The 61,507-nt window shown below is 50.0% G+C and overlaps 1 protein-coding gene across 6 annotated transcripts; it reads left to right on the forward strand.

Moving 5' to 3' along the window:
• Positions 1-451: 451 nt before the first annotated feature.
• Positions 452-58,328, forward strand: MLXIP (MLX interacting protein; the record flags this gene model as incomplete). Of its 6 annotated transcripts, none has more annotated exons than XM_082852510.1 (17): positions 452-864; positions 45,225-45,331; positions 45,994-46,079; positions 47,868-47,957; positions 48,384-48,425; positions 48,777-48,948; positions 49,608-49,697; positions 50,273-50,364; positions 51,327-51,981; positions 52,411-52,532; positions 52,634-52,850; positions 54,775-54,902; positions 55,455-55,556; positions 55,651-55,778; positions 55,975-56,098; positions 57,459-57,588; positions 58,176-58,328. In XM_082852510.1, 17 exons carry the CDS (start codon positions 452-454, stop codon positions 58,295-58,297), a joined length of 2,820 nt encoding a protein of 939 aa, XP_082708636.1. In that variant the 3' UTR covers positions 58,298-58,328. The 6 variants fall into 6 exon arrangements, with proteins under 6 accessions (XP_082708636.1, XP_082708637.1, XP_082708638.1 ...); XM_082852511.1 differs by having other exon boundaries at positions 52,634-52,814; positions 55,455-55,580; XM_082852512.1 differs by having other exon boundaries at positions 52,634-52,814.
• Positions 58,329-61,507: the final 3,179 nt, after the last annotated feature.

Consider the following 61,507-nt stretch of genomic DNA (forward strand, 5'->3'; position numbering starts at 1 on the left):
CGGCCTGCGGCGAGGCAGCAGAACGATTCCCCGGAGCGTGGGGCGGGATCGGCACGGCCCGCTCGGCCAACGCCTCTCCTAGGCCAAGACACTGGAGAGTGGCACCGCCCGGTTACCAAGTCCCGCAGCACCCCGGAGGGAAGGGGGTGGCGAGGGGCGGGGCCTGGAGGCGTGGCCTCCGCCTACCCCTGCCCCCCGTTTTTGTCCGCCCAGACACGGAAAGGTTCCCCTGCGCCTTTAAGAGGCCGAAGCGGGCGCCCGATTGGCTGAGACGCGCTGGTGACGTCACGCCGGGGCCGGCGCCGAGGCGGCCCTGACGGCCCGTGCCCTCCCCCTCCCGCCCCGCCGCGCGCTCGCGGACAGTCGGCGCGCGGGCCGGGCCGGCGCCCCGTCACGTTTCCTCGCCCGCGTCGCCCCGGGCTCCGGGGGATGCCCCCGGCCGGGCCCCCCCATGGCCGCCGACGTCTTCATGTGCTCCCCGCGCCGGCCCCGCAGCCGGGGCCGCGCGGTGCTGCTCAAGCCCCAGGTGCCCGAGGACGACGACGACTCGGACACGGATGAGCCGTCTCCGCCGCCCGCCTCCGGCGCGGCCACCCCGGCCCGGGGCCACGCGAGCGCCGCGCCACTGCCGCCCAAGGCCGGGTCGGGCAGCGAAGAGCCTCCGCGCCGCCAGCAGATCATCCACAGCGGCCACTTCATGGTGTCGTCGCCGCACCGCGAGCACCCGCCCAAGAAGGGCTACGATTTCGACACGGTCAACAAGCAGACGTGCCAGACCTACAGCTTCGGCAAGACCAGCTCCTGCCACCTGTCCATCGACGCCTCGCTCACCAAGCTCTTCGAGTGCATGACCCTGGCCTACAGGTAGGACCCGGCCGGCCCCACCTCTCGAGCGGAGCTCCCTTTGACAAAACAAGCGTGGAGGGCTGGGCCGCCAGGGGATCTCTTGGCTTCAGGCATTCCCTTTGGGTTTTCCCTCTTCGGGAGGGTTTATGGGTCTAGGGTCCCTAGTGGAAGCGAGAGGGGCGGGGGTTCCTGGCCTCTTCCCTGTCAGCAGGGCTTGGGTTCTTCCGGCTTCACGTTCCCCATGCAGGCCCTCACCTCCAATTCCGAGGCCACCGATTGCGGGTAAGAAAAAGGTGTAAATACAGGCTGTACCTTGTGTTACCCGACTTTATCCACCCTTCCCCCAAAAGCTTTGTGTGTTTCCAGCAATTGCCAGTAGTGGTTAGGACCGCCTGTCCAGGGTGGCTTAAAGTCGCTGGTTCCAGTATTTAATGGTTGAGTCAAATTTCTGAGCCTGTTTCCTCCGTTATAAAGAGGGAATGACAGTAGTGTCTGCCTCCATTGGCTGCTGTGGGGATGGAACAGCAGGTAAAGTGCTTATTCCAGTACCTGGCACATAATTAGTTGCTCCAGAAGAGTGTGAGCTCCTTTTCTTATTGCCCCAGCAGAGGGAGGCTGGGTCCTCTCACATCCCCTTTATTGGGAAGCCCTCCCCCAACTTCGGAGGGGCCCTGGCTGCCTCCTAGGAAGACTTGGAGCCACAGCTCTTGGAGGTGCAGGCTGTCCTCCTGGCAAGTTGGAGGGTTCTTTGGCTGGCCCTGAAACGTTATATGGAGATGTCAGTGTTTAGGGCAGGCATCCCAGGCACCATCCTGACCTGTGGCTCCGGCTCTAGGCGGAGATCCCTTTTTTCTAAGTCACAGAAATGCGTGGTCCTCATGGGTTAACGTGGCCTTCCACTCTCCCTTTCTCGGTGTGTTTGTTAGGTATTTGCTTCCGATAATTTCTGCCTCAGCAACAGAACTTCTGTGGGCTAGCTGCAGTACAGAGCAGCCCAGCCCTGCCCAAAGCTCATGATAGGATCTCCGCAGAGTGGAGGTTACTGCAGTAGTAACTGGACTGGCTGGGGTTGTCTCAGGTCTAGTCTGCAGGCAGCGCAGGGAAAGTTTCCTTGGAGACTCCAGAAGCAGTGTAAAGAAGAGTAGGAACGTTACCCTCCCCCTCCCCCCTATTTTTGGAGAGTAGGGAACCCCAAATATATCCAAGGTACACATTTACCTGAAGTTGAAACACTAGATATACATGGCTCTGGGTGGCATTTTCCCCTCTGGAATAAATGATTAGTCAACTTGTTCCTTTGTTATGTTCCTGAAACGCACCCCACTCTTCCCGCCCCCATTTCCTCTCTTGAAGGCTTCCCTGATGGTTTGTTTGCCACATGGCTGCATTACATTACCCAGAGCTCTCCTCCAACCCCCCTTGCGTGGCACATTGGTTAGGCTCTGCTCTGATTCTCTGGTCTTGCCAGTTTGAGCTGGCACTGAGCCTGTGAAGATGTTCTGTTTTTTTTTTTTTTAAAAAAAACCAAACGGCATTGAGATTGCAGCCCTCTGCCCTCGTTTAGCCTTGCTTATCCAGTCTCAAATTTTGAGCACTTCATTGGAATCAAACGCAACTAGATTGTAGCATATGCTACAGTGTGAGAGAGCCCTTTCAAACAAAATTGGAGGTGAAAGACAGGAATGTGCTTTATTAAGCGAACTTAATCCTCTTCTTTATTTTAATATAAACTTCTCCGCGTACAAAGAGAGAATGGTTGCTTGCGTAGCAGGAGGCATGGGCTCGAAAGCACTCACCTAAGCTCTGCTAAAGGAAAAATAAACCAGTCTCCCTGCTTTGCCCTCCGTTTGGATAACCTAAAGGCTTATTATTAAATAACACCAAAGAATTTTAGTAATGGTATTTTTTTTTCACTTCTTTCAAGAATATTTTGGCAGCTGTCCATTGCTCATTTAACTTTCTTGGTTGCAAAATGCACCCTTGGTTTGGTTTGAGGCTCACCTGGTTCTTCAAGACCGCCAGCCCCTTTGGCTCTCCTGCTTTGCTGTCATTCCCCACGTAGAGTCCTTCCACTGCAGGTCCCTGATATGTGTCCACCTAGTAATTGCTCATGAAGATGCTCTTTGCGTGTCCGCCTGGGGCTCGTTTGGATGGCCCCAGAGTTTAGCTGGCAGTGTGGAACCCGGGTACAGATTGACAGAGGAGTGACTTGAAACCAGTTGTCTGGGCTGTAGCCTCTGGCCCAGAAAGCAGCATGAGAACAGATGTGAGTTTCTGACCTCAGCTGTCCTGCACGACCACTAGCTGGCTTTCAGAGAAGGGGGGTTGAGATATGGGGGGCAGGGAGGAGAGAAGAGTCAACCCCAGAGGTGGCCTGACTTCCCTTTCAGTGCGGTGTGAGCCTTCACCACTGGTTTCCAGGTTTTCTGCTCCTGGGTCTGAGAGGAAGGCCAGCTGGGCCTCCTCTTCTGTCTGACTGTTTGTGGCCTAGGCTCTTTCTAACTTCAACTTCCTGTCTGTCCCCTGGCCTCTTCGTTCTAGCCGCCTAACTCTCCCTGGTACACTCTGTGCTTTTTTTTTGGTTGGTTTCCTGTTAACTGCTGCCTCCCAGCTGTTTCCAGATGAGGCTCAACAGCTCTTTGGGGGAGGAACTAAGTGCAGGGGAAGTTGTGGTTGTTTTTTCCCCAGTCGTGTGAAGTGGCCTAGGGACTCTGAATATGATCTGTTCCTGAACATGCACTCCTGAAGGATCTTTGGCAAGACTGACTTCAGGTGGGGGAATAGAGTCTTTGAGGAGTTGGGACTAGGTTGTGAATGTGCCCCGTGGTCCACCTGGGCAAGTGACAGTGCGGATGGATTCCAGCTTCATGCAGCTGGCATCCCTGTCCTTCCCACACTGTGATGCTAAGAAGCCCTGTAGTGAAACATCTTGCCTTGGTCCCACAGTGTGTGTTCAATTACTGGGACGTTTGGGAGGAGAAGAAGTCGCCTCTCCCCAAGGCAGAGCTTAGAAGTTCATGGCTTACCTTCTCTAAGGCTTCCTGTCTGCCACTGTAAAATGGGGAGGATAAAGCTCCGCTGCAGGGTGGAAGTGAGGATTAACTGAGATAATGTCTGTGGATGTGTCTAGTACCTGACAAATAAGAGGCAAGAGGAGGTTTAATGGGCTGAATCCATTCTGCGTCCTCATTCAGCTGACATTTATTAGGAGCCCAAGTTTCTCATCTGTAAACTGAGGGAAATAACGTATCTGACTGGGGTCTTTAGTGTGGCTTTCAAATGCCTGCCTGACAAATGCTAAATGGATGCATTCTTGGTTTGTCCATACTTTCTAAGGCCCCACGAAGGAGCTGTGCACTCTAGAACATAGTTCATGGTCCTTGCCCTCTTAACACTGTGAGGAATGTCACACATGTAAATCACCCTCGTGGATTCTGAACACATCTAGTAGATAGCTTTTTGTGGTTGGTTTTGGTTTCGCTTCTCTCTCTCTCTCTTTTTTTAAATGTACGTTATTTTTGGCTGTGTTGGGTCTTCGTTGCTGCGCACAGGCTTTCTCTAGTTGCGGCCAGAGGGGCCCACTCTTCATTGTGGTGCGCGGGCCTCTCATTGCGGTGGCCTCTCCTGCTGCGGAGCATGGGCTCTAGGCGTGTGGACTTCAGTAGTTGTGGCGCGCGGGCTTCAGTAGTTGTGACTCGCGGGCTCTAGAGTGTTGGCTCAGCAGTTGTGGCCCATGGGCTCTAGAGCGCAGGCTCAGTAGTTGTGGCTCACGGGCCCAGTTATTCTGCGGCATGTGGGATCCTCCCGGACCAGGGCTCGAACCCATGTCCCTTGCAATGTCAGGTGGACTCCCAACCACTGCACCACGAGGGAAGCCCATCGCTTCTCTTTTTATGTAACTCTTTGTTAGGAAGCCTTGGTGTGAATGTCTGGGGGGCGGGGGGAGAGACAGTCCTTTTATGTATTTAAAGATAAGCTGTAGCTTTCTGGACAGTGGATTTCTGCTCCAGTGGATATTTGAGGAGACCTTTTAATTTGGACCTGTAAGATAGCCTTGGGATACAAGTTTCTAGAATGTAACCCTGTATACGTATGTATAGTAACCCTCTGTTCCTGATCCCCAAGTATTAAAGGTTTAGAGCATCTCGTCCTTCAAGTTTTAAGTTTTCCATAGAGGAACTTTCTAATCCTAGGTGCGATAACTAGCTGTAAGTGGGAACCATTTACACAAATGACTAAATTAGTTTTATTCTTCTGCAACCATGCTGAAGAGAAGCAGTTTCTCTTCTCTTGCGCTTTCTTTGGTCTTTAATCCTAATATGGTGTCCATTAAAGGGCCGCACTGAGATGGGAGTGCGGGCTGCAGAGATGAGAAAAGGCCGTCTCTGTCCTCCAGGAACTCACAAACCTGGGGTGGGGGACAGATAAACAGACAGTTGTAAAACAGTTAGCAAGGGCTATGATAAACAACGTGAACCAGGTCCAATGGCAGCACCAAGCAGGGTGCCGAAGCCAGTGTGTGTGTGTGTGTGTGTGTGTGTGTGTGTGTGTGTGTGTGTGCGTTTGCATAATCGGGATCAGTGTGGACAGTTTCCCCTGACATTGGGGTTTCATACCTATCTCCCCTTCCCCATGTTAACTGTCAAAAATCATGCAGGAAGCTCCAGAGTTCCTTTTGCCTATCTTCTCCTTGTTGGTAGTCCAGGACCAAATTTCCTTTTTCTGTAGAGGTTGAATGGCTGATTGCCGTCCTGATGGAAGGGTGAAGAAGGGTGATCAAATTGGGAAGAGCCCGGGGAAAGGGGTTGGAGGGGAGGGTGGAGGGAGTTCATCTGCTAGGGTGGGAGGAGGGAAGAAAATTCGCACCAGCTGAGCAACTACCGCCCTCCTGGAGTCTCTGCGTTGTCCTAAGTCACAATAACCCTCTCAGGCAGGTGATGATGGAATTCCTATTTTTAAGACTTACCAAAAAAAAAAAAAAAAAAGGAAAGAAAACCTGAGCACAGAAGTTAATTTGCCCTGTTGCTGGGAGGTGAGGCAGTTTGTCCAAGGCGGTGTCTCTGGGAGCTGAAAAGGAGTTGAAAAGTCACCTCCCTCATCTGCTCACAGAAGCCTGCAGTTCTGTAAGAGAGGAGGTGAAAGTGCCAGTTCCTCTAGGAATGTAAGGCGGGAGAAACCAAGATGGGGAAAACAAATGCCCTTAGGCAGCTCCATGCCCTTCCTCGGGCTGCCCTTCCCCACTGGTAAAATCCTGCCCTTCCTTCGAGACTGTGGCCCTGCCGTCTTTCTCGAAGGGAGTGAATGCCACAGTCCTCTGCAAATCCACAACCTTATTGGTTCTGTGTGGTATTCTTCCATAGACCTGACTTCCCAAGATTCCTGCTCTCTTCACCTTTGACTTTCCCACGGAGCCTAACAGTTGTCTGGCACGTACTGGGTGGCTAAGAACTATATATGGAATTGAAAAGGGAAGCTCAGGGGCCTAAGCGGCCAACGTCAGAAACTTGCCTCTGGTGAACCTTGTTTATCTTCAGCTCTGCAAAGACAAATACACCCTTTGTGGAACAGTGCTCTAGGGGTGTTGGTGTGGAATGGGAAAACGAGGTGTTGTTTTGCTGGGTAGTGTTTGTGTTGTGACCCACACGGACTGGGGCTGTAGGCAGATGAGTGGCCCCTCAAGACGTCCACGTCCTAATCCCCGGGGCCTGTGAATATGTTAGGTTACATGGCAAAGAGGAACTAGGGTTGCTGATCAGCTGCCTTCAAAGTGGGGAGATTATTTTGGATTATGTGGGTGGGCCCAGTGTAACCAATCACAAGCGTCCTTAAAAGTAGACAAGGAAAGCAGAAGAGAACCAGAGAGGGAGCAGCGGGAGAAGGACTTGGCCTGATGTTGCTGACTTGGAAGATGGAGGAAGGGGCCATGAGCTAAGGAATATGGGCAACCTTTAGAAGCTTGAAAAGGCAAGGAAACAGATTCTCCCCTGGAGTCCTCAGACGGGACCCAGCGCTGCTGACATCTTGATTTTAGCTCCAGAGACCCGTTTCAGACTTCTGACCTCCAGAACTGTAAGACAGTAAATTTGTGTTGTTCTAAGCCACTCATTTTGTGGTCATTTGTTACAGCAGCAATAGGAAACTAATACAGACTGGTCTCAAAGTTTCTTGAGATGATGTTTTTAAGCACATAACACAAGTATAAAAGTCTTTCTTAAGGCTTCTTCCCCCACAGGAGAGCATAGCAGCCCACCCTGCAGTTATGTCAAGCTGTGCTGACTGTATTAGGCACCACTTCAGGGGATCTAGTGATAGGAGGGCCCTCGATATAAAAGAAAGTCTGTAAAGTGGTCTTATCATGGTTCCCTAGCACAGTTTCTAGAGTAGGGTATTGTAGAAAGTTAATAGTACTTATCTTTAAGGATTCTTATATGGCTGATGAAAAATTCAGAGTGTGAGCTCCTGTTCCCCAGAATTGAGTTACTTCTTGGGTATAAAATGTGCAGTTCAGACAGCAAATATCTTAGGTATTTTCTATCTTGTTGGAATTCTGTCTGTGGTTAGAATTCCAGGCCACAGGGCTTGAGTTTTAGGCAGAGCCCTTTTGGCCGCGTGGATCAGGGACCCTCTGGTGCTAGCGCGTGTGATGGGGGTTTAGTGCAGGGGTCAGGAAGGGTGCTGGTACTCCCGTGAGCCTCCAGGGTTACCAGGACTGCCGGGCTTCAGTGCACACTGGAGTTGGGTCCCAGGGCACTGTGGGCCCTTGGCAGGGGGAGCTTGCCCTTCCCTTAAGGTTCACCCCCATCAAGTGACTCAGCTCCTCTCTCAGGCTCTGCTTTTCTTTGGGATCTTCTGCTTCCAGCTGGCGCTCTCACCTGCTGTCCTGCTCTTCTCTGCTTCCAAGCTCTTGCTTCTGGGAGCTTCTGCGTCTGCCTGACTGGAGCTCGCCCGTGGCCTGTGTTTCGCACACAGACCTGCTTAAAGCTTCCCATTGCTGTCAGTGCTCTTTGCCAATTGTCTAATTAAATTAGTCCATCGTCTCCAATTCAGGTACTTGAGAAGGAGACCAGCAGCGCCCTCCCTCTCTGAGCAGCACCTCAGGAACCCCAGAGCATGAGTCGAGCCATGGCCTTTGGACAGGATGCCCTTTCCTTCCAGAAGTATTAATCAGGCCTCTCTTGTGTGCCAGGCACTGTTCTAGCCCTTCAGAGTACAGTAGTAAACAGGACCGATTAGTCATCTGCCTTCATGGCATTTATATTCTTTTTTTCTTTCAGTTTTATTGAGATATAGGTGACATACAGCCCTGTACACATTTATGGTGTACGGCACAATGACCTGACTTACAGGTATTGTAAAATCATGGAGTTTGTTGTCAGTTGGGGGATTCAGTGTGCAAATCAGGTTTATATCGTTACTGCAATAAAGAACATAAAACACGCTGGGAGATGGAAAGTGATGGGGGTGGGCAGGGTGGGGGACACCGTATCTCCGTGGGTCGGAGAAGTGTTCTGACGAGGTGACATTTCAGGTTGAACTGAAACCTGAGTGGCGAGTGGGAACCAGACGTGGGTAGTCATTCCAGGCGGTGGAAGAGCCCGAGGCAGAGGCCCAAGGTGGAATGAATTTGGCACATTCCGGGGCTAGGAAGAAGGCCAGCGTGGCTAGAACATTGAGGGCAGGGTGAGTGGTAGGAGAAGAGGAGGGAAGGGGCCTTGGTGGGCGGTGAGAAGTCAGGATATTTGCTCATTGCTCTGGGGAGTTGGCTTGTTGAGGCTGCTCAGTGGGGACTAGGGGATGGAAGGCAAGGGGAGCGCACGTGGGGCCCAGAGTGGGGGCAGCCTCGGAGGTGGTGAGAAGTGCGTGGATGCAGGGCGGCTTTGGGCTTGCTGGTGGATCGGACCTAGGTGATGTAAGGAAAGAATCAGCAGGGACCCTGAGGCTTTTGGCCTGAGCCGTGGGTGAAAAGAGGAAGCCGAGGGAGCCCTGTCAGCCGCGTGGCTGGTGTGAGTGGTGCTGAGGACCCTGCTGTGTTGCGCTGTTCACTAAACTTGGCCACGTGGGCCGTGGGCGGAGCAGCTCCCCGGGAAGGGGCTGCGAGGGGCTGTCAGCGTCGGGGGATACCGTGGTGTCCAGGGAGGTCCTCACTGTCTCCAGAGCAGTTCTCCACTTAGCCCCGACCAGTCTAGACCAGTCCAGGCGCCGGGCTTCTTTCTTCTGTCCCAGCTGCTCTGTCTTGCCTCCCTAACCCCTGTTGTGCCTCATGAGGGGCCGGTTGGCCGTGGGAGGTTTTGGCGTTTTGAGCTTGTATTTGGGATGGCAGGTTTTGTTGTTGTTGTTTTTTCCTGTGAAATGTATACTATCATATCCCGAATGATATTTTTTATTCACTTGGGTCTGGTTGTGGTAGAGGAGTACCGCCTGGTCTTGAATGCCCTACAAGGAAACTTCTCCAGATCTAGCATTCCTAATGTGTTTGGGGTCAAACTGCACCATCAGACAAACCTTCTAGGAGGAGGCAGTGTAGAAGAGGTTATTTGGCAGCTCCAGAAGGACGTACAAGATCTGGAAAAATAATTCCAGAAACTGAATTCCTTGTCAATAGCTTTTGAGTCTCAGAAGTGAACATAAAGAATCCGATTGAGGAACAGTGAAGAGCGAGGCCAGGGAGTAAAGAGGTCATAAAGGGACAGCAGGGAGAAGCAGGCTGCTGGTAGGAACAGCAGTGCAGAGGGGACCCCGTGGGGATTGTGTTAGCACAGTTACACTGTTGAGGAATATTCTGTGCATAGGAGGGTCTATTTTGAAAGCTAGTTACCACTTCTTCCCTCTGTGGCTTTTGGGCATAGGGAAGAAGGCAGCCTCTTTTGCTCTGTCACCATGGAACAAACAGTCATCAAAACAAAAAACAGCTTCTTATGTAGAAAGTAGGAGAATTAACCTAGTTTCTAGATATTTACCCAATATTCTGGCTTTTTAAAAAACAACCAAGGGCTTCTTTGGTAGCTCAGTGGTTAGGAATCCACTTACCAATGCAGGGGACATGGGTTCGAGCCCTGGTCTGGGAAGATGCCACATGCCGCGGAGAAACTAAGCCTGTGCGCCACAACTACTGAGCATGCGCTCTAGAGCCCACGAGCCACAACTACTGAGCCCACGCACCACAACTACTGAAGCCAGTGCACCTAGAGCCTGTGCTCCGCAACAAGAGAAGCCACCACAATGAGAAGCCCGCACACCGCAATGAAGACCCAGTGCAGCCAAAAATAAATAAATAAAATAAATAAATTTATTGAAAAACAAAACAACAACAAAAAACAACCTAAAGAACCCCTTCATATGCTCAGGTGGTAACTGACCCATTTGCAAATGGACTACCTCATCTTATGGGACCTGCCCAGATAGCTGGATACTATGCTTTCTAGAGGAAGTGAATTTATAAATTCCTCTTATTTATTAAAATGAAACACTTTCGGACTTCCCTGGTGGTGCAGTAGTTAAGAATCCGCCTGCCAGTGCAGGGGACATGGGTTCGAGCCCTGGTCCATGAAGATCCCACATGCCGCGGAGCCGCTAAGCCCGAGTGCCACAGCTACGGAGCCCAAGTGCCACAACTACTGAAGCCCACGTGCCGAGCCGGTGCTCTGCAACAAGAGAAGCCACCACAATGAGAAGCCTGCGCACCACAACGAAGAGTAGCGCCCGCTCGCCACAACTAGAGGAAAGCCCGCGCGCAGCAACAAAGTCCCAACACAGCCAAAAATAAATAAATAAATAAATAAATTTATAAAATGAAACGCTTTCAGCGAATTCTTAAAACAGTATATGATTATATTAGCTTGCTGTTTTAAACAACTATTTTCCAGTTGAGTAGCGGGGTCTTTTACATTGCCTCCTTTGTTCTTTAAAATTATTAAACGGATCATTCTCTGCCTTGGAGCAAGACTCTTTCTTCCACTTGTACAGACAAGTTTTTGTTGTTGTTGTTGTTAACAGCTTTATCAAGATATATTCATGTACCATAAGATGCAGTCATTGTAAGTGTGCAGTTCATTGATTTATTTTTTTGTTGTGCGGTCATTATCACAATCCAGTTTTAGAATATTCCATCACCCCACTAACTTTTACGTTTAATCCCGGTTCCCACTTTAGCCCCAGACAACCATTAATCTGCTTTCTGTGTCTATAATCTGCTTGTCTGTGCCTTTTCTGAACATTTCATATAAATGGAATCATACTGTATGTGGTCTTTTGTGTCTGGCTTTTTTCACTTGGTGTAATGTGTGCAAGGTTCATCCATGTTTATAACACATACCCATATTTTGTTCCTTTTTATTCCTGGACAGTATTCCATTGTGTCATATACTACATTTTGTTTATCCATTCATTGACAGGCAAGTTTTTGAGGGAAGCCTAGTAGCTTCATTATTTGGATGTTGACTTTCCATTTCCTGTAGTAAAGGTCTCTTGCAGATTCAGCTAGGAACTTCCTTACAAGGTGAGAACAGGAAATGGCAGTGAATATGGTGGAAAGATGATGGATTCAACACCACTGGATAGTGGTGCCACTGGTTGGCAGCATATCCCTTAGCCTCACAAGTCTGGGTGTCTTTAACCGTAAAGAAAGAAAAAAAGTGAGAGGGGAAGGGAGGGGTTAGACTAGAATCATGGTTACCAATCTTATTTTTCTTCCACGGACCTCATGTTTTTGAGAGATAAAGCCTTAGAAACAAATTGTACTCAACAATTAAAAGGAACAAACTACTGGTATGTGCAGCAACACAGATGAATCTCAGAAACATTACGTCAAGTGACACAAGCCTTACCTAAAAGATTATATACTGATTCCATTTATATGAAGTTCTAGAATAGGCGAAGCTAATCTACGGTGAAAAGAAATCAGACCAGTCCCTGCCTGTGAGGGAGGTTGAAGAGGGAATTGGCTGGTGAGAAGCAGGGGAGAACCTTTTAGAATGACGGGCACATTTTATATCATGAAGGGGTTGTGTATACATTTGTCAGAACTCTCTGAATGAATGGTACACTCAAGATTTGTGCATTTTATTATGTGTAAATCTCACCCAAAACAAAAAGAACCATTGACAAATGTTGAACTCAGGGACGAAGTGTACTGATGTCAGCATCTTATCTTTGAAATGCTTTAAAATAGTGGCTCTCAAACCTTTTGGTCTCAGGACCTCTTTGTGCTCTTAAATATTGAGAACCCCAAAGAGCTTTTGTTTGTGGATTATATCGATGTTTACTATATTAGAAATGAAAATTGAGAAAAAATAAAAATATTTGTTAAAGTACTTTAAAAAATAATAAACCCCATTTACCATGTTTACATAAATAGCATATCTTTATATAGAACAACTATTTTCAAAAAAAATAATGAGAAGAATGACATTGTTTTACCCATTTGCAAATCTCTTAGTTAATGCTTAGTTCGAAGACAGCGGGATCCTCATATCTGCTTTTGCATTCGTCTGCTGCAATATCGAATGTCTGGAAAACCTCACCATTCTTGAGAGAATAAGAGTGAAAAAGGAAAATAACCTCTTAGTATTATTTTGAAAATAGTTTTGATATCCTGGACCCAGAAGGGGTCTCAGGGGCCCTCAGGGGTCTCCACACTTTGAGAACCACTGCTTAAGCAAAATAAGATGGGTTGTTGGGTGGGTAGATGAATTTTGATAAAGTAAACACATCAAAGTGGTAATCGTAGCATTCAGGTGGTGGGTGCATGGGCGTTCACCATCTGATTCTTTCAGTTTTTCTGTATGTTTGAAAATGTTCATAATGTTAGAAAAATGAGAAAATCACATTTAAATAGTGGCCACCTGGCTTTATCATGGACAAATAAATATGTTTGAAAATATTGAAAACAACTTTTGGAATGAAGTACTGACACATGCTACAACATGGATGAACCTTGGAAACATTTTGCTGAATGAAAGAAACTAGTCACAATGGACCACGTGCTGTGATTCCATTTGTATGAAATGTCCAGATTAGGCAAACCCATAAAGCAGAAAGTGGAGCAGTGGTTGCTGTGGGAGGGAAGGGTAGATGGTCACTGCTAATGGGTATGGGGTTTTTTTAAAAATTAATTAATTAATTTATTTTTGGCTGTGTTTGTTGGGCCTTCGTTGCTGTGCGCGGGCTTTCTCTAGTTGTGGCGAGTGAGGGCTACTCTTCGTTGCTGTGCCCGGGCTTCTCATTGCACTGGCTTCTCTTGTTGCGGAGCACAGGCTCTAGGCGCACGGGCTTCAGTAGTTGTGTACACGGGTTTAGTTGCTCCGCGGCATGTGGGATCTTCCCGGACCAGGGCTCGCACCCGTGTCCCCTGCATTGGCAGGCGGATTCTTAACCACTGCATCACCAGGGAAGCCCAAGTATGGGGTATTTTGAAGGAGTGATGAAAATGTTCTAAAATTAGGGAACGGTGATGGTTACACAACATTGTGAATATACTAGAAACCAGTGAACACTTTTAAAAGGTGAATTTCTTTTAAAATGGTGTGTAAATTATGTCTTTTAAAATGGTGTGTAAATTATGTCTCAGTAAAGCTGTTACTTAAAAAAAAATCCAAACAGTTTAGGTTTTCAGCATTATCTTCAGGGAGGCTTACTTGGGAAGCACTGGACGATATGATCTTGAAGATCCTAAATATGTCAGTGTCTAGAAATTCCATGACTCTGTATCTTCCATCTCTTCTGTGTACAGTAAATGAGAGACTGTTTGGGAAGGTGACCTGTCCTGGGCATTTCCCCTAGATTAAAATCGACTCAGGAATTCGGCTCTCCAAGTTACCTCATAGCTTGGCAAATCACCCTAAGGTTATTCTGATAAGACCTTTTTTTCTTTTAACATTGTCTGGGTCAGGGGTCACAAAGTCAAATGCCCACAAGGACCAGGAAATAAAGTGGTCATTGGTAAGGCAGAGAGAACATTTGCTGTCTTTTATTTTCTGGCATTTGATATAGTCATGGTTACAGAGAAACATTTCTTTATTATGAAAATCATGCAAGCATAAACTGCAGTTGACTGGGCCTCCCTGATGGAAGGGCAACAGGGAGTGGAGGGGTCTGTCGTGAACTGGGGTACGTGCCTGGTCTAAAGGGGGCAGCCATCACTCAGCTCCAGGCGACTTTTGCTATTTGGGAATGTGAGCTCAGTGTTACATGGTCTGGCATATTTGAAAATTGGAAGAAATCTGAATTTGTATGTGAACTCTACATTTCAGTTTCTACCTAATGTCTGAGTTCAGGTATTAGGAATTCTGGGGAAATGAGATTAATCTCGGTTGCATCTAGTTTAGAAGTGAGTCTTGGCCTAAGAGATGAAGGGGTGTGTGGTGCTGTTTGCCGCAGGTCAGCCCTGGCACGAGGAAAGTCCTGTTAGGTGTTCTTACTCTTAGTGTCCCTTCATGCTGTGTTGAAGTTGATGCGATCACAGGATCATCATCTTCTGAATACAAAACCTAAGACTCTCCTCCTGGTAAACCCCAGAGGTATACGTGCTCCTGGTCGACAGTTACTCTGAGTTATGAGGAACTAGGGTGATTATTTTAAATAATCCTGACTTGGAGGTGGAGGGTTGACTCTCCATTTTGTGAAGTTATTGGACGGTAGGTTACTCATAGCTTTACATTCCATTTCTGACTGTTACCCCTTAACTTCACCACCGTACCTGCCTGGGGTGGGGCTGTTTTCATAGGGTGATTCTGGGGTGGAGGAAAGGGATAATCACTTGACTTAACTCCAGACAGTTGATTTGGTTGTAGTTGAAACAAAATTATAACTTGACGTTAGCCTGAGGAGGCCTCTCACTTGGCTCTTGTTTAAAGTTTCTAACCTACGCTTTTGATGTTGCGTTGCATGCCTCTGGCTTTGCTTCCCCAGTTAAGTGTGTATGTGCGCGTGTGCACTTGTGTGTGTGCTTCCCCAGTTAAGTGTGTATGTGCGCGTGTGCACTTGTGTGTGTGCTTCCCCAGTTAAGTGTGTATGTGAGCATGTGCACTTGTGTGTGCTTCCCCAGTTAAGTGTGTGTGTGTGCGTGTGCACTTGTGTGTGTGCGTGCGTGTGTGTGTACGTGTACTTCAGGTGGTTAAGAAAGGAATAGACATGCTTGCTTTGAACTCTCCCCCCAACACACACTCACACACCTTCCCATGCAGCCACCCTGCACACGTTCTGAGCCTTTCCAGCTCTTGGATTTTCCGTCTATATTTGATCTGATCTATAAAGGTGTTGGCAAATAGCTTTATGGTTCTTAAAGGCCATGACTTTGCTTCTAAGCCAGATTGAAATAGAATTTGTACTTCTCAGGGGTGCAGTTAAGCACGCTCACTGAGAAATTGGGGAAGTAATCTTCAAAGCTTATTTAGCACCTTACTTTTTGGAATTTGACTATTTCTGGGTCTCCTTCCAGGGGAAGAAAAAAAAAAATCCCAACACCCACAGATAACTATTGTCAATTCCCTGGTGTTTATCCTTCCAGACCTTGTGGGGTTTTTGTTTTTTTGGCAGGGTAAGTGTATTTTGTTTTTCTGTTTAACAGACTGTGAACACCTTTCCAAGTCCCCAAATACTCATCTGCAGTATTTTTTAGTGGCTGAATAGTATTTCATTGTCCACACAGTGAAATGTACTGTTATTTATTGGAACCCTCTCTGGTGGTCATTGAGAACATTTCATGATATTTTTGTGTTTCTGAGCCCCTGTTCTATTTACCTTATCATATCCCTACTTTCTCTGAAAATGTCCCTCTGCCTCTTCTTCCTGACAGAAAGAACCATTTACCTGAGAACCTTTGGAAAAAAGGCACCTGGCCTGGCCTGTCCCACCCTCCTGCCCGCATGGATAAGGTGTGTGTGGAGATGGTGGTGACAGGTATGCAGCTCAGCAGCAGCCTTTGTCTGTGCCTCAGGCTGCAGAGAGAAAGGCTGGCTGCATTCTCAGCCTGCAGAAGGGCAGGGGACGCGGCGGAAGGCGTCTGACACACCCCTCAGCAGCATGCCCGGACCCGGGCTGAGCTTGCATGTTCACGCCCCGAGGCCAGGGCTCCCTCACTCACGCCAGCAGGTGGATGCCATCCTTGGCTTTTTGTGTTTCCAGAGGCAGGGAGAGCGTTGAGCTTCACGAAAGGTAGTGATTCCAGCTGTGAGTCTGCCCAGCTGTGGCGAGCTCACCTGAGATGGGGAGTCGAGTGGATGTGTGTTCCTGCGAGTCACAAACCAGACGCTGGTGTGACTTGGTATGTGGAAGGGAAAGCTGACTCAACGCTCTGGAAAACAATTTAAATACTGTCTGTCGCATCGAGTCCAGAGATGCTGATTTCTGGCTTTTCGGCAGCCTTACTTGTCAGCGTGATCACTGGTGGGGCTTCTGTGGTTCCGTCTATCCGACCACCCACACTGGTGACAGAGTGGTGGCAGAGGGGCCGAGCCAAGACAAGAGGCCTTCGGTGACGTTTTAAACGCTGGATCAGGTCATTATGCCTCGCTCAGCCCAGTGGCAAGGTTAGGCTGCCCCTGTAGCGTCCGGGTCCGCCGGCTACATCCTGGCCCAGAGCCCCTTGCTGTGGCCTCCACCTCCTACCCCAGCAGAGCCTGGCCCCAGCCTCCTAGTGCTCTCCCAGGCTGGTTCCCTATTTATTGGACCAGTCTCTATTTCCTTCTGGCTTTGAAATTCATGATTTTTTTTTCCCCCACGAGAAACCTTGGCAGAAGACTTTGTTCCATGGGAAAAAAGCCTTCTCAGAAAAGCAAGGAACCCACTTATGAGCTCGGCCCCTGGCTTGTCCTTGGTGATGTCCTTGCACAGTACCTGAGAGCCAGCAGGCAGGTGGTGCTGGGGAAACTTACCCGTGGTGGGCACGGCCTCCTGCAGATGCTTCTCTGGTAGAGCAGCCTACCGGAGGACCTGCTGATCACAGTTGAGCTGGCTCAGCCTGTATGTAGACAGCTGCTTTTTGCCCTGTAACTTTGTTTGCTTATCTCTGTTTTTATGCCGATTGCTGGCTCCTTGGAGTGATGGGTGTGTTTGTGGTAGGGTGTGAGGTGATTGCCACTGATTGGTAAAGTAGGGATGAAGTGAGCAGGGAAGGGTGTGGTATGAGAAATACTGTAATCTTCTGGTCCCTCTCATCCCTCAGTTCTTCCCTGCAGAGAAAATTTCTTCTGCTTCCTATCCTAGAGGGTAACAGCTTTCAGGCTCCTGTGAAGCTGGGAGCAGCCACCTCGGCTCAGTAGCTCCAATTGAGGTCTTGGGTGTGCTGCCGTCCCTGATCGACGGGAACAGTGACCCAGCAGCACTGTAGAAAAACTTGACATTTCAGCCCTGTGTTCTTTGTTGTCTGGGATTGCTGGAAATGCTTCAGTATGTGAGACTCAAATATGTCCCTGGAGTAGGAGCTCCACGGCTGCACAGCAGTCAGCTCCGGTGACGTGTCCTCACTGAATGGCAGCTGGCCTGCCCGTGTTGAGTCACATGCATTGGCCGCTGTTGATAAGTTTATGTGTGTAACTTTTTTCCCTCTTTTTAGCATGGTGTCTCAAAGTCAGGGGTAGAAGTGAGGAGAGGAGTGCAGGATTTGGTGGGCTGTTGCAGTCTTCTGACAAAACCATCATTGTTTGGAATGAAGTACCAGTTGGTTCGGTTTGAATGGCTCCATCGCTTCAGTGCTCTGAAACGGCTGTTATTCTTCCACCTCAGCGGCGTTCCTGGGGGGAGGTGGAAGGAGGACTGCCCGATCCAGAGGGGAGAAACTGCTCTCCTTTGCCCTCTCTGCTCAGCAGCAGATCAGTTAACCATCCAGAGCAGACAGTCTTCTCCTGGTCAGCGGACATCCCAGGCCACTCCTGGACCCCAGCTGGGTCGCAGCCATCGTGGCCTCTTGGAGGAGTGGAGCTTTTAGGAATCAGGCTGCCTGCTCATGGCCTCAACCTCCCTTGGCGCTCACCTGTCCCGGCCAGGCTCCCTGCCTGCTGCGCTGCTGCCCAGCTGACCTCCCTGCCGACCTGTTAGCCTGCCGTCTGTCCCTGTCATGTATGATAGCTCAAGCTGCGGAGTTAATCCAAAGAGCGAATCATTCCTCTGGCTGCACTCCCAGACACAGTCGCTTGAGCCTGGGACAGACACTCAGTGTTTTGGTTCTTTCTGATGCTGATTAGGTTGCGTTGTCTTACCTCTGCCCCTCGTTCAGTTTCGTGTTTGTGTGGTCAGATTAGTCAGATCCAGCTGTGTTTGTGGAAATCCCAGCCTCTCGGGTGAGGACAACAGGAACTTGCATTGCAGTGGAGGAGCTCACATAGGAAAGACTGAGCCTCCTCCATTTGCTTCCAGAGTCAGGAACTTCATTTTCCTGCATCTGAATTGATAGCTCTCCAAATGCAGTGTGGTCGCAATATGACATTTGAAGAACTTAGGAGAAATGCAGAGTATGAGAAACCATTTTTTTAATGACCCTGGCCCCAGACTGGCAAGTTAAAGTGATTTTTCTCAGAGACGGAGATGCAAAGGCAAGGAGATTCTACGAGGAGGACAGAGCCAGACGGACGGGAGGGGGTGATGTAAAATGACCTTGTCCACAGCGTTAGTTCTTCCTCAGAGATTGGAAACCACCTACATGGTGTACTTTGAGCACAGAAGAATCTATCAGTGGAGCTAAATTACTTCTTTAGTTCAGTCCTTTGACTTTTGTGGTATTAAAGTTGGGTGAATAGCTATTAAAATATGTTTGCAAAAATGACTCATTTATTTGCCCTTCTCTTAAGGACTAGAGCTTCCTTTGATAGAAGCCAGTTTTCCAGATCACTGTTGTTTATTTCATTAATCATCTCTTTTATAAAATTAACCATTCTTAATGGGAAATGGAAATCCCTCTCAAATACGTAATAATCTTCACTGCTTTCTTGAACATACTGAGTCTAATATAACATTTGATTATTTAGGAATCTATTTCTGAGTGTCACTTATTGTAGTATTAGTACCATAGTGACTTCTTGATGAAGTTGCACTGATCAGGTATGTTTACTTCTCTACTCAACCATCACAGCCTCTCTTGTGAGTTGAGTTTTCAAATCTTTAATGATCGTCTCCTCCAGGCTGTTGGCTGCCACTTGTTCTGCAGTGAGTTTGCCATTTACTCTCCCTTTTTGTCTCGTGCCTCTCATTTTCTATTGGTTTGCATAACTTGTTAAATTGAGTGTAAAATGAAAGTAATTAACTTAGTGAGAGTTTAGAGACTCTCTGAGTCAATTGCACAGACCTTTACTATCTATCTTGAATTATTTTTACTTACTTTGGTATAACTAAATTAAGCTCCAGATAGTTGCGAGATAATGCTATACATATAAACTTCTTTTACAGTGTAATTTTAAGCCATTATTATCCAGTTACATCACTGAAATTTGTTGACCAGGCTAACTTGTTTGTATGAAAGAAATTATCTGCAAATCTTAAGAATATTAAGCTCTTAAGAAAATTACAGTTTATTCTTATTTCTGAAATGTTAACTCCAAATCACAATGGTAAACTATGTCCCCTGGCTAATTAAATATTACTTTCTATTACTTATCAGAAGGAAAATCACTTTTTCCCCTTTTCAAAATGGAAATAGTTTTATGGAGGGTCCTCTCCAGCTCTTCTCCTTATTATATAGAAATGCATACTCATTGTCAGATGGAGAATTCAGACATTTCAGAAAGATAGAAAAGAGCAGCATCCTCTGAAACGTTCTTCTTGGATTTATTTACTTTATTTTGTCACTGTGCCCTTTTTACTTTTTTCTGTGCCTGTATAGGTAAAAATAGACCTGTACCATCATTTTCAGTTGTTTTTTGAAGAGCAAAAGTTTTTAATTTTGATGAAGTCCAATGCATGTTTTTTAAAATGGTTCATGCTTTTTGTGTCCTATTTAATAAATCTTGCCAAACGCAGGGCCTCTAAGATTTTTTCCTGTGTTTTCTTCAAGAAGTTTTATAGTTTTAGCTCTTACATTTAGGACTATGCTCCATTTTGAGTTAATTTTTGAATATGGTGTGAGGTAAGGGTTGAGATTCAGTTTAAGAAGTACTTTGATGAATGTTCTTGTTTATAGCTTTTCTCATTCTACTTCTTTAACTATTTTCTTAAGATAAAGTCTTAAAAGTAAAACTGTAAGATCAAAGAGCATTCACACTGAAATCTTTGATATATGTTGCCGACTGGTTTTCAGAAATTGTACCAATTGGAAAAGAAAACCTCCAGAATGGGAGAAAGTATTTGCAAATCATACATCTAATAAGGGATGTGTATCTAGAGTATATAAAGAACGCTACAGGGCTTCCCTGGTGTCGCAGTGGTTGAGAGTCTGCCTGCCGATGCAGGGGACACGGGTTCGTGCCCCGGTCCGGGAAGATCCCACATGCCGCGGAGCGGCTGGGCCTGTGAGCCATGGCCGCTGGGCCTGCGCGTCTGGAGACTGTGCTCCGCAACGGGAGAGGCCACACAGTGAGAGGCCCACGTACCGCAAAAAAAAAAAAGAACGCTACAACTTATAAATAAAAAGACAAAACAGCCCAATTAAAAGCAGGCAAAGAACTTGAATAGATATTTCTCCAAAGATATACAGAGGACCAATAAACACATGAAAAGATGTTCAACACTGTTAATCATCAGAGAACCCTGGCGGTCCAGTGGTTAAGACTTCGCCTTCCAATGCAGGGAATGCAGGTTCAATCCCTGGTCGGGGAGCTAGGATCCCATATGCCTTGCGGCCAAAACACCAAAACATAAAGCAGAAACAGTATTGTAACAAATTCAATAAAGACTTTAAAAAATGGTCCACATCAAAAAAAATCTTTACAAAAAAACCTCCCCACACACACACTGAGATACTGCTTTACACCCACTAGGTTGTGATAAATGTTGGCAAGGGTGTGGAGAGTTTGGAATCTTCCTACACTGCTGGTGGGAATGTAAAATAGTGCAGCCTCTGTGGAAAACAGACTAGTAGTTCCTAAAGAATTGAACATAGGGACTTCCCTGGTGGTCCAGTGGTTAGGACTTCGCGCTTCCACTGCAGGGGGTGTGGGTTCAGTCCCTGGTTGGGGGACTAAGATCCCACATGCCCTGTGGCCAAAAATTTAAAAAAAAAATTGAACATAGAGGTGCCATTTGCCCCAGCAGTTTCACTCCTAGGTATGTACCTGAGAGAAATGACAGCATATGTCCATGTAAAAACTTGTACACGAATGTTCTTAGTAGCATTATTCGTCGTAACCGAAAGGTGGAAACGGTTAAAATGCCCACCAGCTAATGAATAAATCAACAGAATGTGATATATCCATACAGTGGAATATTAGCCATGAAATGGAATGAAGCACTTGCTCTAACATGGATGCACCTTGAAAACATGCTAAGTGGAAGAAGCCAGTCACAAAAAACCACACATTATATGATTCCAGTTATATGAACTGTGCAGAATGGGCACATATAGAGAAACAGGAAGTGGGGGACTTCCCTGGCGGTCCAGTGGTAAAGAATCCACCTTCCAATGCAGGGGATGTGGGTTCGATCCCTGGTTGGGGAACTAAGATCCCACATGCCGCGGGGCAGCTAAGCAACTACTCAGCTCGCGTGCCACAACTAGAGTCCACGTGCGGCAAACTACAGACCCCATATGCCCTGGAGCCCTCAGGCCACAACTAGAGAGAGAAAACCCACACGCCACAACTAGAGAGAAGCCTGCGCGCCGCAACGAAGACCCAATGCAGCCAAAAAGCTAAATAAAATAAGTAAATACTTAAAAAAAAAAAAAAGCAAGCAGATTAGTAGTTGCTTAGGTTTGGGAGCTGATGACTAAGGGGTACAGCATATTTTTTTGAGGTGGTGAAGATGTTCTAAATTTGATTGTGGTGTTAGTTGCACAACTCTGTGAGTACACTAAAAACCATTGAATTGTATGCTTTAAATGAGTGAATTGTTTGTGAATTATGTCCCAATAAAGCTGTTACTCCCTAAAAAGAAAAGGTTTACCAACTAATATTCCCACTAGCAGTGTACAAGAGCCCATTCCCCCACATTCTCCCCAGCTCTGGGTTGTCATTGCTGTAATTTTAAATTTTAAATCAGCTCTATTGAGGTTTAATATGTAAACAATAAAATTCACCCTTTTAAATGCACTGTTATATAATTTTGACAAATGTATTCACATGTGTAATCACTGCAGTCCAGATACAGGACATTTCCATCACCCCAGAAGGTTCCCCCAGACCCTTTACAGGTATTCCTCCCCATCTGTCTCTCATTATAGATTTGATTTGTCCTGTGTTTTGTGTAAATGGAATCATACAGTATATACACTTTTTGCCTGACTTCTTTTGTTCAGCATATTTTTAAGACTCATCTGTGATGCTACTTGTATCAGTATTATTGCATGGATTTGAATGTTTCTGTACCAGCCTTGGTGTGGACGTATATTTTTATTTCTCTTGGGTAAATGCTGGGTCATATGTAAGTGTATGTTTAACTTCATAAGAAACTGCCAAACTGTTTTCCAAAATGGCTGTACCTTGGGGCTTCCCTGGTGGTGCAGTGGTTAAGAATCCGCCTGCCAATGCGGGGGACATGGGTTTGATCCCCGGTCTGGGAAGATCCCACATGCCACGGAGCAGCTAAGCCCATGCGCCACAACTACTGAGCCTGCGCTCTAGAGCCCACGAGTCACAACTACTGAAGCCCGGGCGCCTAGAGCCTGTGCTCTGCAACAAGAGAAGCCCCTGCTCACTGCAACTAGAGAAAGCCCACACACAGCAACAAAGACCCAATGCAGCCAAAAATAAATAAATTAAATAAATTAATTTTTAAAAATCCTTTTTCAAAATAGCTGTACCTTTACAAAAATTTTGTGTACCATTATTACTGTGCATTCAAAACTCTGCTAATCTGATAGGCCAAATTGTGGTACGCGGGCCTCTCACTGTTATGGCCTCTCCCGTTGCGGAGCACAGGCTGCAGACGCGCAGGCTCAGCGGCCACGGCTCACGGGCCCAGCCGCTCCGCGGCATGTGGGATCTTCGCGGACCGGGGCACGAACCCGTGTCCCCTGCATCGGCAGGCGGACTCTCAACCACTGCACCACCAGGGAAGCCCTTTCTCTGGTGTTTTAATTTGCGTTTCTTTGATCTCTAGTGTGTTTTTTGTTCCCTGAATTTGACCATTTATTTTATATTTGTGAATTTCCTTTTAGTTCTTCCAATTTGCTCTTTCTTTTTGTAGTTGGGATGTGGGTCTTTCCTTTTCCATTTTTTTTCAACTTTTTATTAGAAGAAGATTGTAACAGAAAAGTTGAAATAAGGCGCAGCCGTCACCTTTCTAACCGCCACCTGCGCAGCCCACATTGGCTAGCTTTTGCAGTACTTGCTCTATGTATGCGTCTTCTTACTTTCAAATGGCTCAGGAGAAGAAGTTGGAGGCATCATGACATTTTATTCCTCATTTCATAACCATTATGTCATTCATGCCAAAAAATATTAATTTATATAACATGCAGTCTATATTAAAATTTCTCCAGTCAAAATGTCTTTTGTAACTGGTTTTTCTGAATCAGGATTCAGTCAAGGCTTATACTATGCATTTGGTTTTCATCTCTTTAGTCTCTTTTAACATAGAAAAATCATTCTACCTTTTCCCTGTTGGCATCGACTTTTGGAAGTGACCAGTCCAGTTGTCTTGAAAAACGTCCTGCATTCCGTATTTGTTTTTTGTTTTGTTTGACGTGTTCCTCTGAGTCCTGTATTTCCTGTAAACCACATGGTAGGCCCCGAAGGCTTGATTACATTTAGGTTCAACATTTTTGATGAGTGTGCTTCACAGATAGTCACGTTGAAGGTACACAGTGTCAGGGTGTCCCACTATTAGTGATACCAAATCTGATCATTTGGTTGCAGGTAACTGCCAGATCTCTTCATTGTAAAGGTATGTTTTTCTCCATGCAATTACTAGGAATTTGGGGAGCTTAACTGATTGCGTAGAACTCCGTATGCAGTAACTTTTTTTCACAGTCTTTGTCTCAGTTTGGCACTGATCTTCTAACTTTGCTTCTTGATTTTTTTGATTTAGAAGGGATTTTTCACTTTTATATATTTAAACGCCCAATAGTACAAGAGATTTCTTTCCAAACGTCCCTTTCCTAAACCCTACTCTCCCCGTTTTTCCTTCCTCTCTCTCTCTCCCCCACACTTTCTCATTCTGCTTTATTTAAATAACTGGTATGAGAAGCTAGCTCTTCCTCCTTGTCTATCATCTTTTTGGACTACAGATCCAGAAAATTGCACTTAACCCAAATGTGAGGTATGGACGCACTGACTTTCCATAGCTGTCTCTTATTTTTCCAAGAACATAACTGCTGTAGCTGATCACAGCCCTCTGGCAAAGGGGAGGCAACAGTGAGATTGAGACTTTGGTCCTTAAAGCTCCAAACAACCCATGCTCTTATCTTAGCTCCTCTCATCAAAGCTAAGGATGGAGGAGGGAGGGGACCAGAAGTCAAAACTGCTGATACTTTGAGAAAAGACCCTCGTTATTCCTCCTGCTTGAAACGCCTTTTCTCTCCATTCCCTTTCCCTGGTTAACTCCTGCCCATCCTGGAGACTCGGCTCAGGCATCCTTCTTGAGGAAGCTGTCCTGGACCCGCCATCGAGTACCCTGCCCTGTGTTTCCATAGACTGCACACATGCCTTCGCTCCCTCGAAGGATGACATTTCTGTCTTTCCCATTAGCTTGTAAGGTCCGAGGATTAAGAGCCCGGGACTAGCTTTGTTGCCGAGTCCTCCACACAGAGCCTGACACATCGCAGGCTCTTGACAAATGTTGCTGGGAGGTTTCACTTCCTGGCCTGCAGATGATTTCTCCCGTACAGTTATGGATGCATTTGCTTCCTGGGTGTGAAAGCAAGTGGCGTTGCAGGCTTTTTTTTTTTTTTCCGGTACGCGGGCCTCACTGTTGTGGCCTCTCCCGTTGCAGAGCACAGGCTCCGGACACGCAGGCTCAGCGGCCATGGCTCACGGGCCCAGCCGCTCCGCGGCATGTGGGATCCTCCTGGACCGGGGCACGAACCCTCGTCCCCTGCATTGGCAGGCAGACTCTCAACCACTGCACCACCAGGGAAGCCCTGCAGGCTTTTTTTGAGAGATGTATTTCTCTGTACCTTATAAAGAGCTGAGGAATGAAAACTCTGGCCTTTCCCTTTTTAAATGTTCCAGCTGCCTTCTCATCATTCTAGGGTAATCGTTTCTCACTTGGTACCTTTCATTATTCTTTATTGTTCTAGAGTCATAGAATTATGGGCTTTGAACTGAAAGAGGCTTACCCTTCAGCAACACAACCTAAAATATAAACCCACAGACCTGTCCACTTTCTCCTGGAGCACCTGCAGGGTTTAGAACTGCATCCTCAGCATTCCTTCTCGGGTTTTTCCTCTCTCCCTCCAGCCCTCTCCCAGGTTTCCCCTCGCTGGTCTGCCTGAGTGGTGCTTGATAAGGGACATTGCTGTGAAGGGGGCCTGAGAGCCGCGGTTAGGGGTGAGTGATCAGTTCCCGGTGGTGTTTTTTCTTGCTCAGGAGGCTGGGAGTGCAGAGAATGGGAGGCTTCAGTTCCTGTTCAAGAGCTGTTAGCCTTTTCTACTACGTAGATACTCGTCTGTGGTGGAGAGTGAAATAGTGCTAATAAAAAAAGAGAGACAGTTGTATCTGTGCCGCCGATACTGGTGGGATTCGATTGCGTTTTCATTGAAGAACCGCGTATCTAATCTCTAAATGGTAGTTCTCTCTGGCTCTCAAGGACCTTTGCTCATCACCCACCCCTAACAGTCATTCTTTCTTTGTCCCCTGAGTCGAGTTGCTGGGAGGGAGGCTTGGCTGCTGTGGCCTAGAGGCCTTTAATTGTGCTTTATCACAGCCCAGGGTCAGAACAGTTCCGAACATCATGGGGAATGTCAGCTGGATGCATTAGTCCATTTTATTGAGAACCTCCTGTGTTCCAGACCCTGTTAGTCCATTCTAAATACCTTCTTTGTTTAATTCTTACCACAGCTCTGTGAAATAGGTTGTTTTTCTTTTCCCCAAAGAAAGTGAAGTTCAGAAAGGCCAGATGTCTGTGCGAGGCGGCATGGCTGGCAGGTGGGCAGGTCACAGGGTGGTTAGGAAAGCGTCCTTCTGAGTAAAAAGCTTCTACTGTACTTCAGAGTCAGCCCTAATCGGGAGGCACGTGGTGTTTCCACCCGTGAAGGTGGCCTGGCCTGAGATTCTGTTGATAGATGAATTTTTATTACATCAGGACAGCACAGTGGACAGGATCAGATTTCCTCAGTAAAATCTGGAATTTTGACATCAGATGAATAAGATGTTATCCTTCTTCCTTATGCCGAGAAAGTGTAGCTGCCCCTTGCAATAATATGAAGACTCTGCAACTTTACAGTTAAAAATCCTCGTAAATGGTTGGCTTTAGGTTTCGTTCACAAGTACCTCTCCCCCTACTCCTCCTCTACCAAAATGTACACTGGTCCCCAAAGATCTGTGGAATAAGAAGCACAAAATCTCTTTGCCATTTGGTTCAGTCTGTCGTTATCGCACAAGCTCCCACCTGGCCCATTTGTTGATTTTGTGTGTGAATGTGGAGGGAATAACTCAGCATATCAGGGACTTCAATTTTGAGAAAATAAAATGTTCATCACTTTTTGAGTTGACTTTTTCCCCTGCTCTGTAGTTTGTTGAATTATTTTGCCTTAAATATTCTCATTTTATTTTTGTCTGTTTTCCCAGGAGGCCTTGAAACAGGGAAATGAGAGAGATAAGTTACCCTGACCTTGATTTTTATAGCACTGTAGTAACTAAAGGTGTGTCTACCCTCTCATGGAGCCATAAAAAACACACTTTTCTTTTCTTTTCTTTTTAAGCATTTGCAACAGCAGTTAAGATGGGAAATAACTATGCGGCTGGGTTCATAGCATATAAAGGTCTGAGGTTAAAATTGGGATATGATAATAAGTCAAAACTTCTTTTTATCTTTCACCGTTGTTTTTAAGTTTGGTTTTATGAGTAACAAGTTGTTGCTTCTTATAGAAGGGGCATAGTGAAAATAAGTATATCAAAAAGGAAAAATGTAGGTATTTTGAATGTGATAAAGACGTAATATTTACGTATGTCTCAGGAGACAGTGTCAGCAGAGGGATGTTCGTCTCAGCTGGGTCGGTGTGGAGATATACAGCGTTACTGAAGCAGAGACCAGTCTGATGAGATCATCTAGCTTGCCTTCGATTTAGTGCGTTTGTCTCCAGCTCTCCTGCTCATCCCCAAAGGTTGGAAGGTTAGCAGGTTGATTAAAAAGCAGGCATGGTTGGAAGGTTAGCAGGATGATTAAAAAGCAGGCATGGGAGAAGGATGAGAAGAGGGAGAGATTTAGGGTGACAACTGATTCTCAGCAGCAGACGGAAGGGAAATTCTCTTTAGCTGGCGGAGGTAGAACAGATTTGATTTTGGAACGTCTCGTAGGGGAAGAGGGCTGTGCAGAGTTTTTTATTTGTTTGTATTGCTTTTTAAAGTCCCCCTCCTCAGAGATAAGCCAGAAGTCTGTGGTTGTGGTGGGGTGTTGCAGACCTTTCTAGTCCCTCTTCTGCTTAATGGTAGCTGGTGTTACCCTAACACCCCTCTACTATGGGTGCCTCTCAAGTGTATTCTTTAGGGCCAGCCTCTCCCTTTCTGGGGAGGGGTACAGTTCTAGACCCTATGAACTGGAAAGGAAGTTGGAGTAAGCTAATTCAGTTCTCTCTCATCTAAAAAAGGGAAAGTGAGGCCAGGGCGAAGAAATGACTTGTGGAGCAGAGATGGCGTCACATTGCTATTCAGCGTCAGACCTGGGGCTGCAGCGCTGGGGCCTGCCACCTGGTTTTGTCTTGTTCGGTTTCTATTAAGACCCTTCATTTTCATCTAGGTGTCTTCTCTAAAATGAAGCAAGCCTGGAAAAAGTAACAATCAGTTAATTTACAAAGCCCTGTGGTCTGATTTTGAATGTTGGGGGGAAGAGAAGGGAGGTGGAATGTGGGGGGAAGATAAACCGAGAACAAACGGACAATAACACATCCATGTGAGAGTCTGGAGTTCAGGCCAAGGGGAATTTCAGTGTGCATGACGGGGGGCGGGGCTGAGAGGGGAAGGGACTGTCAGGGGGCGGTACTGACGGGGGGAGGGACTGTCGGGGGTGGGAGAGGACTGACGGGGCAGGGACAAATGGGAGGGAGTGCCGGGGGCAGGGACACACAGGGGAGGGGCTGACGGGGCGGGGCTGGCAGGGGTAGGGGCTGACGGGGCGAGGGACTGACGGGGCAGGGACAAATGGGAGGGAGTGCCGGGGCAGGGACACACAGGGGAGGAGCTGACGGGGCGGGGCTGGCAGGGGCAGGGGCTGACGGGGGAGGGCCGCTGGAAGGGTCCTGGAAGGGTTGGGAGGTGTGGGCCGGGCCAGGGGCTGGAGTGGGGCTGGGGGGGCGGGGCCCGAGGGAAGAGGGTTTTCGCTGTGGAGTTCCCTCAGCACCGATTGTGCGGTGGCGTTTTGCTGGGCTCGGGGGGGGAGGTACTGGTGAGCAAAACAGACGGAGTTGTTACCCCCCCCCCCATGGAAAATGCAGTCGGTTGTGGAGACACACCGTCAGCAGACACACACACAGGCAGTCGCAGATTGTGGTAGGTACAGGGTGTTGTGAGAGGTCGTAGCCAACTAACTCATTTACCTTGAGAACCATCCAGGAGGGAGACAGGGAAGGTGAATGAGGTTCTTGTTTAACCCAGACACGTGCAGCTTCGGGGCTCTACCGGGATGAATACGCAGGGATTCTCTTCTCTCTAACAAGCAGGGCAACCCCTGAAGGAGTCTCAGTGGGGGAGAGAGATGAACAGATACGGGTTGTCCAGGTCATTCTGGCCTCCTGGGTGGGTGGGGCCGGGGGGGGGGAGACAGGAGGGGAGGAGCCCAAAGAGGAAGCCTGGCGGAGTTTGGCGGGGACCCGTGTACACCCTGCCTCCCGGCTCCCCCTCCCCTAGCTTTTGCCCCACACCACTGAGAACCTCCGGACACCACAGGCCTGTGGTCGCCTGCCTGTCTGTCATTCTCCGGAGCATATAAGCTCCACGAGGCTAGGGACTTGGTTTTGTTCACTGCTCTGCACCTAGGACAGTCCTAGATGACAGATTTGGGTGGATGAATCAGGGTAGTGTCACGAAGAAAGTGGTATCTGAGCCAGATTAATCTGGCTACAGTATTCATGCTGTGTATAGCCCATGTGCAGCCTGAAAACGTTCTAGTTCTTATCATCAACCCGTTTCTGGTGTTAAGCACTGTTTTACACAGGGCATTATGGTAGGTACTACAGAGAATTAACGATTGGCTTCAGCTTCTGGCCCCAGAAAGGTTAGAATTTGTTAGGTGTACCCAGAGCAACTTCAGTTAATTTACCCGTAATGTCACTGTGATCCTAGTTTGTTGTCAAAGTTATTGTCAAAGGTTTGAAGTTTCAAATTCAATAAAGAACAGATTCCATGGTTTTTTTTTAATAGCCAACGTTGACTTTTAAAAAAGGACCCAGTGCTTTTTAAAGCCTATTTATAGGTCTTGGCTACCCGTAGGATGTTACCTTATCCTTTGAAATGCATCAGACAGCTTCAGATTTCTCTGCCTTTTAAGTAGGTTATGTAGCTGGCGGTGCCTCAAAAATGGCTAATAATGGTGATACTAACAAAGTTGTTTCTTGCCAGTCTTCCTAGGAACTCAGAAACATTTGCAAGCGTGATCTATTTCTGTTATATCTCTGGCAGCCAGTTTCTTGACTCCAGGTGTGTACTCTGGCCGGAGACCTCTGTTAATTTACTTCCTTTTTACACCAGGTGTCTGAGATGGGGTGGAGTTCTTCCACTCTTTACATAAAAATCTTAACCTTGGTGAATACTTGAACCTATTAATTACCTTTTCCTGTACGTGGATGAAAGTGCTAGGGAAAGGCTGTATTCTTTGCAGGTAGTTGGTTATTCCTGGTACTGAATATAATAGAAACCTCTCACTTATATCTGTGGGTTGGCCAGTTTGATCCGGGTGAGGGTGGCAGTTACCATATCAGCTGCCCGTGCTGTGCTGAATACAATAAAGTGTGAATAGTGCTTGTGTTTGGGTGTGTAACTATGTGATTTTGTTTTGTTTTGCTGGCTTCACTTTTTAAACTTTCTTTTGACATTATTCTGCGTATTATGATTAGAAATGCGAAGGACGTTTATGAAGAAAATTACAGAAGACAGCTTCAGGTTTTTAAAAAAACCTATTTTTAAATAGGTTAAGTTGTTCGAATAAGTAGAGAAACATAGGCCAGTCTAGGATGGAGATGACCCAGCTGGAATGGTCAGTGGTGGACACACACTGTGTAGTGTATTTGTTAAGTGCAACTCCAATCAAAATGCCAGAATAGTTTTCTTTTGAGATTTGACAACGTGATTGTAAAGTTGGAACATGGAGGAATAAATAGGCAAAGATTCTAAAATTTGTTTTAAAAAATGATGGGGCCAGGGACTTCCCTGGTGGCCCAGTGGGTAAGACTCCACGCTCCCAGTGCAGGGGGCCTGGGTTCGATCCCTGGTCAGGGAACTAGATCCCACATGCATGCCACAACTAAGAGTTCACATGCCACAGCTAAGAAGTCCACATGCCACAACTAAGAAGTCCTCATGCCTCAACTAAGAAGTCTGCATGCTGCAACTAAGAGCCGGGGCAGCCAAAATAAATAAATAAAATTTTTTTTTAAATGCTGAGGACTAACGCTACCTAGGTAGTAAAGTGTATCACAGATTTATAGTTATTAAATCACTGTAATACTGAGACAGGATTCGACACGAATCAGTGATATGAGGCCCAAGAACAGACCCTAGTGTATATTATAATTTTTTTTTTTAAATGAAATTCTGGTTTATTGTTGGACAACATTGTTTCACACATACATCAAACAGGACAAATAAATAAACAGCAACTTCATAGACAAGAAAAGGAAAAAAAGAAACGTTTTATCTTTGGCCTTTTTAACCATCTCATACAAACCAACTGCTTATCGTACAGCTAAGTACATACACAAAAAAAGTTACTGGAATGCTCAGAGTAAGATTGCTTTTTGGTTGTTGTTTTTGCTTTTTTTACACGTTTTTTTTCATCCTTTGAGATTATAATGAACATGGTCACACCACAAGTCAAGTCAGATGTAGGACTGAGGACGCTCCGAAGGCTGGTTTGGTCATCCGAGATCATTAAAAATGCCTGACCCCCACCAATGTGTGCAAAAATATGAAGCGCAAATTAAAAACACAAACAAAATGTCCTCTTCAAAGTACTTTAAGAAAAAAAAGCAGGGCCTTGGAAGTTGTGGTTCTCTTTTCCTCCCCTCTTGCAAGTTCGCGTTGTGGTTCTGGCTGGGTGGCAGGGACCGCGTGTCACCTGCGGGTGGCGCTGCCCGCATGGGCGGGCGGGCAGGCGGGACCCTCCTCGGAGGGGACCACGTTTAGATCCTGAGACGGGAAGTGGAGGGTGACTAGGCCACGGTGGCCTCTAAGTTTAAGTTTTCCTTTTTGCTGTCCAGTCCTCCTCATCGGTCTCCTGCTTCTTGGTGTCAACATCGTCATCCGCCTCATCGTCACGTCCATCCTCCTCCGCACCGTCACCCTCCCCCTGCCATCTACCTCGTTGTCGGCCTCCTGCTCCCCATGTCCCTCGCTAGCATTCCTACGAGCAGGTGCCTCTCCCCACTCTCCGCCTCCTCCACAACTTCCTTCTTAAGTCCTTAGTGGTGATTTTGGAGCCGGTGTCTGCGGCCGCATCTGACATGATGGGGCAGGCTGGTGATCCGACGCAGCGGGTTAAGAAGAAAGCAGGAGTGAAGTAAGTCAGAAAGAGAAAAACAAACGCCGCATGCCAACACATACACGTGGAATCCACAGAAAGAAAGGTCATGAAGAACCTTGGGGCAGGATGGGAATGAAGACACAGACCTACCAGAGCATGGACCCGAGGATATGGGGAGGGGGGAGGGCAAGCTGTGACAAAGCGAGAGAGAGGCATGGACACACACACACTACCAAACGCAAGGCAGATAGCTAGTGGGAAGCAGCCGCACAGCAGAGGGAGATCAGCTCGGTGCCCTGTGACCACCTAGAGGGGTGGGATAGGGAGGGTGGGAGGGAGACGCAAGAGGGAGGAGACATGGGAACATATATACATGTGCAACTGATTCACTTTGCTATAAAGGAGAAACCAACACACCACTGCAAAGCAACTATACTCCAACAAAGATGTTCAAAAAAAAAAAAAAAGAAAGAAAGTAAGAGTTCGACGACGCTGGCGGTAAAGCTGCCGGCATCCGGCGGAGGTGACTGCGGCATGCGGGTAGCCAGACGCGGGAACAATGCAAAGATGGCTCTTCAGAGCAGCCAGTCCATTCCTGACCTTGGAGTGGCATCTTACACTTTACTTCCCTCAGGAGAAAATGACCTTATCCTTCTGGGTAGAAGAAGAACTCAGACAAGGTCCCTCTTCAATCATTTTGAGGTCCTTAATCTAGTCCCCAAATCTCCACGAGGCACAGAAAACAAAATAAAATAAAACAAAAACTCTTTAAAAATGCACAGGCAATGAAGTCACTCCTCCTCACATAGGTCTTCTTAAAATTAGGTCACCTTTTTCTTTCTCCTTTGTGCTTTGTCTGCTTTCCCTTGCTCAGAGGGTGCCGCGTGCAGAGGCCTCACACCTGGCCCTTCAGACCAGAGTTCCTGGTGCAAAACGGTAGCCCCGACACCTCAGCTCCGCGGGCACCTGCAGAAGCGCTGAAGAAACACCACGATTCAAGATGGCGGCGGCTATATTATAATTTAATATATGTTAATGGAAGTGTCATAAATTAGTGAGGGAAGATGAGATAATCAGATAGCCTTTCGGAATTTATTTGGTGAGCTGTATAAAGAACTAAATTGATTTTTCCCCCAGATGAGTCAGAGTTAAATGTAAAAAGTAAAACCATTTAAAACATAGGCACAAAACACCAAAAGAACTGGGGTACTCAGAAGTGGTCCCAGGTATTATATATGAGAATGTGGTGTATGATGGCGATGGTTTTTTAGTCTAACAGGGGAAGGATGAATTACTGAGTGAATAAATAGGTGGGAACCATTGACTGAAGCAGGATCCCAGTATCTTCATGAAACCAAAACAACTTTCAGATGGAGCAAAGGATGTAAAAGGTGAAGCTATGAAAGAACTAGAAGAAAACATAGATAAGTGTTTTCACAGTCTTGGGATGGAAAAGCCCTTTTAATTATGACACAAAAGATAGAAACATAAAAGAAAGGACTTTAAAATTTTGATTGCATTAATGAACAATGTCAACTAAAACAATAACAAAAACTCACCATACATTAAAAAGCTAAGTAGAGTAAAAAAGCGAAATAAAGCACATCAGAAATAGTCGAGGCAAAGATAAATAGTCAAGACGGACACATTAACTCTGCCATGTGTGTGGCAGACATTTCCACCAAATTAAGAGCTTTCAAACAACAGAAATCGAGCAGAAGACATGCAGACAGTTAACATTAAAAAATCCAATGGCCAATAAACATAAAAAATACTAATAAGTGGGAACTAAAAATTAGTGATCTAAATTTTTGTTTGTAAGATTAGCAGACACTGGGACTTCCCTGGTGGTTCAGTGGTTGAGACTTCGCCTTCCAATGCAAGGGGTGCGGGTTGGATCTCTGGTCAGGGAGCTGAGATCCCACATGCCTCAGGACCAAAAAACCAAAACATAAAACAGAAGTAATATTGTAACAAATTCAGTAAAGACTTTAAAAATGGTCCACATCAAAAAAAAAAAATCTTTAAATAACTAATTTGAGTAATTGTTTGGGGAAGTAGGTACTATTCACGGCTATTAGGAGTGTAAATTAGTATAAACCTTGAAAGATTCTTTGACTATTACAAAATTATAAATGTACAAATACCCTCTGATTCAGCTTTCCAATTTCTAGGAATTTATCTCACAGAAACAGTCGTGCAGTTGCACAAAAATGTAAGTAGCAGTATGGTCATCGAAGCAGTATGTTTATTATAGTGAAAAACAGAAACAATGTATGTCCATTAATATAAACGAATCCTATTTATTGAAAAGTGGTTAAGTAGATTGTGATAAATGTATATAATGGAATATTTTGTAACCAATAAAAGCTGTATACAACTATAATAAGATGTCCATGACCGTAAGTGAATTATAAAACAAAATAATTCCATATCTTTAAATACTTTTTTCATATGTTTTAATCTGAATAAATACACACATATATACATAATCTAATAAATATATATTGTAAGGATTTAGGGCCAACTACAAAGTGGCAGAGAGTAGTCCACAAGACTCCCTTTTTTTTTTGGGCATGTGTCGCAGCTCGTGGGATCTTAGTTCCCCGACCTGGGATTGAACCTGGGCCCACGGCATAAAAGCGTGGAGTCCTAACCACTGGACTGCCGGGGAATTTCCCAAGACTTCCCTCACTTCTAACACCAATTGCAAGTTCCCAAAACCATCCTCAGGTTCTGTAATTGCTAGAAGGACTCACAGAACTCACTGAACACTGTTATGCTCATGCTTACAGTTTATCTCAGGGACAAGATTCAGATTAAATCAGCCAAGGGAAGCCATGCGTAGGGCAGAGTCCAAGAGGGGTCCAAATGTGGTGCATCTGGTTGTCCTCTCCCAGTGGACGGCGTTACCTCCCTCCGGCCACGATGTGTGATGCTGTCAACCAGGGAAGCTCACCTGAGTTTTTGGTCTTCAGAGTTTCTATGGGGGCCGGATCACTGTCTGTGTGGCTGGCCTCTAGTCTCCAGACCCTCCAGAGATGGCTGATACCTTTAGTCATGGGTTCCTCTGGAGATTGGAACTGACACCCCCTGCTCCAGAGCCCCCATTGTAATTACATAGTGAGGTTGTCCTGTGGCCAAAGCCCCAGACAAACGCAGATACTCCTGTTGGGCAGGACATTCCAGCGGCCTAGAGGTTACCCCTCAGGAGATGAGGGCAAGGGCTAGACTTCTCTTTGAATAAGCTTATTTCTTCACTACACAATGTTATCACCAAAATTTAAACAATAGTGATCTCAAGGTGGTGGAATTGCACGTGACTTTGCTTTTGTTCTTTGTACTGTTCTGTGTTGTTTGAATTTTCTTTCAATGTGAGTATATAATTTATTTAAAAATCAGATAAGACTAAAAAGGCTAAAAAAGAGATTAAAATGAAAAGTAAATCTCTGGATAGGGTGGGTGGGCAGGCAGGGAAGCAATAAAAGAAATTCTAAAGACCAGTAGATATGACTACACAAAAATATAACCTACTTATTCAAAGACATGCTATAAAAAGAAGTAAAAACCAAAACCTAGGGGAAACATTGGCAGAAATATCACAAAGCGTTAATATCATTAATATTATAGTATTACCAATATAAAATAGCAAGAAAAAAACAACTGACACTTCAACGGATGGTGAAAACTGAATAAGATCTGTCGTCTAAGTAACAACGTTCCCAAAGCTGGTTTCCTGGTTTTGAGGTTGTGCTACATCTAGAGAAGGTGCCACCACTGGGGAAGGCTGGGCAAAGGGTCCATGGGACGCTTTGTACTATTTTTTTTTTACTTCCTGTGAGTGTATAATTATTTCAAAATAAAAAGTTTTTTAGAAGACAGAGGGCACAGACAGCTCATAAAGTAAAAGAGACACATAGCTAATATGCAGATTTTTAAAAGCATTTTATTAACAAGTGATGCAGTTGAAGTGAGACACCACTTTTTCCCGTTGTAGGCCTGGTCCCATCCTCAGTCTAGAGGAGTCGGGAACACCCTGGGTTCTGGATTCAAGTTTACTCTCCTGGCAAATAGACATATGGTTATGGCTTTAACTGGTGCCCTGCCCAGCATCCCTGCTCCTGCCTGAAAGGCCAGTGGTGGCTCGAATCGGACAGGAAACTCCAGGCTTTAACACTCAGGAACATGCCCAAGACTCAACTTCAGTGTTCAGCAACATGCCCCAGATTTGGGCAGCACTTATTCTGCACCAGGCCCAGTCCTTTCACGCCTCCTGTGGTCCCCAGCTCTCCTGTCGGGGAGGGGACATCGGCACCCTTTTTACCAAAGGCGGGGCTCTGACAGCTCCCGTTGTCACCAGCCCAGCGCCACTCTCTTTCCCACCACCACTCTCTTTCCTCATTTGCTTGGGAATGGTGTAAGCATGGCGGTGTCTGTCCCCAGGTGGGAGGCTGGGACACGGGAGGGAGCACTCCCAGCAGGGACACGTCACTGCCCTTCACAGTCAGGGCACAGGGGGTCACCGCTGCGGCTAGCCTGATTTTGCCTCTTTCAACCCCGTCATGGTGCTCTAATTTTTGATGGTCATATAAGTGATTACTCCCTGCTTTTTACACAAAACAGACAATCACAGTCCTCACAAACATGCTCACACATGTGAGCAGACACACACCTAGACACACTAGCGCACCCACACACGCACTCTCATGCACACACCATACTTACCACACACACACACCACACTGTACCCACATACCCACACACACACACATGCATGCCCCACACACAAACCACACGCGCACACCCCTTGTCAGCAGGACAGACCTGGAATGAGGACCTTGGGAGCCCACATTCCTGCCTTGCTGCCAGCGCCCTCTGATCCTGCTTCTCCAATACGACTTTCTTTGAATGTTAAAAAAGAAAACAAGATGCCAAGTGACCCAGGAGGAGGATGAATTTGGGGTGCAGGAGAGAGGACCCACGCCTGGGCATGGGAGCAGGGCCTGAAAACCTCACAGGCTTTCTCCGGGTGGAGACTCTGCTTGGGCAGGTGGCCCAGGGCGGAGGGCCCGTGGCTCCAGGGCGGTTCCATTGAACACGGTGCCCTCCTCCTGCCATGCCGCTCGCAGGGCCGCTCCCCACGCCGTGGCTCCTCAATGAACCTTTGTCTGTCTGGAGCCTGTTAGTTTTGGCTCCTAGCAGCCTGTGGAACCAGGCCCAGATCCCAGGGAAAGCCAATAGAGACCGCTCTTTTGAAGAAAAAGAATCGGAATCCTGGAATAGAGAGACCAGTCTGAGCATTATTCATCCAGTCACTCATTAAAGAAACCACTTAGCTATTATCCTCATATTTGGATCTGGTGCACAAAACTGACTTGTATACAAGTTTTATATCTGCTCATGTGATTAATTTCCTTCCCCAGTTAACTAGAAGCCCTATAAAGTCTTGGACTATACCTGGTCTTTTTCCCTTGTTTATTTTGAAAAAATAATACATTCCTGTGTTATATTTAAACACTAAAAAAATGGTAAACAGTGAAAACTAACTCTCTGACTGAGCCCCCTTAATTCTGCGATTCAGCTCTCCAACGGGAAATCACTGCTTCACTGTTACCTGTTTCTTGTGTATCTTTCCTGAGAGTGACTGGTTGTCTTCCTCCCTCCTTCTCCCTCCCTTCCTGTGTGTGTGTGTGTCTGTGTGCATATCTCCCTGCTGCAAATACAAATGGTGGCCATCCTGTATATCTTGCACCTTGCTTTTCTTTCTCACTGAATACATCTTGCAGGTCTTGCCTGTACATCAGCACATATAAATGTGTGTTGTTCCCAGCTTTCTGCTCCCACAAACAGTACTGCAGTTTAATGTCTTCTATTTATGACTTTGTGCCCACGTGCAAATGCGTCTACAGACTCAACTCCTAACAGTGGAATCGTGAGTCAGACGGATGTGCCTTTGAAATGTTGATAGACAGTTGTCCGCTTGCCCTCCAACAAAGGTCACAGTTGTTTTTGCCCATCATCATGTCCCCAGTGCCAATGTAATGATCAGACCTCTCTCCCTTAACCAGAATTCCGAGCCGATTGGGAAATAAAACTGGAGTCAGTTCACACCAGCACTCATCACTGTGGCCAAAATGTCATACAACCCAAGTGTCCATCAGCAGATGAAAGAATAAACAAAATGTGGTCTCGCCATCCAGTGGAATATGATGCAGCCATAAAAAGGAAGTACTGATACATGCTACAGTGTGGATGACCCTTGAAACTATTGTGCTACGTTAAAGAAGCCAGACATAAAAGGCCACATATTTTATCATTCTGTTTATGTGAAATGTCCAGAAGAAAGAAATCCATAGAAACAGAAAGTAGATTAGTAGTTGCCAGAGGCCAGGGGGAAAGGAATGGGGAATGACCGCTCGTAGGTACAGGGCTTCCTTTGGGGGTGATGAAAACAGCACTGAAACGAGGTAGCAGCTATGGCTGCACAGCATTGTGAACGTACTGAATGCCACTGAATTGTACATTTTTATTTTTATTTTATTTTTTATTTTATTTTTTATTTTTTTTTAACATCTTTATTGGGGTATAATTGCTTTACAATGGTGTGTTAGTTTCTGCTTTATAACAAAGTGAATCAGTCATACATAAACATATGTTCCCATATGTCTTCCCTGTTGCGTCTCCCTCCCTCCCACCCTCCCTATCCCACCCCGAATTGTACATTTTTAAATGGTCAAAATAGTAACTTTTATGTTACATGTATTTTACACAACAAAAAAGATTCAGCAGATGCTGGCTAAATTATTCTCCGTATTGTTGATCAAGCTGAGGATGTGGCTTATAAGGGAACCCCAGACTGTCTTTCCAGGCAGCCCGGGACTAAGAGAGGCCTCCCTGACCCCAGGCTCTCTCTGTAGGAGCAGAACAGGAGGGGCCTGGGCCCTCAGTGGGCAGCTTTCCCACAAGAGGAAAGGAGAAGGGCCTGGCCCCCCATGTCAGTGCTACTTTCCACACTCCGTAGCTCACCCACTCCACCTAGCTGGGAGGGAGTAAGGGGGAGACAGGCCTAGGAATGTTTTTGTTTGTTTGTTTTATTTTATTATTATTTTAAAAATTTATTTATTTTATTTTTGGCTCCATTGGGTCTTCATTGCTGCCTGTGGGCTTTCTCTGGTTGCGGCGAGCAGGGGCTACTCTTCGTTGCGGTGCGTGGGCTTCTCATTGCGGTGGCTTCTCTTGTTGCGGTGCACGGGCTCTAGGCACACGGGCTTCAATAGTTGTGGCACGTGGGCTCAGCAGTTGTAGCTCGCGGGCTCTAGAGCGCAGGCTCAGTAGTTGTGGCACGTGGGCTTAGTTGCTCTGCGGCATGTGGGATCTTCCTGGACCAGGGCTCGAACCCGTGTCCCCTGCATTGGCAGGCGGATTCTTAACCACTGCACCACCAGGGAAGTCCAGTAAATATCTATTCGAATTATAGTTTTGTCTGAGTGTATGCCCAGGAGTGGGATTGCAGGATCATATGGTAGTTCTACTCTTAGTTTTTTGAGGAACCTCCATACTGTTTTACATAGTGGCTGCACCAATTTACATTCCCACCAACAGTGTAGGAGGGTTCCCTTTTCTCCACACTCTCTCCAGCATTTATTATTTGTAGACTTTTTAATGATGACCATTCTGACTGGTGTGAGGTCGTACCTCATTGTAGTTTTGATTTGCATTTCTCTAATAATTAACGACGATGAGCATCTTTTCATGTGCCTGTTGGCCATCTGTATGTCTTCTTTGGAGAAATGTCTGTTTAGGTCTTCTGTCCATTTTTCGATTGGGTTGTTTGTTTTTTTGTTATTGAATTGTAGGAGCTGTTTATATATTTTAGAAATTAAGCCCTTGTCAGTCACATCATTTGCAAATATTTTCTCTCAGTCTGTAGGATGTCTTTTTTTTTTTTTTTTTTCGGTACGCGGGCCTCTCACCGTTGTGGCCTCTCCCGTTGTGGAGCACAGGCTTCGGACGCCCAGGCTCAGCGGCCATGGCTCACGGGACCAGGTGTTCCGTGGCATGTGGGATCTTCCCGGGAAACGAACCCGTATCTCTTCATTGGCAGGCAGACTCTCAACCACTGCACCACCAGGGAAGCCCTGTAGGATGTCTTTTTGTTTTGTTTATGGTTTTCTTTGTGGTGCAAAAGCTTATAAGTTTGATTAGGTCCCATTTGTTTATTTTTGTTTTTATTTCTATTGCCTTGGGAGACTGGCCTAGGAAAACACTGGTATGATTTATGTCAGAGAATGTTTTGCCTGTGCTCTCTTCTAGCAGTTTTATGGTGTCTTGTCCTATATTTAAGTCTTTAAGGCATTGTGAGTTTATTTTTGTGTATGGTGTGAAGGTGTGTTCTAGCTTCATTGATTTACATGCGGCTGTACAACTTTCCCAACAGCACTTGCTGAAGAGACTGTCTTTTCCCCATTGTATATTCTTGCCTCCTTTGTCAAAGATTAATTGTCCATAGGTGTATGGGTTATTTCTGGGCACTCTGTTCTGTTCCATTGATCCATGTGTCTGTTTTTATGCCAATACCACGCTGTTTTGATTACTGTAGCTTTGTAGTATTGTCTGAAGTCAGGGACGGTTATGCTTCCTTTGTTCTTTTTCCTCAGGATTGCTTTGGCAATTCTGGGTCTTTTATGGTTCCATATAAATTTTAGGATTGTTTGTTCTAGTTCTGTGAAAAATGTCATGGATATTTTGATAGGTATTGCATTAAATATGTATAGTGCTTTGGGTAGTATAGACCTTGGAACGTTTTGCCTGTGGGTTTCCAGGAAGCATCAGGAATGGTGAAGAAGTATTGCCTCACAAGCAAATGTGGTTGCATGACCAAATGAAAGGACTCCACCACTGTCTGGGCCCCACACCGGTAGACCCCAGAACCGTTGCCTGCTTTCTTTTGGAGAGATGGTCTGGCCAGGAATTAGGACCTGGGACCTAATCCTACCTGGGACCAACAGAACCCCAAATTCCCGCCCCAGTCTCACTCTCCCCCGTTCTTCTTAATTCCAGCTCCTCTCTGTGCAAGGCTTGCATTTTAATTTTCATTCCAAAGCAGTCTCTTGCCAGACCTCTGAAAAATTCAGTTTGCTCGTTCCACCCAATGGCAGTTTTGAGAGAGACTTCTGTTGTGCTGTAGACTTCCTGCCCGTGTCATGAACCTGTCTTCTAGGAAGGGCTGCTGTGGCAGGGTGGGGATGAAGGTTTTTCTTTATGGAAAAGTTTAGTACTCAGTAATTCCATATTTAATCGCACCTCCCACGTGCCAGGCACTGTGCTGGGATGAGTCAGACCCAGACCCTGGCCTTCCCAGAGTAAGACTGGGAGAGTGGGGGGTGAATCAGGGTCATTGTTCTGATCAGGAAGCTGGTGTGTGTGTGTGGGGGTTCCCAGGCGTTTAAGGAGGTGGGGTTGGGAGGCAAGGCTGGAGGAGATCTTGCCAGTGGTCTTAGAAATTTTGATAATGTGTTTCTGGTAACACTTTATTTTATTTTAAAGATTTTTTTGATGTGGACCATTTTTCAAGTCTTTATTGAATTTGTTACAATACTGCTTCTGTTTTATGTTTTGGTTTTTTGGCCCCAAGCCATGTGGGATCTTAGCTCCCCAACCAGGGGTTGAACCCTCACCCCCTGCATTGGAAGGCAAAGTCCTAACACTGGACCACCAGGAAAGTCCCAATGGTAACACTTTAAAGAAGGAATATGGCAGAACCCTGAGTTAGACTAGGAAGTATCCCAATCAGCCGTGTCTGGAAGCCGAGTGAAGCTGGGACGGGGCTGAGGGGAGCAGGAATCCGATCATGGCTGCTTTGTGGGCGTCCTGCTCAAGGGAGCTCCACCAAGGAGCCGCACGGTCCCTTTTAGAACTCTTTGGAGCAGCCTTTCCTGTATGTTCCGTGGGAATCTAGACTTGGGGTACCTCCATAGAAAGGGTCCCAGTCCTTGTCTTCGGATGTCTGTATAGGGAATGTCTCCTCACCCCGTTGAAGATTGACAGTGACATCAGCACATCAAAGGCTCCAGGGAGCCCATCAGTAAGGAAACGTCTCTCCACCTCTGCGGGCACTTTAGGTTTTGGCTTTGGTTGCAGACTTACTTCTTTGCGTTGGTTGAGCGCCGCCTGTTGGCTGTTGAGATATTACAGAAGCCTCAGTTGATGGGTGATAGCAGTTGGAAATAAACATCAAGGAAGAGGGAAACATCCCAGCAGTTGAGAAGATGAGAAGCCCAAACTATACCCTATCAGATTTGGTTTCTAGCCTCCAGGGTTTGATCTCTCTCTGAATCTTCCCACCCCCTTCGTGGTAAGTAATTGAAGCTGTTGCCGTTGTCTGACTTCTCTGAGAAGATGCTCTATGCTCACATCAGCCACTTTGTCTTAAGTAACAAAGCAGGAGTAAGGGTGGGTTTATATTAAGCCCGGTGGTCAGTCCTTAACAGAATGTTGCAGGGGACTTCCCTGGCGGTCCAGAGGTTAGGACTCCACGCTTCCACTGCAGGGGGCACGGGTTCGATCCCTGGTCAGGGAACTAAGATCCCACATGCCGTGCGGTGCGGCCAAAAAAAAAAAAAAAAACCACAGTAACGGAACGTTGCAGGACTCCAGAGTTTCTCCCCACAGGAGTCCTCGTTTTCCATCCCATCTCTTCTCCTGCTTCTGTCCTCGGCAGCTGTCTGCAGGTGGCAGATGCCGGGTCAGGATTCTGGTCCTGCTAGACACACAGAGAAAGTGGTGTTTGAATCCTGGCCTTCAACATAAGGAAGCTGTCAATTATAGAGAAGTTTTGTTTTCCCTTAAGGAAATAAAAAAGTAGGGAGGGTTTTCTGTTTTGTTTTGTTTTCTTCTGGAACAGGCAGGAACACCCTGCCTGGCTAGACAGCGGGTTGCTGGAAGATCTTTCAGAGGAAGGGAAAGAGGGTTGGTTTGCCCAGAGGTGGGACCAATATACTCTGGTGTATACTCTGCCCTCCAGACTGGCCTAGAAGCATCCCCCCGCCTCCCCCTCCCCCCCGCTCCTGCCATTCTGGGTGTTTTCTATGGCCTTGACCGGACCTGTGTTGCTGTCCTGAGGGCCGTCAAGCCAGGCAGAAGGACCAGCACAGGCCTTTCTGCCTCTCCTTGGTTTAGCTGAAGTTTTCTCATCCTCTGGGCCTCAGCTGAGATGTTACCTTCTCCAGAACGCCTCTTGTGACTGCTCAGACAGGGTTAGTTATGCCAACTGTGTTCCCACAGCCCTTTGCTCTTGTTCGAGGCACGCAGCACGTAGGCAGGACTCATGCCTCAGCAGCTCATGTGCTCCATGAGGGCCGGGACCTCATCCGCCTCACCCATCCTTTTCCTCCCCTCCTAGCGTGTGCACGACACACAGTAGGTCCTCAACGCTTGTTGAGTGAGTAGATGGACCCAGGCCTGCCTTCCAGGCCCTGAGGAAGCGAGTGGCTCTGCAGCTGTGCGGGCGTCAAGGCTGACCTTTGCCCTGGTCTCTGCTCGCTGGTGTCGAGAGGGGTCCTGTGGGTGTCACCTTTTCTTCCTGTGGGGAGGAGGCACCCCACGACAGTGGTGGCAAACACGAAAGAGAGGACTTTTCAAGTCAGGAGGTGTTAAAAGCCAGGCCTTCGGAAAATAACTTAAATCCAGATCACTGAGGTGGTTATTAATAGCTTACCTTTACATTTTACCTTAGGGTTTACCTGTCCTGTGTGTCTAAGAACGTGTGCGTGTGTGTGTGTGTGTGTGTGTGTGTGTGCGCGCGCATTTAATCCTTATTAAAACACTCTGGAGGCAATGGTGTTATTGTAATTTTACCCAGGAAACTGGTGTGTCAGAGAAATTAAGTGACTGTGAAAGTTCACAGCCAGTACGCAGTCGTGCCACAGAGGCTCAGAAACACTGGGCTGCTGGCTGTTAAACGTAGGTGACAGCTGGGGTGGAAGTGCCTTTGGACCGGGGAGAGGTGGGAGGAGGAAGGCATGTGACGGGCTCGAAACCCCTGACCCTTTGAGCTGAGGTGGCTTCTGTCTGTCTGTCCCTCAGATTCTCAAAGGACTTGCTGTGACGTTTCCTCTGGGGGTGGGTCACAGCCTTCCTCCAAAGCCTGGGCCAGTGCTGGGTTGAGTTGCGGGGGGGGCGTGAGGTTTGCCAGGTGCACCGCCAGGGGCTTCTGCTTGATAAACCAGGTGTTTGGGTTCAGGGAGTGTTTACTGCTCAGGCAGTGCATCTTTGAAGACCCCAGATGTTGTGACTGCTTGTCACATGGAATTTCTGGGTGGGTTTGGAGAAGGGGCAGGGCTGTGGCCTGCAGTGATGTAGAACCCACAGAACCCCCTTTGTATGGACCAGTGACCGTGCCTTGCCCATCTCAAGCCATCTGAAGAGGGGAAGCCCTATGCCAGCTGCTCAAAGGTGGCTCCTGGCACAGCCCTTGAAAAACTAAACTATTGAGAAGCCTGTGCCACCAGGCAGCATTCCTTGCCTGCCGTTAGCTTTGTTTGCAAGGGCCGTTTAAGTCATTCAGCGAAGAATTATTACACGAGCCCCTGCCTTGTGCCAAGTTCTGTACTGGGTGCTTCAGATGAGGATGCCGGAAGGGCCCTCCCCTCGAGAAGCTGCAGTCTAGTGGCAGGAGGTGTGGGGACACATTGCTACACGGGGAGTGGATGAGTGCTGTCTTTGAGGTGTGAACAGTGCTCAGGGGTCCTGAAGGGATTGGCGGCAGCCTGGGAGAGGCTGGTGCCGGCTCGGAGGGGATGATGTTTGAGCATCATTTGGAAGGATGAGTGGGTGGCCAGGGGCGGAGGGAGGTCTGTGCAGAGTGAGGAACGCAAGCACAGGGGCCTGGAGGCAGGAGAGGGCCCCACAGGTTCTGAGGCCAGTGGGACGTTTGTGTGCCTGGACTGTAAGTGCCTCAGGGGGACTGGTGGCAAAGGAGGTGGCCGAGACCAGGTTCAAGCGGGCTGGCTTTCGTTCGGTGGTCAGCAGATTTCTTTTTTCCTTCCCCCAACTTTACTGAGATAAAATTGACATATAACGTTTAAGTTTAAGGTGTACAACGTGATGATTTGATACACGTATGAGGCAAAATCAGCAGATTTTTAACTTTCAATTATGGAAGATTTTAAAGATATTAGAAAGTAGACAGAATAGATTAGTGAACCCCGTGTAGCATCACCTCACTCCAGCAGTTACCAACCCATGGCCGATCCTGATTCCTCCATACCAACACCATTGCCCCCTGTACCCCATCCGTATCACTTTGAAGAAACCCTAAAGTGCCTTGTGTATCCTATCAAGCCTAGCCTGTGGCTTGCATGGGTTAATCCAGAGTTTTGAGGCCTGGAAGGATTGGGAGGCACTTCGTGATTTCATTCCATTTTCAGAGAAACCACTGAGTTTCCCCTCTTCATTGTACCTTTCAGTGGGAAGTTGGTGTCTCCGAAGTGGAAGAATTTCAAGGGCCTGAAGCTCCAGTGGAGAGACAAGATCCGGCTTAACAATGCCATCTGGCGGGCATGGTACATGCAGTGTAAGTGCCGCGTGGCTGGGCCGGAGACCCTCCAGGTTCTGCCACCAGGAGGCCTTTGCACCTCGGGCCCCGGAGCCTGCTCTTGTAACATTGTGTGTCAAACAGAAGTCTCTCTCAGGCTGTGTGCGTCCAAATCCGAGTGAACTGGACCCTTATTGCCATCGGCACTGGGAGCCCAGCCAAGCGTCTGCAGGAGGCAGAAGTGTAGGCCGATTGCTCCCAACCTAGTGTGCTCAGTGTTGTAAAGGCAGAGGAGGAGGGACGGGTGTACAGCCGAGAGGTGACATTTGGAGAGTCGGGGAACAGTTCCTGTTTTCAGCAGGTCTGAGACGATGCCGGCCCAGGCCGCGTCCTGTGTCCAGCTGGCTTGGGTACAGGTGGGTCTGGTGACTTCTACAGGAGATCGGCGTGCTCGGGGTCCCCTAGGCTCAGGCCGGTGTTTCTCTTGATCAGCCAGACTCCCTTTCTCGCCCACACATCACTGCCAGACTCTTTTCCTTGGACCTGGACCCCTTTATTTCCCTGAAATCTCATTTTCCAAGGGAAGGAGAAGGAAAGAACCCTTAAGGGTCCCCCCTGAGGGGCGGGGTGTGAACAGAAGAGGCGGAGCTCCTGCGGGGGTCTCTGCCGCAGTGACGCTGTCTCACCCTCTCCCCGCCCAGATTTGGAGAAGCGCAAGAACCCCGTGTGCCACTTTGTCACTCCGCTGGACGGCTCTGTGGAAGTGGACGAGCACCGGCGGCCAGAGGTACTTGGCATGTGATGGGCCCTCACTCGGGAGGAGGTGACTCACAAGGGTGGGACCGAGGGCTCTGGGTCCCACAGAGGGAGGACGCAGGACAGGGTGCTGGGGCTGTGCTGTCCTGGCAGCTGTTTTGACCCTGAGAAGCGATGGCGATGCGGAGGGCAGGTGGCCTCTGACACCCCACAGAGGTTCCCGCCTTCTCAGACCCGGCTGACCCAGGGACTGAGGGGGTCCTCCAACCGGGACTTACCCTCTACTTTCTTTTAATGTCAGTATTTCTCTGGAAGTCAACGGGGAGGGAATCTTTTTTTCTTTTTTAAAATTTTTATTTATTTTTGGCTGCGTTGGGTCTTTGTTGCTGTGCGCGGGCTTTCTCTAGTTGCGGCGAGTGGGGGCTACTTTTCGTTGTAGTGCGCGGGCTTCTCACTGCGGTGGCTTCTCTTGTTGTGGAGCACGGGCTCTAGGTGTGCGGGCTTCAGTGGCTGTGGCTCGCGGGCTTCAGTGGCTGTGGCTCGCGGGCTCAGTAGCTGTGGCTCGTGGGCTCTAGAGCACAGGCTCAGTAGTTGTGGCGCACGGGCTTAGTTGCTCCGCGGCATGTGGGATCTTCCCGGACCAGGGCTCGAACCCATGGACCCTGAGTTGGCAGGCAGATTCTTAACCACTGTGCCACCAGGGATGTCCCACGGGGAGGGATCTTGACTCCTTACAAGGCAGACATTTTTAACTCTTAAAGAATGAACTCGAGATCTTTATATACTGAGAGGGAAAGATGTTGAAGAAATAGTAAATGAATAAAAGCAAGTTGCACAACAGTATTGCAGTATCTTCAGGTTAATTTTTTAAAGCGTGTGTCTGTGTGATTGTACATGCATAGAAAATGTCTTGAAGGATATACAGAAATTGTTTCCTCGTGGGATTAGAGTGAGGAGGAGGAAAGACTCTTCTTTCACTTTTTACTCTTCTGCATCTTTTTAGCTTTGTCCAAGCATGTCTCACTGTTACCATGAAAAGGGGAAAACTTGGAAAGTAACCTAATGAAAGACAGTTGGGAGCCATAGGACGTGATCTGGTGTTAGTATTAACGAATATCACTTTTTTTGGTCTGGTAATAATATTGCATTACTCACGGTGAACATTCTTCACTGTCAGAAACACACAGTGAAGTATTCTTGGGTGAAATTATGTGGGATTTATGATAGGATATCTGGGACTTGCTTTAATATTTTCTAGCCATTAAAAAAAATAAAGGAATCTGAAAGTGAGGTGGGCTCTCGGAGGCCGTCGTGAACGCCTCGTCACCAGAGGTCTTCAAGGCTGCTGTGGAAGGGGCTCCCCGCCCTGCACAGTGGGGAGGCTGAACTGTATCTTAGAGGTCACTTTCCACCTGAACCTTCTGTGACGGGCTGTTTGTTTTCACCCTTTGGAAACGTGGCGGAGGCTAAGGGCATTTGAGAGCTAGCCTGGGTCTCTGGAGGTTCTTCCAGCGCCGGGAACTCTGTGCTTTTCCCCTGCCAGGCACTCTGTCTGACCCCTGCTCCAGTCCAGCCTCCAGGACCTGGGCCCCCGAAGCCCCCTGGGTTATCATGGGCCATGAAATGAAAGCTCCCCTTCACTCAGAGGCCGGGCGTGGCCCAGCAGAGGCGGGACGCACTCTGTGGACGAAGCCGCAGGCAGGCAGCCTGCTTCTCGGAGCTGGACTGCCCGGACCCGACTTCCAGAGACAGACGCTTGCTTCTTGGCAGGGCGGCTCTTCCAGCGCCACTGCTCACTCTGCCCTGCGTCTCCCCACAGGCCATCACCACGGAAGGGAAGTACTGGAAAAGCCGCATTGAGATCGTGATCCGGGAGTATCACAAGTGGAGAACCTACTTCAAGAAAAGGGTATCTGGCTCGGGCTCCAAAGAGAGCACGTTCAGGAAGCCCCGTAGGGGAGGGAAGAAGTGAGCCCGGATTCAGAACACTGGCCCCCAAGGCTGTGGCCCGGAGCTGGCCACCCCTCTCCTTGGTCCAGCATTCTAGCCCAGCCCAAGTGGTGGCCTGCTTTGGTCGTGTGACCCCTTTGCTCTCAGTTTCTCCAGCTAGGAGCCAGGGCTCTTTATTCCACAAACGCTGGCTGGGAATCTCCTCTGTGTCCAGCGTTGGCCTGGGGATGGCAGGGGCAGGATCCCTCTCCCCGCCCGCCTCCCAGAGAGAGAAGGCCTAGATGTTTCTGGAGGTTAGCCCCTTCCAGGAAGGAGAGGCCGAGGGCCTCGTCCCCTGCCTGGGCCTTGAGTGACCACCTTGGTCCTCTCTGTCCTTTCTCCGCAGCTCCAGCAGCACAAGGATGAGGACCTCTCCAGCCTGGCCCAGGTGTGTGAGCTTGGGGGCCATGAGGACCCTCATGGGACCCCTCCCCCTTTGACAAGAAACAGCAGTGACTTGGGTGGCCCAGCACTGCAGCAGCAGGTAGCCCCTGTGCACCCTGGGGCTAGAGGAGGGCCCCCCCCACCTCAGGTGAAGGATGTGAAGGAAACAAGCCAGTTCTCTGCTGGGGGCTGGAGGGGGATTCTCCCTGCAGTTCCCCACCCCCTCACCTTATCTCTTATATGGGTTCCCTGGCTGCTCTGCGAAACAGTACAGCGTATTTCCCTGATGTGATGTGCTGGGAACCCCCAAGTCACTCTTGTCCCTTTGGTTTGTCCTCCCCCCTGTCGGTGGCAGGACGATGACATGCTTTATTGGCACAAGCACGGGGATGGCTGGAAGACCCCAGTCCCCATGGAGGAGGACACGCTGCTGAACACAGACATGCTCATGTCGGAATTCAGCGACACCCTTTTCTCCACGCTTTCCTCGCACCCGCCCGTGGCCTGGCCCAACCCGCGCGAAATAGGTAACCCGCCCCTAGACTCTAGACTGGAAACGTTGCCTTCTCCACCGGGCCCCCAGGGCAGGCTCTGCCTCGGGGCCGTCCCTGAGCTGCTGTCGCTTGTCTAGGGTGAGCAGTGAGGAGAAGGGTTGACCAGCCTCCTTGCTGTGTGGGGGCCCCGTCAGGCCCGTGGTGCCACCGCCAGGGAACAGTGGAGGTTTGGTCTGAACCAGTTTCACATTTCTGATACTGTCCCTCAGCAGAGGACAGGGGCCTGGGGCGCATGACAGGGCCTGTGACTCACTCTCAGGAAAATCATTCGCACTCCTGGGCTGGCCTCTCACCTGGCAGCGTGCAGCTGTCCAGTTAACCCCTCAGGGAAGAGCCCACAGGCTGAAATTAGAACCCGGGGTCTCTGCATAGCTGCTCATGGCTTCTGGGGGGGTGTCTGTTCCCAAATACTCAGTTTACCTTTCCTACGAAAACTCTCTTTCCTGCCCTCTAAGGGCGGACGATGCCCATGAACTGATGAGAAATCCCAGCCAGTGGCCTACGTTTCTCCTCGGAAGAATCTAGAATGCGAGCAGGGCCAGGAAGATGCATTCCAGGCCCTTAATATGTTCCTACAGCACATGGTCTGAGAAGGCAAAATGATTCCTCTGTCTCCTTTCTGATTCTTACAGCACATCTGGGAAATGCAGACATGATTCAACCGGGGCTGATTCCTTTGCAGCCCAACCTGGACTTTATGGACACTTTTGAGCCTTTCCAGGGTGAGGACTTGGGGCAGAGAAAGAGCACGGCTACCTGCATCTTCCTTTACCCAGGACAACGTGGATGTTGCTTCCCTGTCATAGAGGCAACTGTTAGAATGGACCAGGGAGAGGACTTAGAATTTTTCCAGAACTTTTTTATTTTTTTGCTAGTAGCTGCAAGGCCTGGAAAGTGTTTCTGGGATGTCGTTCTGTCTCCTCCTCCACGTCTCAGAGCCTCTGGTTTGGCTTTGACTGTAAGCAGTTCTCCCACTAGGCAGCAGAGTGCGCTGACGACACAGCCACCTCCTCGCCGTTTCCTGCAGTTAGAACTGGTCCTTGAGCTCCTGCCACTGTAAAAGCGGGTGCCACCCAGGCCTGGGAGTGTTTCAGAGGCCACACTGGTTGCCAGCCTGTGCAGCTCCAAGCAGAGGGCCTCCTTCTGCAGAGTTACCTCGTGGTGGGGGGGGCGGGGAGATGCCCTCTAGCCATGGCATTCCTCTGGGTAAGGTGGGGTTCAGTGCCTGATCTGTTTGGGTCTTAATGCAGTGGAGTGATGGGCACAGAGCTCACAAGCCCCTGATGTTGTCTTTCAGACCTCTTCTCTTCCAGCCGCTCCATTTTCAGCTCCATGCTGCCTGCACCCGCCTCAGGGCCTGCACCAGATCACAACAGCCCACCTGCTCAGGTAGAGAGAACTTGGGGGAAGGGGCACCGGACTGGTCCTCAGACCTTTGCAGCCATAAGCAAAGTGCTAGGGGTGACTAGATCCAGCAGTGAACTCACATATAATGTGTAAAGAAGTTATCCTAGCCCTCCTTGGAAGCATCCTTAGGTGTCCGTGAGGTGGGAGACTCTATCAGTAAACGTATGCTCCTGCCTAAGGCCCAGATAACCTTGTGTGCAGCGGGCTCTGTCTTGACCAGTTAAGACTGGGCCGGTGAGACAGCAAAGAAAAACTCAGATCGCTAAGAAAAGGAAGTTCCGTGTACTTCTTTTACTTTTTACTCAGCACTCAACACAAGTTGGTTACCAGCTGCTGGGACGGCTGAGCTGAGTGAGGCATGGCTCTCTGCCATTAAGAGACTCTCGGGCTGGTGCCCATATCCAGTTAGGCGCCCGTGACCTGACCCTCTCTCCCTCCATCTGGCTCCGTGAAGAGTTTCTCCTATAGAGACTGAGATCCGAACAATTGATTCCTTGTAGCGTTTCCCTTTTAGGAAGAGGTGACCTCTCTAGAATTGACATGTGAAACTGTCCTGGGGGAGCCTCGTGAGCAGCTGTGATCCAGGCTGCCCCTGCTCTGTAACAGAAGATGGCAGGGACTTTGGGGGGACCCCGCTGGACTCTAGAAACAAGATATCCCCAGGCCGAGAGCCAAGTGTGTGCAGACAGTCGCTGTGTCTGAGCCGTGTTATCACTGAGTTCCTAATGGAAACAAGACCCCTGCAGATGCCTGGGGAGACCCAGATCCAACCCCCGCAGATTAGCAGTCCCAGGGCTGGGAGACGTCGCCTCTGTCCCTTCTGCCCGGGGCATCGTCCCAGGCGCCGGGTACTGTGTCGGACCTTGTGGTGTGCAGCGCTGGAGAGTGACAGCGAGCAGTGTGACTCTAGCGTTCGTTCCTCACTTCTCCTCTTCCTTCCTTAGGAGAGCATCCTGCCAACCACCGCTCTGCCCACCCCGAGCCTCCCTGACGGCTTCATTGCACCCCCTGCAGCCACGGCCCTGGACCCCACGAGTGGGCAGGGCTGTGAACACACCTCCCAGCCGGGGAACCCCTTTCTCCAGCCCGCAGACTTAGGTCCCTCTGCACCACCCCTGAGTGTCCCGCAGCCCTTCTTGCCCGTGTTCACCATGCCTTTGCTGTCGCCCAGCCCAGCCCCTGCACCTGCTTCCCCCGTCTTGCCATTAGGCCCTCCTCCCGCCACTGCCCTGAACCCCCCGACTCCCCCTGCCTTCCTGCAGCCACAGAAGTTTGCCGAAGTCAGCAAGTCGCCCCCTGTCATCACCCACACGGCCTCTGCCACCCTCACCCACGACGCCTCTGCCACCACCTTCAGCCAGAGCCAGGGCCTCATCATCACGACCCACTATCCCACCCCCTCCGTGTCCCCCTGTGGCCTGGCGCTGTCTCCGGTCAGCCGGCCACCAACCGTTGGGCCTCCTCAACCCCGTTTAACTTTCGTGCACCCCAAGCCCGTATCATTGCCTGGGGGAAGGCACAAGCAGCCCCCCAAAATAGTGCCTGCTCCCAAACCAGAGCCCATGTCCTTGGTATTGAAGAATGCTTGCCTCGCCCCAGGTGAGTCAGGTGGAGGGAAGCAAGTGGGAATCTCCCCCTGCCCATCCCCCGCCGGGATGTTTCCCGTTCCCAGGCTTGCAAACTCGTGACACACACATTGTGATAGGAGACAGAAGGGTTATGAAAGACTACATGTGTAGATCTAGTCTATTTTTTCTATTCTATGTTGTTCTTTTAGTTAGTCTCAATCCAGTTTGAAAAAAACATGGTCCTGGTCATCTCTTTCCCGGGTCTGTAATCTGTCCCCTCCAAGGAGAAGCTGCAAAAAAGTAGCTTTGTCTTCATGCCCTGCAGCAAGGAGGTGACATCTCAGTGGCAGCAGAGGGGTCGTGTGCTGCTCCTAGGCACCCCCGCCCCGCCCTGTGCAGCCTGGCCAGCCCTGGGGCCCCCAGGTGGGCCGCCACCCTCACCTCCCCCTTGTTCTGGCAGCTGCCTTTTCAGGACAGCCCCAAGCAGTGATCATGACCTCAGGCCCTCTGAAGAGAGAAGGGATGTTGGCTTCCACCGTGTCCCAGTCCAACATGGTCATCACGCCTGCTGCCATTGCCAGGGTGAGTGGACCAGACAGGCCCTTAGCATCCTATAACCTTGGGTGGCCCTCACCCAGCATGACTGTGGTTGGGGGTGACCTCTCTCCCCTGTGTCCCCTCAGGCTCCTGGGGTCACAGAGTTCCACAGCAGCATCCTGGTGACAGACCTTGGCCACGGCACGGGCAGCCAGCCTGCTCCCATCTCCCGGCTCTTCTCTCCCAGCACAGTACCGGACTCCCTGGTAAAGGGCGAGCAGGTCCCACCACATGGGGGCATCGCCCAGGTCCCTGCCACAGGTGCCAGTGAGTCTGCTGTCTGGTTGGAACGGTTGGGACCGCGTGAGTGGAGTGACGGGCCCGCTCTGGACTGGGGAGGCTGCCGATGGTGCCCGGGATTGAGCCTGGGTTTCCAGGCAGGGTGGTGAGAAGCTGCCAGTGGCCCAGGCTAGGGAAACGCTCGACAAAGGGCAGAATAAACCAGGGAAAGCAGCCGGCGCATTGCAGTGCAGGCAGTTCGTGTGCTCGCAGAGACATCGCTCGGCCTCCTTCAGAAAGGCCCGGCTCTGATGGGGATTTCCCTGGGGGTCCAGTGGTGGAGACTCTGTGCTGCCAACGCAGGGGGTGCAGGTTCATTCCCTGGTCAGGGAACTAAGATCCCATATGCCATGCGAAGTGACCAAAAAAGATTTTTAAAATTTAAAAAGAAAAAAGAAAGGCCTGGCTCTGAGCTGCCAGTTCTGATCCACAAAAGGGATTGAGTGGTGCTTCCCTGGTGGCGCAGTGGTTATGAATCCGCCTGCCAATGCAGGGAACACGGGTTCGAGCCCTGGTCCGGGAGGATCTCACATGCCACAGAGCAGCTGAGCCTGAGCTCCACAACTGCTGAGCCCGCGCTCTAGAGCTGCAAGCCACAACTACTGAAGCCCATGTGCCTAGAGTCTGTGCTCTGCAGCAAGAGAAGCCACCGCAATGAGAAGCCCACGCACCACAACGAAGAGTAGCCCCCACTCACCACAACCAGAGAAAGCCCACGCACAGCAACAAAGACCCAACACAGCCAAAAATAAATTAATTAATTAAATAAATTAAAAATAAAAAAGGAATTGAGGGGTCCGCGTCGACAGTTTCCAGAAAGCATGAGCCTGGTGTTGCCGTAGCCACAGGAGCCCCCGGCCTTGTCCGGCACTGGCCGGTCTTCCCCTCCCCCACGGTGTGCCGGCACCACGCCTCGGGAGCCCCCTTCCTTCCTCCCCAGCTTGGTCTTCCGTCGGTGAGGTGGCCGGGGTAGGACTGATATTGCCCAGTGACGTCTGAAGAGCTGAGAGGTCAGGGTAGATGATCTTCCCGAGGCTGTGCTGCTGCGGGTTGGGGAGAAGCCAGGTACCAGGTCGGAGGGAGACCAAGGTGTCTTCCTGTCTCAGGTAAAACCGTGGCAGCTGCTCCCGGCACCCTGTGCAGAGGCATCTTCCCGAGGTAGAGTGCAGGACACGAGGGGGAAGGCTCTCTACTTACAGGGATCAGACAGGGACTTGTCCCAGGACAGGCTTTGAAGAATAAGGACCCTCATCTGGGAAGATACAGACGCAGACTGGCTATGAGTCAGGCCCTGGAATACTGTATGGGGCTCCGGCTCAGGGAAATGGCGCCTTGTCCACTGAGGCAGGTCCCTGGAGGTTAGAGCCTTGAGGGCAGGGTGGGGAGAAGAGCCGAGCAGAGGGGACTGAGCCTGAGGCATCTGTGCTGTGAAGCGGGACCAGCACAGACCGGGAGGGTCAGGGAGGGGCTTCCTGCGGGTGTCTCTGGAGCCTGGGCCACAGGTTTCTTCCACCATGTTCTTTGTGGGTAAAATAGCGCTTTGGTTTTTTTTTTTTTTCCTTTTTTTTTTTTAATTAAAAAATGTCAGGGGTGGGTACAATTGAAAAAGGTGTGAGAAAACATATATGTAGAAATTAAAGAACAACAACAAAAAAGAACTGGTAGCCATGTGCTCGCCACCCAGGGTGAGAACTACAGCCTTGCAGACACCGAGGGGCCTTGCAGAGGGGCCCCTGGTGGCCCAGGAGGCAGGCCTCCTCGCAGCCCCCAGACCTGTGACTGCAGCGTCCAGCTGGGGTCCGTCAGGCCTAACGGAACCCACCCCCTGCCCCCGCCTGTTGGCAGGGGTTCCTCCTGTTTCTGCTCTGGGGCTGCCTGGAGGTTCAGGGTGGGTGTCGTGTGCAGCTGGTGCAGCCTGGTCCCTAAGGGGAGTCTCTGCTCTTCTCAGGTCGAGACTGCCCGAACTCAGGGCAGGCCTCTCCGTGTGCTTCAGAACAGAGCCCCAGTCCTCAGTCTCCCCAGAACAACTGCTCAGGGAAATCTTCTGCAGACCCCAAAAATGTGGCTGCTTTAAAGGTACCTGTTGGGTCTTGATTCCCTTGGAAGGATGGGGAGGCAAGGGCTTTGGGGATGACTGCGGCCCTTACTAGAGACGCACTGGAAAGAACCGTGGGCTTGAGGGGTGTCCCACGCCAGGCTGGGGCGGCATCAGAAAGAGGGAGGTTTGCTGCTTTAACCTTGAGCCTGGTGGCCCCTCCCACCCCCCACCTACCCCCAGCCCCGTGGTGACAGTGGCCCTCAGCCCAGGAGCCAGCACTGAGCCCTGTGGAGCAGAGGGAGGAGGCGGCAGCTGTCAGAACTGGGTCCAGGTGTGAGGGTGGCTGGGAGGGGCCGAAGCAGCAGCCTCGGGCCCTTGCTGTGCTCTCTCCTGCAGGGATGGTTTTCTAGTCCCGTCCTGTCCCCCTCCTGGCTCCCTCTGGAGCCTTTTAGCTTCCTGTCGCCCCTCCTTCCACATAGCTCTCCAGAGGCCTCAGGGTCCCAATCTGCCCCTAATCTGGGCAGCAGGTGGGGGTGGGATGGGGAGGGGAGGGGTCCCTGTGTCACAGTGACGGGTCGATTTCCCAACAGAACCGGCAGATGAAGCACATTTCAGCCGAGCAGAAAAGGCGCTTCAACATCAAGATGGGCTTTGACACCCTCAACAGCTTGATCTCTAATAACACCAAGCTGGTGAGTGGCCGGAGGGCGGGGAGGGCCGACAGGACGGGCGGACATGGCGGGCTCGCCGCGCCCGCTGCCGCCCTGACCCGGCCGCCCCTTGCAGACCAGCCACGCCATCACGCTGCAGAAGACCGTGGAGTACATCACCAAGTTGCAGCAGGAGCGCAGCCAGATGCAGGAGGAGGCCCGGCGGCTGCGAGAGGAAATCGAGGAGCTCAACACCACCATCATGTGAGGCTGGGCCTGGGGGCTCAGGTGGCATCCCGTCCTCACTGGCACGGCACAGGGGGGGCACTCATCGCTGGTGGAGGCCTCTGCTCAGCGCTGCAGCCCTTGCCCTCCTCCTTCTCCCCAGGCTCCCCGCCTGGGCCTGCCCACTTGGCCCCCAGCCACGCTGAGCTTCCTTGGACTCTTCCTGTCGTTTCAGCTCCTGCCAGCAGCTGCTCCCTGCCACGGGCGTCCCCGTCACCCGGCGCCAGTTTGATCACATGCGAGACATGTTTGACGAATATGTGAAAAGCCGGACTCTGCAGAATTGGAAGTTTTGGATTGTATCTTTGGGTTTTCTTTGCTCATCCCCCACCCCCCACGCAGTGCACTAGAACCGCAGACACTGAGCCTTGAGTTGCTTTAGAAGATGCTCTCTAAACAGTTGTCGTTGAGTTTGTCAAGACAGGTAATGCTAGTTTCTGTCTTGAGAGGGAGGGGCCCGGCCGGGCCCACGGTGTGGAGCAGGCTGTCCTTGGTGCCCGCCCAGGCTTGGGGCTCCCTGGGGACCTGGAACAGGCCCGCTCTGCGCTCTGAGTCCTTGAGAAGTAAAGACAAGGCTGGAGCCACTGGCAGAAGCAATAAGGTGGGAAGGAGGTGGGATCTGGTCTAACACGTCCTGGCACCAGCTCCGTCCTGGCAGTGGCGGGGAGTGTGGTACCACCCGATACCAGGGCTCACAAAGCGACTAAGCGGCAGAGCCTGGATTTGAAGCCAGTTCCCTCCAGGCTGTTTTCTGCGTTTGTGCCGCAGGGCCTTGACTGCTGTAACGAGGCACGGATACCTGAGTGCTGGGCTCTGTCTCTGGGGCCAAGGCCTCCCTGCACTTGGCCTTCCAGATGTCAGCAGGGCCCTTATGGGGGAAGGCTCTGCCCTTGTCACTCCCCACCCAGCCACTGCTGTGCCTCTGAGTGGACAGTGTGCACAGGGGTGGGGTCGGTCGCCGTGCCTGGGCCTGGGGTCTGACGGGCTGTGGAGGGGGTCACGTGGGAGGACGGATGCTCCAGCCTCAGCTCTGACAGGGCGGGTGGTGTCTGTGTGCACTAAAGGGCGGGTTTTAAAGGAAGAGACGGCAGACACCAGCTCCAGTCCCCCAACTTTGCTCTGGTCCTGGTCCTTGAGTGGAGCTGGCATGAGTCAGAACCTCTGTGGTCAGTGGCAGGTTCCTTGGCATCAGGCTGAGTGTGGTGACTGTGGTCGCCACCTGGGCTCAGGAACAGTTAGGGACCTCTCTCTGTTTCTCCCTCGCTCTCTCTCCCCTCTCTCTCTCTCTCTGTCTCTTCCTCTCTCTGTTTCTCCCTCCCTCCCTCTCTCTCTCTCTCTCTCTCTCTCTCTGTCTCCCTCTGTCTCTCTCTGTCTCTCCCTCCCTCTCTCTCTCTGTCTCTCTCTCTCCCTCTCTCTCTCTGTGCTTCTGTCTCCCTCTGTCTCTCTGTCTCTCCTTCCCTCTCTCTCTCTGTCTCTCCCTCCCTCTCTCTCTCTCTGTCTCTCTCTCCCTCTCCTTCCCCCTCTCCCCACCCCACGCCCCGTCACAACTATGCACAGTTACTTGCCAGTCCTGAGGGGAGTTGGTCATGGGCAAGCCTGTGACTGGACTTCGTTCTCTCCACGCTTGCTTCCCTTTTCTTTAACCTGCATGCTGTGCAGTTCAGCGTCATCATCAAGCCGCTGTTTGAGTCCTTCAAGGGTGTGGTGTCCAGCAGCAGCCTGGAGGAGCTGCACCGGACGGCGCTGTGCTGGCTAGACGAGCACTGCTCCCTGCCGGTTCTCAGGCCGAGTGAGTGGGGCCATGTGGGCTTGGACGCGGGCAGGGCTGCCGAAAACCCAGGCTCTGCTGCAGGTGACCCGCAGACAGCTGGGGTAGGGAGGCGAGGCCGAGCCAGAGGCGCCCCTGCAGGGTGGGGGGCGAGGGCTCCCAGAGCCTCTCCTCAACTTCCTGCCACCTCCGTGTGCCCCTTTGATCAGATCTAGCTCGCATTTAGTGAGCACCTACTACTTACCAGGCCACGTATCAAGAATTTTCAGATACATTTTCGTGTTTAATTCTCGTAATAACGAAAAGAGCTGTGGCCGTGTATAAAGGCTATAGAGGTGTGATGCTAAGACAGGGGAACAAGCAGGAAGAGGTCAGCGTTCCCCGCCCACCCGCAGCGTAAGAGATGGGACTGGGGGAGTCGTCTTAAAGGCAGAGGTGTGAGTGTCCAGACCTCAGGCGAGAGGCTCTCCTGGTGTCCGTGCCTCTCCTGCTTTGGGGGCCTGAGAATCCCCACGCGGGATGTACACACGTAACCGCGTGTTGTGTCCTCTGGGGGCTTGGAGCTCGCACCCCGGCCGTGTCTGCAGGCTACCCCCTCTGTCTTGCAGCCGTGCTGAACACCCTCCGGCACCTGAGCACCACCACGTCCATCCTGACGGACCCGTCCCAGCTGCCAGAGCAGGCGGCGGAGGCCGTCACCAGAATGGGCCAGAGATCTGGGGAGTCTTAGCAGTGCTTAGCGGGCACGTGGCCGCGTGAGAAGCCGTGGAGACCCTTCCCGCCTGTGGAGAGGAGGCCGCGGCCCTCACCTCTCCTGATGCGGAGCTTCCGGGCCTCCCTCCGACTGCGGCCCAGCCCGCTCAGAACGCCGCACTCAGGTCTGAAGCAGGTTCGGGTCCTGCCCAGAGCAGTAGCCCAGCTTAGGGAACCCCTTGCTGTGAACTCTGACTCAGCGACCTCTGTCACCGACCTCCCCTTCCCTCGGGGTAGCCCGGGTGAAGGGGAACAAAGGGGAACGCTGCCCGTCCCTGTCCTGTCCTGTCCTGCTGGTGGGATGTCGGGGCCACGGCGGCAGTGCGGGGAGCAGACGGGGCAAGAGGGGGCATCACCCGCCCCCCCAAGTTAGGAAACGTGAGGGTCCTTCCCGGCTCCTGTCTAGAGACTTACACACGCTGCTTCCTGTCACCTCTCAGGCGCCCGTGGGGCAGTTGGAAGGCATCCTCCTTCCTGCCCCGACTCTGACCTTGTAGATAGATTGGACGTCTGCTCAGGCTTTGCAGGGCCGGCTGCTGGGGAAACCCCGCAACACACGTGTGCAAAGTGGTGGGTGCGCGTGCCTGCAGACAGGAACGGAAGCACAAGCGATGCGGAGCTGCTGCTGGCTTGGAGGGCCGCTCGGGCGGGACTTCGATCTGTCCTGATCTGGTTCCACTTGGCGTTGCACCTCTGTGGTGACACCGGCCTGAGAATCACGTGGCGGGGCTCAGCTGGGGCCCTGCTTCCGAGCCGCAGCCGGGTGGGTGGCCGTGTTTGATGGATGCTGCTGGCCCTTCGGGTGCAGTGTGTGAAAGACCAGGCTCCACAGTGCTGCCATCGGCCTGGTCGCCTTGTCTGGATTGTCCGGCTGGGAGCCCCAGATCATAACAGTTCCTGGACCAAAGACGCCACCACACCCGGCGTCTGTCTCGTGTTTGGAGGCAGAAGTTGAATGTTGACACCAGGCTCCGAGGTGGCTGCCTCGGAGCTGTCTCTAGGCGGCTCCAGACCAGACTGTAGAGAGTTGTATTCAGATTTGGTCCAGGTGGAGGGGGCAGCAGGCTGTTTCCGGATGTGGGAATTGCACTTGGAAGGGTTCAGAGGAGGGCACGGCAGGAGGGGCGGTCCCGGGCCCGTCCTCCTCTCGGTGTGTCTGCAAGAGCAGCTCTAGATGGAAGGATGCTCTCTAACACTCAGGAAGCCCAGCCAGGGGTACCTCCTCATTGAAAGAATGTGCTTTTCACGTCCTGCTGTGAAGTTCAGAGGCCAGCAGGCTTCCCGTTCAACCTCTGTCCTCCGGACCCGAGATGGAGACTGGGCAAGCGCTGGGCAGACCAGGAGCCCAGGGGCCCCAGGAGGGGCCGCTGTGGGCCACCCTCTGAAGCTTGGATCATTTCGGAGGCTCCTGCTGGATCCCGGAGGCCTGTGGAAGGTGCTCGGGGGTGCAGGCAGCCCCACCTCAGCCTCGGCTGTCGGAGGACGGAGGCGGGGTCCTCTCTTTGCCGCTGGCCGTGCCACTGCCCCTGCCACGGGTCACGACCGATCACCTGCTTCCTCGTCCGTGCTCCAGCCCCGTCAAGGGCGCCTCGGCGGCACCCCTTCCCCTCCCCAGAACCCGTGTTTACAGGCCTCCGCATCGCTCTCCTGAGGCGCGAGCGCGCAGCGAGGCTGGGCCGGCCCTTCGTTTCCACTGGGAGGAGGGACAGGAACTCAGCCTCCCCCGCAGTGGACACGAGGCCTCCCTCAAAAGTGGAAGGGCACCGTGGTAAGAACTCCATGAGGCTCAACAGGGAAAAAGGAAAGCCAGAGACGTTCCAGCCATGAGGCCTTGTGGAGGGTCCTGCCCTCGGCCTCGCCCCGTTCCTGTGCCTTCGTTAACCGCGTGGTGGCCGCGGAGCTCGGCCTGGCCATGACCTCTCCGAGATCACTAGCTTTCTCCCCACCCCTTGCTGGGAGTCTTTTTTTTTTTTTTTTTAGCTCCATGGGATATAAAATTGGCCTCTTCCTTCTCTGGCCTACCTCTCCCTCCCTTTGGCTGATGTAATGTTCATGATTCTGTTTTTTAAAATATTTAAGGCTGTTAGGTTGTATGAGGCATTGAAGGCTGTGTGTGTGTGTGTGCGTGTGTGCGTGCGTGTGCGTGTGTGTGTGTGTGTGTGTGTGTGTCCCAGCAGACGTTTAACTAGATGCATGTTTTGTTTTGAGCTGTTTCCGTACATCCGTTTCTCTTGGTGCTCACCGTCATGGCTGTAGGGCTGCAGAGCCGTATCTCTTACTACAAACACGTTTGTTTCTTGCCCCGGCAGTTTTCCTGTTGTGGATTCTTGCCTGATGAGTCTGGCCAGACGGGGGCCTAGCCTGGACCTCTGTCCTGGGGTCCCAGGCCGGGATGCAGGGACCCCGGGACCCCCTGCCGACCGCCTCCAGTGGATACTGTAGTTTGTTTACACTCACTTTCACCCCTCCTGTCCCTCCTCCCGTAAAAGAGACTTAAAAATGCTGACGCTTTGGAGAATAAGAAAATCAATCTGAGAAGGAAAAAAAAAAAAAAGCCCGTCTGGCACGTAATCTCTGAAAGTGTTTCTGTGAAACCTTTCTGTGCCGCCACCTCCCTTCCCACTGCTGGTTGCTGTTTGACACCGTGTGGGAGATGCAGGGAGAGTAGGGCTTTCCGCAGTTGGCTGGCCCGTCCCTCCCTCGGTCTCAGGTGGGTGACATCCAACTGTCACCCCTCTCCCACCAGGCCCCCAACCTGGCTGGGGTTTTCAGGGCACAAGGGAAGAAGCAGCCCCGGCGTCAGGAGTCAGTGTCGATGTGAGCACCAGGTCTCGTTGGGGAGGGACTGGCAGGGCGCTGCGGGTCACCCCGTGCACCCAGCTCCCTCTACTCTGTCCTTGTGACCTGGTCCCGCCTCCCTTTCCAGACAGCGCTCAGCCCTCCAGCTTGTTATTGCTCTGGCCGATAGAAAGAGAAACTTGGATTCTTAGGGGACGTGGCATCCCAGGGTGGGGGCCAAACCCCTTGTCCCTCCCCAGGTGAAGGGGTGCGGTGGCCTCCTCTCAGCCTGGGCCTCCCCTCCCTGTACAGCCGGCTCTCCGCCTGGATGAGTGAGTCCGAGCGGCAGGCTCGTCGTCGTTTTCAAGATCACACGTTCTCGCCGTCCAGCTGAACGAGGGCTCATCAG

The sequence above is a fragment of the Leucopleurus acutus genome, assembly GCF_964270905.1.
Source record: "Leucopleurus acutus genome assembly, chromosome: 13".
NCBI lineage: Eukaryota > Metazoa > Chordata > Mammalia > Artiodactyla > Delphinidae > Leucopleurus > Leucopleurus acutus.